At 38.0% G+C, this 72089-nt stretch overlaps 3 protein-coding genes and 1 non-coding gene across 9 annotated transcripts; 3 read left to right on the plus strand and 1 right to left on the minus strand.

Annotated features, from left to right (window-relative positions):
* Positions 1–375: 375 nt before the first annotated feature.
* Positions 376–10383, plus strand: LOC103720509 (pentatricopeptide repeat-containing protein At3g04750, mitochondrial). Of its 6 annotated transcripts, none has more exons than XR_005512791.1 (5): positions 377–3401; positions 7196–7289; positions 7386–7517; positions 7729–7869; positions 8760–10383. XR_005512791.1 is itself a non-coding variant. In XM_026809765.2 (2 exons), exon 1 carries the CDS (start codon positions 1304–1306, stop codon positions 3398–3400), a length of 2097 nt encoding a protein of 698 aa, XP_026665566.2. In that variant the 5' UTR covers positions 376–1303; the 3' UTR covers position 3401; positions 7729–8668. The 6 variants fall into 6 exon arrangements, 2 of the variants coding, with proteins under 2 accessions (XP_026665566.2, XP_038984876.1); XR_005512790.1 differs by having other exon boundaries at positions 7729–8171; positions 8760–9165; XR_005512789.1 differs by lacking the exon at positions 8760–10383 and having other exon boundaries at positions 377–557; positions 661–3401; positions 7729–8668.
* On the minus strand, positions 10155–11539 carry LOC103720508 (auxin-induced protein 22D-like). The gene is made up of 4 exons (XM_008810231.4): positions 11129–11539; positions 10836–11041; positions 10627–10726; positions 10155–10531 (listed from the first exon to the last, which is right to left on the minus strand). Exons 1-4 carry the CDS (start codon positions 11338–11340, stop codon positions 10456–10458), a joined length of 594 nt encoding a protein of 197 aa, XP_008808453.2. The 5' UTR covers positions 11341–11539; the 3' UTR covers positions 10155–10455.
* Positions 11540–28238: 16699 nt separating this feature from the next.
* Positions 28239–28333, plus strand: LOC120111816. Its single transcript, XR_005513210.1, has one exon. It is a non-coding gene; the product is annotated as a small nucleolar RNA snoR109 (small nucleolar RNA).
* Positions 28334–55140: 26807 nt separating this feature from the next.
* LOC103721655 (auxin-responsive protein IAA30) lies at positions 55141–58438 on the plus strand. Its single transcript, XM_008811948.4, has 5 exons — positions 55141–55579; positions 56409–56638; positions 57582–57723; positions 57821–57882; positions 58110–58438. The coding sequence occupies exons 1-5, from the start codon at positions 55326–55328 to the stop codon at positions 58145–58147; spliced, it is 726 nt and encodes a 241-aa protein (XP_008810170.2). The 5' UTR covers positions 55141–55325; the 3' UTR covers positions 58148–58438.
* Positions 58439–72089: the final 13651 nt, after the last annotated feature.

Raw genomic sequence — 72089 nt, forward strand, 5'->3', positions numbered from 1 at the left:
TTTATTAAATTGGTTGGGTTGATGTTTAAATCTTTGATCCGTTTAACTTGTTTTGACTCGCTTAATAATTATGTCGGGTCATAACCTGATCTATTTAACCTATTTTAAACATCTTTAATCAATTTAAAACTTCTTTAATATGTTTTATTTAATCCGACCTACCTTTATAAATCTATTTAATTCATTAAAAATCTATATAATCCGTTTAGTCTAACCTGATTTGTTTAATAAATGAATTAGCTGGGATGAGTTTAAGTAATAAATCGAATTTAGATTTAAAATTTTGATTTATTTAATAAATAAATTATATTTGGATTGATAGATTGGATCCGGATTCGATCCGACCTCTACCTCACCCAATCCGATCCGATGTCGTTGGCACCACCAGCCCCGACCTAAAAGTCGATAAAATCCGGGCAGACGGGGGGGCTTTGCAGGCTTTGCTTCTGCCCTCAGCCCCTCACCCTCACCTCTCTTTGCTCGCTGCACGCAGAGCAAAACCTCGCATCTAATCGGGATTTGATGGTGGCTGGTCCGCATCAACAGCCCGAGTAGCGGTTAGTGTCTGACAACCCCTACCTTTCCCACCACGATGCTTGTTTTCGGTTGCCTAGATCTCAAAAATTTGCTTTTTTTTTTTTTTCCGGGGGGTGTGTATAGCTCCTGGATTGTTAACGATATGCTACCCTTCGCCTCAATTTGAATTGAGGAGAGCTTTAGATGCTAATTGCTGGATTACTATGCCATACACGAATTCTTTTCAGTGATCATGGCAGCATGTTCCTGGTGGTGAGTGCTGTAACATCCTTGGAGGTGACTTGCACCTTCATGAGATTCTTGGGTGTAACCTTTTTTGTGATAATATTTCATGATAACTGGCTTTACATTCATTTCATGTCTGTATATCTACAGACAATTGTAAATAAAACACATTCTTCCAACAGTATCTTTGAGTTTCAACGTCCTTGGCAAAAAAACTTACACTTAATTTGGACATACCTAAATAACAGAATTTGTACTTTAATATGGGTCTCATGAAACAGGAGGTTCTTTTCTGAATCATAATGTTCTATTGATTGCTAAGAGCACCATTTTCCTTGTCCATACAAGAAAGGTGTCCCGGAAGTGTGGTTCTGAATGACTACAACCAATCATGCAGCCCCATTTTCATATGCAATGCTAAAATGTATAAATTATTTTTCTGTTTACTGATATGTGGTCTTTCTTCTTCTCTCTTTTAACATTCTGAAAGTCCTCCATCTCTATTACCTTAGCTTATTCTCTTTCCCATCTTTGTCATCTCATGCATTTTTCCTCTTTTCATTCCCTGAGTAAAAGTTTTTCATCTGACTGTCCATTGCTATTGGTAGTCCTTGGCTGTTTTTCTATGACATCATTAAGGAGAACCAAAATACCTCTCTTCTTGGTTTGCCATACTCATTATGGCTTCCGTCTCTGCTCTTCTGCTGCAAAAATCAGTAGGAGTTGGGATCCTACTGTTTCCCTACGCCTTGAACACCCAACACTTATTCTTCTTGAGAAATGCAGAAATAGTGATCACTTCAAACAAATATTGGCACAAATGATGAGGCTCCACCTTGTTACCCAGACTTTTCCCATGAGTAGGCTCCTATACTTCTCTGCAGTTTCTCACCCTTGGCATCTGAATGAGGCTGTTCTCCTCTTTAAGCACTTCACTCCCCATCCGAATCTCTACATTTACAACATTATGATATCAGCTCTATCTTTCTCATCGAGCCAATCTCTCAACCTCTATAAATCTATGCTTTCATCATGTATTTTTCCTGACGAGCACTCCCTTCTCTCCCTCCTTAAGTCATCCAGAAATATTTCAGAGCGAAAGCAGACTCATGGTCATGTCATCATAAATGGCTTCAGTTCACATGTGTATCTACAAAACTCTCTTATGAAGATGTATTTGGAGACTGGAGAAGTGGCTCTTGCTCAACAGGTGTTTCACTGTATGCTCAACCGAGATATTGTTTCATTGAATATCATGATAGCTGGGTATGCCAGAAACGGATATAGCATGGAAGCACTCAAATTGCTCCATGACATGACTGTTTCAGGTATTGAACCTGATCAGTATACCATTGTGGGTCTTCTTTTGTCCTGTGGCCAGCTGAGAGATGCACATTTGGGGAAGTCTGTACATGGGTTGATCGTACGGAGGATGCCTTTTGGTGGCTGGGGCTTAATCTTGAACAATGCTCTTTTAGATATGTATGCAAAATGTGGGGAGATGAAGACTGCTATGAAGGTGTTTGATGGAATTGATGAGAGGGATGACACTTCATGGAACATAATTATTGGAGGATTTGCCAATGCTGGTGAATTAAATATTGCCTACAGGCTTTTTTGTGAAACACCTTTCAGGAACCTGATTTCATGGAATTCTATTCTTGCTGGGTATGCTCGTATGGGGGATTTCAGAACAGCGATGAAACTATGTAGGGAAATGTTTGCATGTAAAATTAGACCTGATAAGATGACTGCCATTGCTTTGATTTCTGCTGCTGCAGAGATGGGAGTTCTGCATAATGGGAAATGCGTACATGGTTGGATTGTAAAGGCACATGGAACTCTGGATGCTTTCCTGGGATCAGCATTGATAGATATGTATTGCAAATGTGGAATTATTGAAAGATCTTATATTGTTTTTGAAATGGTCTATGAAAGAGATGTTACAATATGGACAACTATGATCACAGGTCTTGCACTCCATGGTCATGGAATCAAAGCTTTAGAATTGTTCTGGAAAATGCTGGAAGAAGGTGTAATGCCAAATGCTGTGACCTTAGTTGCTGTTCTTACTGCTTGTAGTCATGCTGGTTTGGTGGACCAGGGGTATAAAATTTTTGAGAGTATGAAACAAAGCTACAATATTGAGCCAGGAGTAGAGCACTATGGGTGTCTGGTTGATCTTCTTGCACGATCAGGGAAGCTGACTGAGGCGATCAATGTGATTAAGGGGATGCCAATGAAACCTACACGGTCTATTTGGGGAGCTATTTTAAGTGCTAGTAAGGTCCATCAAAATATGGAAATTGCAGAGGCTGTTTCTGGGAAGCTGTTAGAGGTGGAGCCCGAGGAAGAAGGTGGCTATATTTTGTTATCTAACACATATGCTGCTTGTGGGAAGTGGAAATATTCTGACAAGATCAGAAAGGCTATGGATAGCAGAGGGGTGAAAAAGATAGCGGGATACAGTAGAGTGATTATTGATGGGGTTCTTAATGAATTTATTTCTTCAGATAAAAGACATCCGAGGTGGGCTGAGATTTATTGCATGTTATGTGATCTGAATAGAGTATTAATGGCAGGTGCAGAAGTTTCATTTCAGTGTCTGCAACAGATGCAAGGCCTAGACATGGAATGAGGTATTTTTTTTCTACATTTATTTATTATTCTTGTTGATATGAATATCTTTCTAATATGATTTCTAGTTTTCTACTGTGCATCAGTTTTGTGAGATTATATTAGCTAGCTAGCATGTTGAACTGCAAGTGTTATTTACATAATCTGCAACTGGCCATTCTTTTTGCTGTGGTTTACAATCTTGGTGTACTGTCTCATTATATTTTAAATTTGGGCCAGCAAGATGCTGTACATTGTTTTAAACATTTCTAGATCAACTACATTCATTTTAGGGAAAGTTTTGTTTTATAAGTTTTATTTATGAGTTTGGAGGCTAGTCAACATTTCCGGACCACCAAAATGGGTTGCAGTATGTGAGATCAAGGCAAATTCTATCTATATATCATGGTTAACAAATAGCCTAGATTACCATAGGTGATGGGCGTAGTTTATCACTCATGTATTGCCCAAGAAACTTAGTACATCAATAAATTATCCTTTTTATCATCTGCTTCCCTGATATTATTAGATTTTGCACTGTTTCCAGCAACTGATTATCATTCTAACTTGCCTCATAGCGTCACCACACTCCATAATGCTTTCAAGATGTAACTGGTGGAATCTATGCCAAACTCTCTCTCTCTCTCTCTCTCTCTCTCTCTCTCTTTCAAGATGTAACTGGTGGAATCTATGCCAAACTCTCTCTCTCTCTCTCTCAGAACTAGGGAAGGAGGAAGCCCAGCCAAGATCAGGGTGAGGGTGGGATATAGTACAGTTAATAACGTATTTTATCGTTTTTTAAGCTGACATGGTAGAGATTTTTTTTTTTGAGGTAAGAAATGATTGACACTGTTGAGCTCTTTTGGTTGTCTTAATTGTTGGAGGCTGAAGCTTGGGTCAAGTATTTTGAGTATAAGATATTTTTATTTTTTTATAATCTAGGATAGTTTTAATGACATATATCACTTAGTTAGCACTTCAACCTGAATTGTTAGGGTTCCTTTTTAATGCAACCTGATTTTTCTGTTGGATAACAATCGATGTAACTCAGTCTCAGATGGTCACCAGCATTTTTTTGAAAATTGCCACCTTGGCTGCCTAGATACCAGCTTAATGTTTTGCATCATATTTTATATATGGAAGATGGGATTAATATGTGAATTAACATGGAATGCTTCCAAGCTTTTAATTCCATTTGACTTATTACATCTTATTTAGTAGGTCATATTTCTTTTTTTTTGGAGGATAATTTGCTTTTTATTGATTTTGGGCTGTCTTGATGTGTGGACACCTGCCTCAATGTGTGCCGCTCTGCTGCCTACATTCTTTTAAAACATTGTATGCACACATGCATATTCATATACGGATATATTTATGTATATGGCAGGGTGTATTGGGCCTATATAACCAAAATAACTGAATCCCTCTTTTATTTCAATAGATTTGAAAGCAAGGGGCTGAATTTGTAATTAGGAGTAGATCAAATACAACAACAAGCTAGGAAAAAATGCTGGATAATGATGACATTTAATGCACTGAGAAATTTAAAAATTATCCCTGATTCTTGAAGTGAATGGAAAATGGATACTTGGTTATTTTCATTGCCCCTTGCAACCTTTTTGATGTAGTTTATTCATAGTTGCCACTGTGGGCCTGTGGGAAACAAATGCAATTAGTATGTGAAATTTGGGATGTTTGTCTGAAAGGATCCTATAGCAGGAAACAGGAAATGTTATGATAAATCTAATAAGAATCATATGAAAATAGATGAGAAGCTGTTGCAGAACTTTAGGAAAGCCACTGAGATGCTAGACTTCAGTTTTGTCAATTGGTTTCTGCTAGTGGATTCAAATAAACTAAAGTTTTTATGGCTATTTATCCATGGAGAATGCAAAATGAATTCTCTTTATATTTAGATGCTCTGAGTTTGTTTTCTATCATGAAACCAAAGGGGCATTTTCTAGAACAGAAGGGAGTATATTTAATTAGTTTATCTACCCTTTTATCCTATCATCCAACACATTTTGTAGTTCCAAGGGAAAATACGTACAGCTCATGTCCCAAATGTCACTCCTAGAAAATTCTAAATTGAGTGGGAATTATTATTTCTGGTAATTGTGTTTTGGTTTTACTTTAATTTCTTTTGTGAAGTCACATTAAATTTTTGGACATTTATTAGTTGGTAGTTGGGTTCTTTTTCTCGTTACTGTTAGCTTTTTGACACATTTTTTTGTGCATCATATGGATTCTTATTGCACTTCACTCAAAAAAAAAAAGAACTTTTATTGCAGGGACTGTAATGCTTTTTCAAGCATGCCCTCCATGTGATTCGTTGAATCTCCTTAGCTTTGAAGTGAACATCCATTTCTTCATGGTAGATTTATGTTATCTAGTACGTCTTGATGATAGGAATCTGATATTATCTTGTAATCTTTATTAATATTATATTTTCTTCTTATCCCTATTAATATTTCACAGAATGACCGCTGTCCTATGACATGCAGTTGGTCAGATCTGAATGAAGGTGATTAATTGTTACAAAAAAGGATTTGATGGCTCTACAAGGTTCTAGTTTTTTCCTTTTTTTTTTTCATTTCAGTAGGTGTTGTAATCCTAGGGTTCAGAAAGGCAGCTTCGACACAAATAGTTTATGGAACTATGGGCAGATTGGCTATAATACCTTGAATAAGAAGTGAGTGAAATAGGAAACTTGATATTGTTCCCTACCATCTGCCTTGCCTTTCTAATTAGACATTTAGAATCTCTTTGCTTAGTTCTCCTCTGGATTCATTAATTATCTTCCATGACTGTGGCCTATGTTGTCAACAAAAGTTACCTAGCATTTAGTGGGAAAATTCTAGGGAAAACAACTGGAAAAATAGTGCCAAATGTCGATATCACATAGTAGTTTCATCATGATTTAGTTGAAGTGTTAAAACAACTATGAAGTGTCCAAGCATGGTTTGGCATATTGGTACATACCACCTCTTAGCGGGCATATTGTACCTATTGGTACTGAACTGAGACTCAGTAAGGGGGGCATACTGAATCTCGGTATACCGAAGCGACCTCCATATTGGGCATACTGACCCTATACCAGCATGCTACAACATGGAGCTCGGTACTGAGACGGTGAATCTTGTGTCCAAGTGTTTGATATGTCAAGAAACTTGATCTTTGAAGCATCCTTGCAATAGGAGCTTCGTCTCTTTTAACATTTCTATGTTTCTAATGAAAGTAAACATCTTAACACTCGGGGGTGAATAAAAAAGTGCATGCTGCCACAGATGACCTGCTGGAGTATATGTATGATGGTCCATACATGCAATACATGGTTGAAGCATATCTTGAGTTTGATTCACCATAAGACGAGTTGAGGAAAGGAAGGGTGGATCAGGGAGACTACTGGTCCTGAAATTTTGGTGTTCTAAATATTGTATCTTATATATGAGTATCAGAATGTGCTACAATCCAAATGTTACCTAGGTACCACCTTACAAAGCATTATTACAATTAATTTTTCGATGATTCCATCCATCTTCATTTTATGCTTTGACCCTTCATTATTATAGCTATGCACTCAGAAACCCATATGGTAAGATGGTATTTAATGTTCTGGTTTTGCTGATTTGAAACCTAAACTGACACTTCTACAAAATATTTTAATATTTCATATACTTCAGTTTTTGGATGGTATTGAGCTTTCTACTCTTCCTGATTTGAAGCCTAAAGTATAATCTTGACACCTTTATTAGTTGCAACTGAGTAACCAATTTTCATTAATATTCACATACTAAAAAGATTCTTGCTTTTGCAGTTCTGTTGGTTTCTTTTACAAGGAAACTGATAGCAAAATAATGCAATTGCTATCAGCTATCAACAAAGATATGCACTTTCATCCCAAACTTGATGTAAGAAAGTAGTTTATAATTAGATATCCAGACACAATCCATCCAAGGTATTATTGGCTTGATCATATCAATCTAGAATCTGCAATTTTCTTTCAACTTTTTTCGTTGCTGGTCCTTGTGATACAAACTACTGGTGTGAATGGTTGACTGAGATCTGTCATCATAGACTACTTTACCAGTGGAGGAACATGCAGGACTGCAGCACGCTAGCTGATAAAAAGTGATCAGGTGTGGCCATTTTTTCAGTATTGCACGTGATTACGATAATTGTTGGATTCTTGTTCTTCGGGTAATTTTTAAGTAGTATAAAAAGGATGGTTATGGTTTATGAATCTAATACACTTCATTATATGACTGTCTTTCCCTGAGATTAACAATCAAATGGAAATGGCCACATGAGAGCCAACACGAAGTTACATAGAAAGTGATAATTTTGCAAGCACAGGAAAACTATACTTTTGTTGAAGAACCTGTTAGAAGATAAAGATTTCCCCTGATAGGGACACTTATTCAAAGGATTACTCATTGTTGCTTACGCCATCATGGCTTCAGGTTCACTGCACTTCTCTGGAGAAGGCAGGTATGCTATTGAACATTTTGAGTTATGATAAGACAGCCTCTTGAAACTATCAATGAATCACCAGTTTCAAGGAGTTTTGCACCTAATGTCTGGGATATGTCTTTCTTCTGTTGTGTTCATCTTATGCTGATGAAGTTTTGTTAGGAAGGTAGCTGAAGTAGGAAGTTTGTTTAGCTGCTACTTCAATCACTGTAGCTGCCATGATCATGATGATGCATAGAATGGTGAGACTAAGAGGGATGTCGATGTCACACATGGTGCAGCTTGTCATTTTCAGCCAAAAGAACATGGAATTTGTTGAGGTACTTGTCGCCAGAGGACCATAGCATAGGCAGCAAAACTTTGATTTAGTAGCTTCTTTCTTCATACGAAACATTTCTTTGGGTATTGGATACCTCAAGAAAATAATATTAGCTGATCAGAGAATAATGAGTTCCATGCTGATTTTACTAACAATATTTTCAAGATTAATAAAAAATTGTTCTTTTCACAATTTTTCCATTGATCAAGAATTAACATCAAGCCTTGCCACTATTATTTGGTGCTAGTTGAATAGAATTCCTTCATAGTTTAACATGGTTTCTGCGAGTTGTAGTCAATCTGACAGCCTTCTTCCCTTTTCATCCAGTTTGAGACAGGTTATGACTGTTAAATAACTCAAATATATCATGAATTATGTCATGTAATTAATTGTAAGATTTATTCATAGGTTATTTGTAGTTTATTCAAAGACTACTAAAGGGCAACCATGTAATGATGCTATTTGATACTATCAATTTTAATGATTATTTTTGCATGATTAAGTAGATGTACATATTCAATTGATTATCCATGTATGATCAACGTCCTATATGATTTTTTTTTAACTTTCCAAGAATCTTAATGTACAGAAATGATCCTTGTTATTTGGTCTCAATGCTGAAGTCATCAATCAGCCTAGGCATTGTATTGTTGTTGACTTGGGAAGCATTAGAAGTACTACAAGAAGGACATGCTCCCAATTAAGTCATTGGTCAGTTAAATTACCTTGGGCACGATTTAGGTCTGCTGCAGTTGGAAACTCAGCTATCACTAGAGATCTGCCTGTGATACAAGTTGAACTTTGAGATTCGTGGTTGACATACAACTAGTTATTTTTCTTATAAATTCAGCCAATATTTTAACCAAGTTCCCCCGCAAAATGTATCAATAAAAATGAATGCCTCATCCATGCATCCGTCATTAGAGAAACCTCTCTTACCATACTAAAATAAATCGAACACTTGCCGCATCAAAGAATAATAGAATTATTTTTCATTTTTTTTCTCTGATAACATACCATTATGTATAAATAAATTTTCTATGTAATATGTGGGAGAATCCTTATTCATATAGAGAATAAAATATTTACAACATCGTAACAGAAACATAAGTTATTAATGTATTTAGTATTGAAGTGAAGTGAAGTAAAACAATGACTTGGGAGCAGCATTCTAAATTATTTAAGAAAATTTTCAGTAATTCCAAGTTCATTGGTACTGTATAGCTCGGAATGGGACTGGGGGCATATGACACAGCCATCACCAAGGACAGACCATATATGCAGCTGATTCCAGTCCATCAATCTGATAGACTCAGTGAGATTGGTGACATCAACATCAGATTTTTCATTCCCAAAACATTAGCCCACACAATCAATGCATACAGATTTAAACCACAGTTTGATATGAGATCGATTGACTCCATATTGGATACACTCTCCTATTGGTGCAATCACATGCATGTTGGAGGATAATTTTTTTAAACTCCATTTACCAAGAATATGAGCAGATTGGAAGAAGGGAGAGAGAGAGGCTTCCAAGATCCTCTCCTGCTGCAACTTCCCTGCCACATCCAGTGATTCTTTCTCAGCAAGACATTTCAACATAAAGAAGTTCACCTCCTCTGTACATAGCAGTCTCTGATGACATTGTTGCTTATTCTATGTCAGTCCTTAAAAATGTTCCATTTTATTGTCAATCAAAAGGAATCAGTTTCATGTTCATTGGACACTAGGATATGGGATTGATTCCCAAGGAGCAGCCAGTCCTGGGTCACTCCATCAAAAAAAATAAATAAAGAAAACTAGTATTGCAAGAGTTATATGACCCACATGATTCAGTTGAAATCATTATTGAATACATAGGAAACTACAAGGATGCCTTCCTCTTACATTTTCTTTGATAATATAAATTCATGCTCATAAAAAATTCAGACATTTTCTTTTGACAAAACAGAAAAAAGAAAGAGAGAAAGAGAGAGATTGAACCAAAGCAAAACCAAAAAGAAGAGAGCAAAATTCCTTAATTTCCTTTATACAGTTGATTAATAGAAATGGTGCCTATGATTTGGAGTAGTGGTTTATTACAAAACATAGAGCAAAACTTTCTTTTTTTCTTTTTCTTCTTTTTGCAGACTTGGTTTTGGGGGTGAGACGAATTGCTTAAGAGCTCCAGCCTTCCATCTGATAAATTTCCAAGAACCTGGAGAACCAAACAAAAATAGAAGCCGACGTGTCCATGACATGTTTTCATCTCTCTGCAATATCTAATGGCAGGTGGGAGTAAGTCATGGGGTTGAACCCAAGCCTCTTGCTTCATCTCCTTTCATTATTCTCATCCTCTTGCATGAGGAGATGAACATCCTACAAGCATATGGAGAGGAGACTACTATAAGTCCACAAAATCTTGAAAGACATACTTTTGAAAGTTCTAAAACAACATTTGAGGTTATACTTACTCCCATGGAACATCTCCAACCAACATCCAATCCCCATCTTTATCTTCGTACGTGATAGCATATTCATACCCATTGCTTTCATTCATCCTTGAAATCTCACCTGGAAAAGGAAAAGGAAAGACCGACAAGAATTAAATAATCTTTTTTTCATGTTTATCTTGGACTTTTTTTTTTTTTCAAGGGAACTGTTTTTCCATTATCTTACTAACCTAGGGAAAAGCATTTGAACATATCCTCCAAGGCCTCTCTGAGCTCCTCGTACCCCTTGTAGACCTTGAGATCAATTTTCCTCAAATAAGGAACTCCATCCATGCTCACCTTCACATACATCCCAGTGGGCTCTGCCTCCATCTTCATTGCTTGGTAGCTATTTTTCCTATATGATTGGATTGGTGGCCACCCAACTATTTGTGCCCTGTCATGTTTAGCCCATAATTTAGTTTCTATGAAATGATCCTTCGATTCATATTCACATCTGATCTAGTCTTAATGCATAACATACTTTGCTGCTGGTTTTTGGTCTCTCTCAACTGATTTGATCTCCGAGGAATTTCTCTTTGATGGGCCCTCATTAGCCTCCAAGATTGCCCGTTTGCTACTCCTAGGGAGTATCGACGGTAGTTTCTCTTGCTCGCCGGTCCCCGGCAGCCCAAGCTTTAGCTCGGTCGCTTTAAGGTTATCGAGATCACTCCCATCGCTTCCTCCACCTTCCATTTTCCTACAAATTCAAGTGCTACTACCTAGGAAAACAGCTTTTGGATCTAAATAAAGTGGTTGATGAATTATGAGTAGAAAGCTGGCCAAGAAGGAAGGAGATTGGCTATGTGCTATAGTGGTGATAATAGTTCACAGAGGGGCTATATAGTTGTTTCATAGTCCTATAGATGAGAAGGAATAATGGAGAGGTGGGACAATCTTAAGGCACTCTCTCTCAAATTCTCAATGCATGGAAATGGGGTAGGGGACAGCTAGGCCGGTGGGGGAGTTACTTTAAGAGGAATGCCGAACCAATCCGAGGCAGGCCGGCCGTCGGTTTACCGCCGTGGGTTTCGATTAGAGGGAAGAGATTCCTTGGAGGACAATTCACAAGGCTGTGCCCATTGGATGAGGGGGAGAGAAGGGACAGTCCATGTGGGTGGGCCCCTACCCCATGGGCCATGTGACTGGACAAGGCAACCCATCTTTACGGATTTATTGAGCGGCTGCGAGGTCGCACATGGTGTGTTTCTTCCTTAGGATTGCCTAATGATGATGGATAGTTATTAAATGCTACTTGCATCGATATTCTCATGTGAATTTCAAAATCCTTTACTGAAATGATATAAGAGTGGTTACAATTTTGTCCAAGTCTTATATAATAAAAAATATTATTTAAGATTTCTTTATTATTGGGCCGATTTAGGGTGGTCAACAAAGTTAGAGTAACTCAAGGGTAAAAGTGGATCGGATAATATCTGTTTGAATCTAGTTTCATATTCAAAACTATTCAAATATGAATAAAATTTGAGCATCCGACTAATATTCATATCTGTTAAAGAAAAATGGATATGGATATAGATAGACAACTATCTAATTTATTTTCGAATATCCGATTCTATTTGTAACCCTATTTAATTTTTAAATTTTTTTCATGTATATCCTCCTAAATATACGAAATTGTACGAATACCTTCATAAAATTACTATTTGCATGTATATATATATATATTTTTGCGCATATGTACTCATACCATCTAGCTTGAAAATGCTTAATTGATAAATGAGCTAGGCTACTGAGTTAGATCTCGAAATCTCTCTCGAGCTTCACCTGTATAAGCTTGATATATGAGAGGACAGGGTTAATGAATAGAAAGAGCCAATGGTTAATTAGTTTTGGGGTGTACACACCATTTGAGAAGCTAGCTTGTTTTTTCCTCTAACTTAATGGAAGCTCTCATAGGCACATCTGGCATTTATGACTGAGTAAGGTTAGCATGATGAACATTATTAGCATGGTTCATTATGGGGAAATGCAAGTGCGCCTTCCACGAACCAGCACAGGCACAACGAAGATCCTCGCCGCCACCCTCTGCTATCTGGCCCTATGGCTCATACTATTTCAATATTTAATTTATATTAAAAAAACTATTTAGGTACTGATATATTTTTTTCTCAAAAATCTATTTGGAAGATTGAATTTTAATTACCTTAGTGAAAAGTACATATTTAATTTCAAAGCCTTAAGAGTCCTTGGACACTACCAAAATTTTCGAACAAGAATCTGTGAATAGCTCAAGTTTGATAAATAATTAAATGAGTTGGCTCGATTATAAAATAATCTAAGCTTAAGTTAAGTCAAACTTCCTCGAGCTTTGCTTTGTTTACTTCCCTAGTCAATAGGATCATACGACATGTCCTGTTACCTAAGCATGATTGGCTGGTAAAAGCTTCCACCATCAAGTTGTGACCAACCAGCAGGCTGGATATGCTTGAAATCTTTTATGTGATATTATTTCCCACATGGGAAAGAGCTTGTTAGCTGAGTAGAAAATGTAGAGGAAGAGTGAAGTAGATCAGGTTGAATGGAGAATAGCATGCTGATTTTGAATGATTTTGTTAAATAAATTTCAACCAAAAGGAAGAATAAATGAAAAACAAGAGTAAAGAAAAGAAATATATCAACCAAAAGAAGAATCAACGGAAAACAAGACTAAATAAAAACAAGAGTAAAGAAATAAAATATATCAAACAAGAGAAGAATAAATGAAAACAAGAATAAAGTCATAAGTATAATGACATAGCATATGAATTACTATGGAAATAAGAGAAGCAAGCAAGTAAACATAAAATCTCTAAAAATGACAATTTAAAATTTTCTTTTAAAAGTTCTATATGCACGTCAAAAAGGAGAATTACTTAAAATAAATTCAATCAAGTATAAAAGTGAATATAAAATCACTTTCAAAAGATAGTACCCTTGTTTAAACTACTCTCTAGATTTTGTAAATATAAACTCAGATGTTATTCTTTCTTATACTACTATTTGAATTTTGCAAGTCTACACTCAATTCTAAAAGATGTTATCATTGTTTACACTATTCTCTTTTGGAACTCCAAGATTTTATCATCATAAAAGGAGAGATTGTTAACCCTAAAGGGTTGATTTTGATAATGCAAAATAATTGAGTAAAAGGATCACTAATCTATTGCCTTGAGTATGCTTTGATTGATTTTAGAAAGCCAAAAAGAAAGCCTTCAATAACTCTTTAATAAAGATTATTTATCTGAAGTTCCGCACTAAGAAATACAACTCCAAAAAAGCCTTAAAGCAGTCGTTGGAAGCTTACATGCAAATACATTTCATTCTGAGTTATCTCAAGAATCGACTCTCAGTTTGCAATGAGTTGACCCTAGCACATTTTCACGAGTCGACTCTAACAGATCGTGAGTCAACCTTAGACAGTCTTGAAGATAGACAGAAAGCTGTAGAATTCATCGTATTAGCGAGTGGACCCATAAAGAACACGGGCCAACTTCAGTCTAACATGAGTCGACCCGAAAAACGAGCAAGTTGACCCTTGAATGGCCATAGAAAAAAGACAGAGGACTGAAAATTTCATCACATTGGCGAGTCGACACATAAGAAACACGAGCCGACTCTAGTCAAATAAGAGTCGACCCCAAAACGGCCACAGTAGAAAGACAGAATGCAGTAAAACTTAGTTCGTTGAAGAGTCGACCACTAAAAATATCGAGTCGATCCCTGAAAATATCGAGTCGACCCTTGTCACCAAATGAGTCAACCCCTGAACTGATAGAGCCGACTCAACAGTGATTGTAGAAGAAAGACAGAGCCAGCAAAAATAACAGCAAGTTCGAGTTGACTCTTGGAGATCACCAGTCGATCTCTCTACGCCCGACAATAATAACAACTAGTTTTTTTGTAAATCAGAATGGCTGTTTTCATCTCACAATAGTTCTTTTAATCTGTCTAACAACCAGGAGAGTGTTTCAACCACTTCCAAGTGGTATAAATGCATGGGAACACAAAACAAAAACAAAATAAGGAGGGAAAAAAGAAATCAACAAAAACAACAATAAGAAAGAAAAAACAAAGGAGAAGAACTTCAAAGAGAAAAATACTCTAGAGCATTACTGAGAGCTGAAAGATCATATGCTCTTCAATTGAGAGTCGGTGAAGTATATTCAAGATCAGTCAAAACCAACCGACTGAGTCAAGCTCTATTTATAACTTTGTATTTATTATTTAGGAGCTATACTTTATTAAGTTTACACACTACTTTGTATATTATATTGTGATAAGTTTCGGGACTGAAACCTGAGAAAAGGTCCATCCAAATCGTGAATTGGATTGTGTAGGTTCGATGCTAGTTTTGGTTGATTACTTGTGAAAATCAATTGGGTTGATTGTGAGTCCGAGTAAAATAATTGGGCTGTAATTCTGAAAAAAATATAGTGAAAATTCTCAAGAAGGGTATCTTGGAGAGTGGATGTAGCTGCAGAGTTAGCACCGAATTACTATAAATTTTGTGTTTGTGTTGCTTGATTTGTTTGTATTAATTTTTTATATATTTGCCTATTAGTTAATTGCTGTAATTAATTTTCACTTATCAAGTTATTATTTTGCTGCATTATATTTAAGTTTTCAAAAAGCCCAATTCACCCCCTCTTGGTTGCTGTTGCCCAGTAGATACAACCCAAGAGGGGGGGTGAATTGGGTCTTTTAAAACTTTTAAACTACTTCTAGTACTTTTTGATTAATTATGCTAAGTTATATATATATATGCGCAGTGAAAGTTAAACTTAGCAACAGTTTGATGTATAGAATGTGACTTGATTAAATATGCTTGCAACTAAAGGATGTCCAGATAAGAGTTAAGCAAGCAGTTTATCTAAGTAAGTGAGTGTGTTAGTTAGACAATAAGCAGAAGCATTACAAACACAACAAACATATAGTGGTTCGGTGCACCCCAGCACCTACATCCACTCCCCAAGACTTCTTGGGAATTTCACTATAATCCTACAGATTACAGCCGGTTGTTTTACAAGCTCACAACTCAACTTGTTGTTTTACGAGCGCACAATGAACTCGGTCGGTTTTTCCAGGCTCACCGACTAGAACCAACCCCGATTGTTTTTCCGGGCTCACAATCAAACCCTTACACGTTGGTTTTACCCTCGGCTCACCAACAAACCTAAACCTCTTGATTCAATCCCTTGATTGAATCAAGTTACAAGATATTAAAACGAAGAATAAAAACAAATCAAAGCTTCTTAAACAAGCAGATATGACAATATAAACAAATAGAGTAAAGAGAAGCCCTCAAACGAGTTTTGAAGATGGAGGAGCTCGGCTTCTTCTTTACTTGATCCTCCTCTGATTTGGCATGAAGTAGAGGATCCCCGAGGCAGCACACGGATGGAGAGGAAGCTTTCGGATTCACTTGGATGCTCTTCTTCTCTCTATTTCGTTTTGGATGGCCCTTTTGTGCTTGTGGGAGATTTCCTTTGTAATCTCTTTGAGAACTCTTTCCTAGATGATCTCTCCCACTTCCATGAGTTCTCCCCTAGCTCTCTTCTTGTTTTTATAGCTTTAGATGGCGTGGAAACAAGAATATAGCCGTTAGAGACAAGAAAAAGAGCCGTTGGACACAGTCTGCACTTTCTGACAATATTACCGTTGGGATCGGAGTCGACTCGCGTGATCAGGAGTCGACTCGCCTGTTGCAGGAGTCGGCTCGTGCTTTACTGGAGACGACTCGGCCACTGTTCCAAATTTGAATTAAAGTGCATGCCTTGACTGGGAGTCGACTCGGCTTAACCTGGAGTCGACTCGCCAACTTCTGGAGCTGACCTGGCAATTTCGGAGTCGGCTCATCCACTGAAGTCCGTGGATCCAATTTTGAATTTTGTCCTCTCGAGTCGACTCGACTGTCCTGGGAGTCGACTCGAATCTCAGAGCCCGAACTCCCGATCCTCTGTCTTTTGGCTCGTCCAGTCTTGGAGTCGACTCGAACTTCCTTGGAGTCGACTCGGCTCTCAGTTTGCGAAACACAGCCTTCTGCCATCTTGGTGTAGCGCTGCCTTGGAGTCGACTCGAGCTGTCTGGGAGTCGACTCGAATCTCAGAGGCAGTAACTTGGTTTTCTGTCTGTTGATGGTCGCGGAGTCTCGGAGTCGACTCGTGCAATGCGGGAGTCGACTCGAATCTCAGAGTCCCAAAAATGCTCTCTGACTTTTTCCTTGTGTTCCGCTGAGAGTCGACTCTTGCTTTCTTTGAAGTCGACCTACCAACCATCGGAGTCGACTCGCGTTCCACTGGAGTCGACTCGAATCTCAGACCCGAAAACTGCTCTCTGACTTTTCTGCCTGTGACTCCTAGGAGTCGACTCATACTTCTCCGGAGTCGACTCATACTTCTCCGGAGTCGACTCGAATTTCACTGGAGTCGACTCGAAGACTGTTCTTTTGAATTTTTCTTTTGATTTTACTCCTCCAAATTGAATCCTTTGAACTTTAAGCTTGGGCCAATAAATTGTAGCTTTCTTCCAACTTGAGAGCTTTGGAGGCCTTCTTCTGTTCTTCCAACTTGCTATGTTCCTTGCAAAATAATTATCTTTCTCCTTGCAACATGAACATTAGTATCTATACTTCAAGATTTTGTGATCATCAAAATCAATCTATGAATCAATCTTTGGGTCATCAATCTCCCCCTTTTTGATGATGACAAAACTTGGAGTATATGCAATATAAAAGATATTGTTTTCTAGAAGTAATACATAGCTAAGTTGCATGGAGTAGAAAACATATATATTTAAAAAACATACTTCATGATAATGCTTTAGATTTAATCAGCTTAACACAATCAACATATTTAAATTTTAAGCTGATTTGTATTCAATTCAAAGTAATAAAGCATTCTGAGGTATATAGCATATACTTAGATATTTCTCCCCCTTTTTGACAACATCAAAAAGATAGTGAAACATTAAGCACAAAGATCAGAGCAGAACACATCGAGTGTGAATTCAAGAGGTTTTCTAATTTGATACCACAGATAGTTTTCTAATCAAGTGTAGGTGGAATCTTCCTTAGGTTAATTCAAGAAGTACTACAAATGATATTCAAGGAAAAACATGAGTGGAAATCTAACCTCTCTTCACTGAGTATGAAAGCTTGTTCATTTAAGACCTTTTGCCCAATCTATTAAGTATTTTATCAACCATGAGAGCAATTTAATTAATTTTCTTAATGACTTCAAAGTTCTTTTATGATAATAGGAGCATTGGGGCACAAATATCAAAATATACATTCATGCAATTTTTGATACATCTTAGAGCTCTTTTAAAGACTTTCTTTTATTTCTTTAGAAAATAAGCACAATTTGATACATAAAATAATGAATTTGCACAAAATTGAAGTTCCAAAAAGCAAGCCAATTAGAGCTCATTAGTGAAGTTCCAAAAATAGATTTTCTAAGAGATACTCAAGAAAATTTAACACATTATTCTTCCCCTTTTTCATTAAATTAGAGGCTCTTAAGATTTGCAATTTGGTTCAAGAGTGATGCATGAGATATACTAACCAAATAACACGCCTCAAGGTATATCATACAGATTTTCAGATTTAAATTTCAGATGATACATATTGGAGAGTATTAGAATCACTTTTCATTTAGTGTTCTTTCTCTCTCCTTTAGTTATAGATTTATGCGATTAAGTTCCATAAGACCTCTCCTTCTGAAATTTTCTTTCTCCCCCTCAATTGATCATTCCATTTAAGAGTTTAGAATCCTAAGATAATGTTCAATAAGATTGTCAATCTCAAAAATATATTTCAGCTTATTTTCATAAGACTCAAGGTTTGAGATAAGACAACCTTTATAGAACTCATCTCAAGGAAATTAAAGCATGTCTTGCAATATAAGGAGGTTCATCAAAATCAATCCATAAAATTCAAAGTATGCATCAAAATAAAGTGTCTTTGGGATAGGATACTGAATATCTAAAGCTCCCCCTCAAAAGATGCATTCTTCTTTAATCATTTTAATTGTTGAATTTCAGACTTTAGTGATAAACGTGAATAACACTGAAATTCTGTAATATCAAGAATGTAGAGTAATCTAGTATTATTCTAAAATTTGTAGTAATTACTCTTTCTAATCCTTTACGAACAAGTTATGCTTTCTCATAATCTTAGAGAAAATGTATAGAAATATTAATCAGAAAATGATTCATTTGAAGCTTAGTTTCTTTCAACCGCATTTACATTTTCTTTCTTTTAGAATCATTTGAGTGAGCTGAAATATTTCTAGCTTTAAGATCATTCACTCTATTGATAGAAGTGTTTAATAATGTAGGAGAGAAAAACATATAGATGATTATTGAAATATATATATTTTTAGAACTCAATTTCTTAATCATAGTTTTTCATGAAGCACAATAAATCTTTTTAATATCAAAATAAAATCATATATTTAGAAATTTTTGTTTGCAACCAAGATCATCGAAAGACACATCATTTGAACCGATATTAGTATACTTTGAAGATAAGAAATGATATGTTTCGGATGCGTATCGGAGCAATCACCAAAGGCATCAAAATTAATTCTGTTTTTCGTAAAGTAAGACTTTATTTAAAAATCACATTTAGTTTAAGTTTTTATACAAAATCAGATTCTGAATTACATAGAATTTTCAATAGAGGCTCTCAAACTCATACTTTGAGATATGTATCTTCCACATTATAGCTCATCTTAAATGATTACGATTGAAAATACATATTTCAAACATATAAGAGCATATTCAGAATCTTTGTATTAAATGTTGAGTTTTGGTATGAATTTGAACATTATATACCAAATTTAGGCAAGTTGAAGGATAGAATAAAATTTATTTTCCCTAAATAGAGATATCCTTCTCTTCTTCTTTATTCAACTTTCAGATTTTAGAGATGATTGCTAACAATAAATCTGAAATTTCTTTTCAATAAAACTAAGCAAAAAATGTTATGTAGTATTTCAAACATTCAATCAAGTTGTCCAAGTATGGGGTATTACAAAAGATATTGAGAACCCATAATTTAAAATATCATGCCACATGCAAAATATAGTGTGTGTTAAGTCATACATTAAAATATTAAGAACAAGCATGTCAAGTATCAAAATCAATTCTTTTCAAATAAACTCCCCCTATTTAAATATAATTTTGCACTGATTTCATCCTTAAAGTGTGTTTCCATGTGACTAAAAATTTGAATTGATTCTTTCTTGTATACTTTCATTTACTTTGTCTTTCATTTTTACTTTCTTATGCTCTATACTCTATTTACTCCCTATCCGGTGGAGTTGGGAAGGGGCACGAGGTACTACCACTAGCCTCCCTCGTGTGCCGTCCCTAATATGCCCTACACCGAATAGTTGGGTCAAATAGTGCCGGGTACTACCACTAGCCTCCCCATTGGCACCATCCCTATGATGAGCAATATAGAAAGGTTAAAATGTTCACTTCTAACTTTCCCTGTTTGAGTGTAATTAGTTACAGATTTTATCTCTTCCAAACGTCTCACAAATGTTCCGAGTATACTATGTTTGTTTTGCTTTTCCTTAAGATTGGAGTATTTGCCTTTACTCAGATTTTTCATCTCTTGAACAATGTCCATTTTCTTTTCTTTATCTCTCTCTCTTTTTGTTATTCTCAAGTAATTTTCATGAGAGAGCAGAATAGAGAATTAATCTTACGTATCATATATATGTATATCATGCAAACAACATTTTCATTATGCTCAAGAATTCATAATTTCTCACAAGTTATTTTAAATCAAAATTTTAAGCATAAACTTGTGTATTTCATAGTTATGGCATAGACAAAGATATATTATAGTTTGGGCAAGCCATGAAACAATTTCTAAAAGTATAAGTCAATCAATATATGTAGACATGATATCAAAAATTAATAGTTAGAGACCTTAATCATGTCATAATAAGATTTAAGTTATTGACTTTGCTCAAGAAGTATCTAGAATTATCAATTCATTCTCCATTCTTCAGTCAAATACCTACTAGATTTCTTACGTATGAACCTTTGGCTGAAGAAAGTCCTTTCTCTTGTTTGCATGTGAGAGTTTATTGTATCTTATGTGGAGGTGTCCTTCAAGCTGAAATCTCTCATTTTTCTTTCTTAAAGGAGAGTCATTAGTTTCTTTAACATACAGAGCATTCATCCAACATATATATATTTTTTAACTAGATGACTCAATATGAGGTATGATAATAATTGCATGTTGAGTCACTTTACTCAAGAGATTGCCTAAATGTAAGCAAGCACATATCATTTGAACTAAAGGGATAGATTCATTAACCAAGATAGTTCAATGACAATTTAGTTTAGATTCTATTTGCTTAAGATAATTATCAATAAGATATGTTAACTATGTTTTAATCAATTTATCTTAAACATTTGTTTCTATCAAAATTCAGATTATGATTTATTTGTTATCAATAAAATATGATTAATTAAAGTTAGATTGAAGTCTTGCACACGGTCACATAATGAGCATACAATCTGGTCTACTAGCTGTATGATAAAATAATTATTCTATCATGCTTCAATACAGCTTTAACACAATAGATCTACTTTGCTCATCCTTTTCAAACTCTACAAGATGGGGTCATAGATATACCTTCTTCATGCCAATCTTCTATAAGAGTTTTCTTATGGACTAATGTTGGTCAATGAAGATCCCTTTTCCTGTTTGTCTTAATTTGGAGTTTGAGAGAAGATGTTAATTTATTCATCATATTTCAAACTCACTTTGCAATATAACTCTTCATTAGTAGAACCAAAAATGATGTCATCAATGTGTGCTATGAGCAAGCAAGATATCATAGATTCTTCTTTTTGATGCATAGATTTATCACTATCTGTCGAAAAGGTTGCTTAAGCTTTTATAACACGCTTTTGATGCTTGTTTCAAATCATATATTGCTTTATCATATTTGTAATGAGTGTTTTCAAATATGGTGGTTATTTAACATATATCTTCTTTAATAAAGTAAGCACATAGGAGTCCATTCTACACACTCATTTGATAGAATATAAAGCTCATAAAGCAAGCAAATGATAATGGTGATCTTTACTTCTAATCATGCAAGAATTTCATCAAGATCTATTTCATCTTTTCTTGATTTAGTCTTTTAGTAGTCATCAATTTTTCTTCATTAAGTGCATTTCTGAAAAGCTCAATTTGGTTCTAATTATTAACATGTTTTCAGATTGTTATATGTAAAAGATTAACCATATACATATATAATTTGATTTTAGTATCTTGATAATAAATCATTAGTCTCATAAAGAATAAAATGAATTGATATTTCTGCAACTAAAATCTTTTCATTGAATATTCTATATGCATTGCTTGATGAATGATATCCAAGGATAGACATATCTCTATCAGATTTGGCATTACTTTCAAGAAACCATATCAAGTATAACATATACTACTGATAAATATGAAAGATATGCAATAGTTCATTTTCTATTTTTCAGAAGATCAAAAAGAGTTTTCATCAAACAAATAGATTTAATAGAAATCATATGTATGACAAGCAGTGATGATAGCTTTTAAAAAACATTTAAGTAGATGACTATCATACACAATTGTCTTTTCATTTCTTCAAGAATTCTATTAATCCTATTTTACTTATGGTGTCCTTGGTGCTGAAACAATTGTATTCAATATTATTTTCTATGCACAACTTGATAAAAAATTGGTTTTCAAGACTATCCCATGATACTTTTGCAAACCTTTTTCATTTGAACCCTTTTTGTGAGTTTGTGCCAATGCAGAAAATATTTCAATTTACGTGCCAAGAACAAAGCCAGTGTAAGCTTTTGAAAACTTAGTATTGGAAACAACATCATTAGATTTAGAAATTAATTTTGTTTGTTTCCTTAGTTAACATGCATAGCAAGCTTTGACCTTTTAGAAGATAATCTAAGTAAGGCAATGACAAGGTCTTTTGAGATTAAGTACATACTAGCATGAGTTGATTTTATATGCCAAAGATGGTTTCTTTAATCTTGGTATTCATAGTGCATATATTCAAAAGCATACCAAGTACACATTATCATTTAAACAATAATGCCATGGATAAAAACTCTCAATCAAGCATATAGAGAATTCATAGAGTTATTCTTAATAAATTGTTTAATCATTTAGCAACTTATCCAATAGTGAGTAAAGTATACTATAAAATGAAATGATTTGATTATATTTCCAAAAGTATTTTCTATATCACAAAATTGATCAATACTAGCAATTCATATCAAATATTAAAGCAAAAATAATGATAAGATGCAAGGATTACTGATTTCATTATTATTATTATTTCATTTAAAATTACTTTTCATAAGTATATTTTAAGTTTCATTTTTGATGTGTGTCTAGAGCACCCATTTGTATGAAGGTTCTATTTGTTCCATGGGTATCTTGGCACATCTATGTCTACATCCTCATATTTTCATTTTGGGTACCCAAGCTTGCTTGGGTCCTTGAGAGTTAGGACATATGGTTCCTTTTGGAACCCATATCTGTTTAATAGTAATAACCTTACCATTTGATTTAATTATACTAGAACGATAGGTAAAGTTGTTATTCCCACCCTTTTCATTTTTGAAATAAGTTATCTTATTTAATGGTTTGTTTGGTGAATTAATAACCTTTTTCTCTAGAGATTTATTGTTAAGTAAAGAAGTCAAGCCAAGTTTTGATTTATCATAAGTAACATATTGGCTTTCAAACATCATTTTTAATCGTTCTGAACTTACGGTGAATTTGTTAATAAAAGATTTTAATTGATTAATTTCTTTACTTAAGTTTTGATTTTCTTTAATTAAGCTATGATTTTTCTGAATCAATTCTTCTGAAAATGACCTTAAGCTTTCATTTTCAGAATTTAGTTTCTTAAGATTTTTATTCTTTACAGTTAATTTTCTACATTCACTATACAAATCATGAAAAGCATTTAATAATTCATCATAAGAGAATTCTTCTTGAAAATCATTTGAGGTAAGAGTAGATTCAGATTTTACCTTGTCTTCTTGTGCCATAAAGCACAAGTTGGTTACCTCTTGTAGTTCCTTGGAGCTAATATCATCATTGTTGCTCCTAACTTCTATTTTCTTGCTAGACTCTTTCTTGGTCAAGGCTCTCTTCCTTTTTACCTCTTTCTTCCTTTCTTCTTGCTTCCTCTTCTTCTTTGTCTTTAGGAAGCTGATTTGCCTCGGAGTCGACTCGGACCTTATTGGAGTCGACTCGGTGAACTTGAGAGTCGACTCTGAGATACTTGGAGTCGACTCGACTGAGGGAGATTCAACACCCTTTTCTGCAGTCTCATTGTTAGTATATAATTGAAGCACATGTGAGCTAGTCTGAGATTTATCATAAACATTTTCTAAAGTATCCCAGATCTCCTTAGCAGATAAGCATGCAGAAATTTCATTAAAATTTGTTTCTTTAATAGCACAGTATAATATGTTCATAGCATTAGCATTCAACTGTGCTAAGTCCTTTTCATTAAAAGTTTGAGAGAGTGTGTGAAGGTCATTTATTATGATTTTCCATAAGTAATAGTTTTGTGATTGAATAAAAACGCGCATGCGTATTTTCCAATGTGTATAGTTTAAGCCATTAAATAGTGGAGGTGTATCAATTGATTGTCCTTCTCCTAGAAAACTATCTATTTGAGTTGTCATGATCTTTGGCTCTAGTCGGTTAAGACTACAAATAATATTTGAGCACCTGCTCTGATACCACTTGTTGCCCAGTAGATACAACCCAAGAGGGAGGGTGAATTGGGTCTTTTAAAACTTTTAAACTACTTCTAGTACTTTTTGATTAATTATGCTAAGTTATATATATATGCGCAGTGAAAGTTAAACTTAGCAACAGTTTGATGTATAGAATGTGACTTGATTAAATATGCTTGCAACTAAAGGATGTCCAGATAAGAGTTAAGCAAGCAGTTTATCTAAGTAAGTGAGTGTGTTAGTTAGACAATAAGCAGAAGCATTACAAACACAACAAACATATAGTGGTTCGGTGCACCCCAGCACCTACATCCACTCCCCAAGACTTCTTGAGAATTTCACTATAATCCTACAGATTACAGCCGGTTGTTTTACAAGCTCACAACCCAACTTGTTGTTTTACGAGCGCACAACGAACTCGGTCGGTTTTCCCAGGCTCACCGACTAGAACCAACCCCGATTGTTTTTTCGGGCTCACAATCAAACCCTTACACGTTGGTTTTACCCTCGGCTCACCAACAAACCTAAACCTCTTGATTCAATCCCTTGATTGAATCAAGTTACAAGATATTAAAACGAAGAATAAAAACAAATCAAAGCTTCTTAAACAAGCAGATATGACAATATAAACAAATAGAGTAAAGAGAAGCCCTCAAACGAGTTTTGAAGATGGAGGAGCTCGGCTTCTTCTTTACTTGATCCTCCTCTGATTTGGCATGAAGTAGAGGATCCCCGAGGCAGCACACGGATGGAGAGGAAGCTTTCAGATTCACTTGGATGCTCTTCTTCTCTCTATTTCGTTTTGGATGGCCCTTTTGTGCTTGTGGGAGATTTCCTTTGTAATCTCTTTGAGAACTCTTTCCTAGATGATCTCTCCCACTTCCATGAGTTCTCCCCTAGCTCTCTTCTTGTTTTTATAGCTTTAGATGGCGTGGAAACAAGAATATAGCCGTTAGAGACAAGAAAAAGAGCCGTTGGACACAGTCTGCACTTCCTGACAATATTACCGTTGGGATCGGAGTCGACTCGCGCGATCAGGAGTCGACTCGCCTGTTGCAGGAGTCGGCTCGTGCTTTACTGGAGACGACTCGGCCAATGTTCCAAATTTGAATTAAAGTGCATGCCTTGACTGGGAGTCGACTCGGCTTAACCTGGAGTCGACTCGCCAACTTCTGGAGCTGACCTGGCAATTTTGGAGTCGGCTCATCCACTGAAGTCCGTGGATCTAATTTTGAATTTTGTCCTCTCGAGTCGACTCGACTGTCCTGGGAGTCGACTCGAATCTCAGAGCCCGAACTCCCGATCCTCTGTCTTTTGGCTCGTCCAGTCTTGGAGTCGACTCGAACTTCCTTGGAGTCGACTCGGCTCTCAGTTTGCAAAACACAGCCTACTGCCATCTTGGTGTAGCGCTGCCTTGGAGTCGACTCGAGCTGTCTGGGAGTCGACTCGAATCTCAGAGGCAGTAACTTGGTTTTCTGTCTGTTGATGGTCGCGGAGTCTCGGAGTCGACTCGTGCAATGCGGGAGTCGACTCGAATCTCAGAGTCCCAAAAATGCTCTCTGACTTTTTCCTTGTGTTCCGCTGAGAGTCGACTCTTGCTTTCTTTGGAGTCGACCTACCAACCATCGGAGTCGACTCGCGTTCCACTGGAGTCGACTCGAATCTCAGACCCGAAAACTGCTCTCTGACTTTTCTGCCTGTGACTCCTAGGAGTCGACTCATACTTCTCCGGAGTCGACTCGAATTTCACTGGAGTCGACTCGAAGACTGTTCTTTTGAATTTTTCTTTTGATTTTACTCCTCCAAATTGAATCCTTTGAACTTTAAGCTTGGGCCAATAAATTGTAGCTTTCTTCCAACTTGAGAGCTTTGGAGGCCTTCTTCTGTTCTTCCAACTTGCTATGTTCCTTGCAAAATAATTATCTTTCTCCTTGCAACATGAACATTAGTATCTATACTTTAAGGTTTTGTGATCATCAAAATCAATCTATGAATCAATCTTTGGGTCATCAGTTGCATTCTAGAATTCATAGCAAGATTCTAACTAATTCCATCACTTGACTTAAACGAGCTAACTCGAGTTCAACTGATCGATTTAACCCGATATACTAACCCAATCGAGTTCTTGCCAAATTACCCATCAATTCTACCTCTACTTTTATACCAATTAATGATTTTAGGGTCCAATTGACTTCGCTAAGACTAATTTGATTAATTTCTACATGTCTAAGTTGATTGGAGCTGACTTGCACTACCAGAAAACACGCGTATAGTGACGGAAAATTAGTGACGGACCGTTATCAGTCACTATTTGTGACGGATTAGTGACCGACAGAAATTTGGTCACCGTGGTGTAAACTTAGTGACAGATTAGTGACAGGCCGGTCACAGAATGCGCGGGTAGGATGGGCGCCAAAACTTAGTGACCATCGTAGTGACGGGATATCTGTCAGCAAAATGATAACCGAAATTGTAAACAGACAGTGACAAATTCAGCCGTTACAAATATCGTAATCTAAGTGTTTATAAATTTTTAAAAGATTATTTTTGGCAGTGACGGATTATTGACAAAAATTTCCGCCACCAAATTTAAATTTTAATTCCAAAAATATTAAAAATATTATTTTTGAGTAATTCTAAATTAAAAAAAGATAAAAGGAGGAAAATCCAAAATGAAACTAAGTGTGTCCGCCGTCCCGCCCAAATTCCTTCGATAACCCAAATTTCAATCGTTCTCCAGAAAACTAAAATTTTTCCTTCTTATTTTCAAATTTCATGGTGCCGATTATGATTCATTTGCATTCCTACTGCTGCTTTCCTGCAATGGGATTGGATTTCGGAAGAAGGTCTGGAATTTTTTTTTTGTCCTTGTTTGTGGGGAGCTGGGAGACATCAAGTTCGGTCCAATCAGCCTTATAGATAAAAAATAGTTTGATATGAAATTTGGCTTGCAGACCGACTTACCTCATCACTCCCCATCAGCCCGGTTGAACTTAAAACATTGGCTTCGTCCCGATTGGAGGGTTAGGGCTTTTGGCATCGCCACTTCCCCTTTCTTTTCTCCCCTCTCCTCTCCTCCACCTCCGCCCTCTCCTCTTCGGCTCCCCCTTGCCGACCATTTGTGCCTCCCCGTCGACGGTGACCACGGCTACATCACGCCCCCCGATCGGCCGATCCAACTCTCACCCGGGACGAGATCATCACGGCTACATCACCCCATCGACGCCCCCCTCCTTCTTGCTCGTCGGCTAGGGTTTTCAGAACCCACAACTGGTTCTTCCCCGAGCGAGGTAAACCCTAACCCCGTTTCTTTTTACCCCATGATAACAAAATAAAAGAAACGAAGAAGAGGAAGAGGAAGGGGGAAGGAACTTACCGAGAGTCTCCGCCTGTGGATCCGGCGCCGCGCTTGATCGCTGCCGTGGCCGCAGTTGTCGACGGCCGCGCTAGGGTTCTTCTTTCCCTCCTATCCGGGTTCTTTTCCTTCCCCTGCTGCAGGTAGGCAAGGCAGAGGGTCATTCCTCCCCCCTCTGCTGCGGGTAGTCCAGTCCCGATTGGCATTCTTCCTTCCCCTGTTGGTCGCGTTCTCTATGATGTTGAATTTTGTCCTCAAGGTCTCTCTCTCTCTCTCTCTCTCTCTCTCTCTTTCAGTATAGAGCTTATCCCTTCTTTTCCCTCTTGATTTTTGGGGTTTTCTTCGTTTTCTCCTGATATTATGTGGTAGATTTTATAATGGTGGTTAGGATTTGCGCTACATGTACCAAGGTTAGGGTTTTGGGTTGCCCTGGTCTTGAAGTTGCCGGATCTGGCTGTAGCTATATGAATAAAGAGAAGAGGGAAGAAAACTGGTCGGCTTGCTCTCCTTATTGTTGGCAACCCGCTTACCAAGCTTCCCACATTAATTTGTTCTTAAAATGTAGCTTCCTATTTTATTCTTTTTTATTTTTTGTGAGAAGGGCAGAAGAAGGAGATGGTGCATGTGTTAGCCATTTTTAGAGGACCTTCTCACACATCAAGAGCTATCTATTTTCTTTAATTTTTTAATGTTTTTATTAATTTTTCAAAGTGATGATATCTCGGCCATTATCCAGGCAAGCTGCTTTTTAATTGCTGCAGATTGTGTCATCAATGCCTACATCTGAGTCTTATTTTCTTTTAATCTGTCGCTCTATTGTTCCATGCTGTTCTCTATAATCTCTCTAATTACTTTTTTGGTTGTGTATTGCTATGAAACTTTTTGGCCCTCCTATGTTTTGGACTTCACACCTAAGTGCAACCAGTTTGATCTGGGATTATGGCTGATATGCCACCCAAACAATAATGGATATTTTTCAACTGTTAATTTATGTCTTCAGAAAATCAATAGTAACTTAACATATTCAATTTTACCATCAAATTAGAATGAGGTTGCAGAGCTTAATTACTGTAGAAAGAGCTTTATAAATATTTTAAGTAGGTGATAGATATGTCTTTACCCTGTTGCTGATCATCATAAAGATTGAAAACATATGGTCCTGGTATTTTGGATTGGGCTTTCAATCTCAGGATCGAAACGACACAAAGTCTTGTACTGTAGCAAATTCTTGTATTTTGGATTGAACAGCCTCATTACTTGCAGCGTTCGAAGCGGCAATTTCTTCTAGGCTCTTCCATACAACTTCACGTTTTGACTTAATCTCCTTTTCTTTAGATTCATCTTCTTCAAACTTCTTCAAGCACTCCATGAATAGCCCAGGATCATGATCAGAAAATATCTTATGAACATTTAGCGTGAGGCTCTGAACAGCTTGGTTCCAGTGAGACTTTGTATTTCTCTCCAAAGCAGGGAAGATAATTGGTAAAATCGCCTTACAGTTTTGTTTGATTAAGTTTTCAATATGATCATTGTTCCATAAAAATAACGCTCTCTCTGCAACCTGCAAAAGGACCACAAGACCGAGTTAGATGAGATTGTAGAAGATGTCATAAACTCAAGTTTCTACAATAAAACTCAATCAACTCAATGCTCGGCCAATGTTGAATCCAATTCATAGGGAGATGAATCATGATCATGGGATACTCCCTTTTGGTTTTGGTTTAAATATGGATGTTGTTATAGTTTGGGACTTTTTTTAGTTTTGCTTTGACTATGGATGTTGTCATTGGTTATTGTAATTTCGGTTAATAATTTCAGCTTCTCAGGTATGCCCTCATCTAATGTCACTCTTAACTTTTGCTCATGTTTTTATATTTCTGTAAGTAACTATGAACTGAATTGTAATGCTTTCTTTTTAACTTCAGATGGGATATACTTTGCTAAAGGAAACAGGTTAAGGAAAACAAAAAGGGGCAATGCTCTCTCTCTCTGTTTTTTTTTTGCCCCTCTGATGAATGGAATGAAACAGGTTAAAGGAAACAACAAGGGGCAATGCAAAAGCAAAGGGTCAAACCATACTGCTGGCTTTCTATCTGAACGAGTACAAGTTCTTATTCCGACTCCTTTCCGGTTGACAGAGTTGAAGTCATTTATGTCAGTCCATTGGAATCATATACTGACGACATTTATATATGTCTCTTGTATTCTGGAAAGAGATGTTGAATGAAAAGCTTTCAGCAGAACACTTTCATTGTTTTGTTTATGCATATGACTGGATGAGGCTCTAGCTTGTATTTTTCTTTTATTATGAGCCAATCAATGTACCAAATGTACCAGATTATTGGAATGTGACCAGTGACCAAATTTGGTTACTGAATTGTTTACCAAGTATTGTGACGAGCTAATATAAACTTAGTGACAGGATTTTGGTTTCTAAAAATTGATTTTGCTCAGTAAGTCAGTAACGGAATTAGTGACAAATTTAGTGACAAAATTTGTGACCATGTCTGTGACAACTAAATCTATCACTGAAGGTTGTGACAAATCAGTGACCAAATTTGTGACCGAATTCTATGACAAAATCAGTGACCAAGTTATCTTCGTCACTAACTCAATGACTGGTTAGTGACGGGAAATACGTAATTTCTTAAATATTTAATTTTTGGATTTGTAACGGCTTAGTGACGGCGGTTCTGTCACGGAGTTTAGTGACGGGAATTGCCGCCGTCATTGAGAATTTAGTGACGCGTGTTTTTGTAACTAATTTCGTGACGGGAGCTCTGGTCACAAATTCCGTATTAGTAACCGGAAACACGGTATAGTGACGGGAATCTCCGTCACTATACGTGTGTTTTCTGGTAGTGTTGGTTCACTTTGGAGCCTAATTCGATAATCTTTGAAAATAAGTCATGTGAGATTAGATGGGTCTCAAAATTGAACCTTTACCTTTCCTTAGAACCCAATGTCCCAATTAAAATTTCACATTTTTTTAGTCATATCTGCCATCACTAACAAAAATTATCTAGAAAAACCATAGATATACCCCAAAAATACTCAAAATATGATATTTTTAAGCTCTAACTAACTTTCTCTCCTAAACTTAAAGTAATGGAAGATTTCCTAGCCATTAGATCCAAGAGAGAGCATCTCATCCTTTGAATCGAACTTTTATCTATGGCTCTTTCCTTAAGCCAATTTTGGGATGCTACTTGGAAATATCTCTGTCATTTTCCAATACAAAAAAATTCAAACTTCCTCATTGATTCCTCTCTAGTCCAACTATAAATATCCCTTGAAGGAGAGAATGGGATCCTTTCCATCTTTATAATTTCCACTCTATTGATTCCTTCCAACTTTGTCTGAGCTATTTTTGTCACGCCCCCGCTTACGCGGGGCACGTAAGGCACCCAGTGCCCACATGGGGGCCACATGAGGAGGAAACACGAGGCTCCCCTGCCAGATATTGTCCGGTTTCGGAGCTTCACGCAAGCGTCCTTCACCCCTCTCCGGTTTTGTTTTCCTTTCAAAACGCGTCTGCAGGATTTGGAGACACCCGCCTCATATGCCCAGGCTCTGGAACGAGTCTTTCTGATGTGGGACTATTGGGCCTCACACCCTTCCCACAATCTATACTGTTTCAATTTCATGAATAATGTTATGACATTAGTAAATAAAAGTATTTATTTTTGTTATGAAATTTTAAGTGGCTTCGTGTTATTGTGTGCATAAGAATGCAAAAGCATGGCCATGTCATGATCCGGATTTGGGGCGTAACATTTAGTGGTATCAAAGCCGAGGACAACTCTTGTCCGATGGTGGGAAGGGTGTGAGGCCCAATAGTCCCATATTGGAAAGACTCGTTCCAAAGCTTAGGCATATGAGGCGGGTGTCTCCAAATTCTGCAGACGTTGTTGGGAATTGTATCCTAATAATCAATCATCAGCATATTGATGATTGAATTTTGTTAATGAATTGACAAATTAATAAAGTGTTATTTGGCATTATTCATCATTTTACATCTTCAAATGAACTTTTATATAATGAAGTCCTTAGGACTTATTAATGATAAAGGAGGATTTATCTTCGAGTCCTTAAACCAGTTCGCGACCAAATGATATGTTGTTACTAGGACGAGAGTATTATCGAGATTAGGTCATTGTGTGACATATACGTTGGTTGTCCTCTTAACCAAGAAGTGTAGAGACACTGGTATGCCACACAGGTGAAGTGTAGGAGTACATTTCACTGAACGTGACCAATTCCGGAACGCTCTACTGTCAAGAGATGTTCCGAGTGGATATGGGTATAAGTTTGGCCCTCTGACCTAAGACCAACTCATTGTACTTTGGTACCGGACTACCTGAATTTCTAATTTAGTGACGGAAGGTCACTGGGTGCAGTCAAGTACTTGCGTAGTCAGTTGTGAGTCGAGATGAAATTGACCCCTCTTGGAAACAGGAGATAATGTCTTGTGATTAATTTAGCAAAATCTTGGCCAGGGTAATCACATTGAGGAGTCACGGGATATCTAAAGTTAATCACATAATGGATGTACTAATTGTAGGGTTGACAGTGAGTTCTAAGTCATCCTGGCATTAGGAGTCAAAGGGATTGAATTATACAGTAACCATAGTTCAGGATTTCAGAATATTTGCTTTGCATATATTCGGCCTATCTGGACGTCATGTACCGTTGCTAGATGGTCACATCGATTAGTGTAGGAAGTTGTTCCTATACTACCGACTTAGGTTCGAACCTATGAGGTCACATGCATAGAAGATTCCTGATTAATCAAGAAGGCTGATGAATGATTAAGAATCATTTAGGGGTAATTTGGTCAATTCGATTGGTAAATTATCTTATAAAATAATTAAAATAATTATCGGAGGATTAATTAATAATTAGTTTGCTAATGAACTTAATTGGATTGAGTAATTAGACTAAGGATGAGCCAAATTGAATTAGATTCAATTCTGGGCTCAATCAGGATTTTTGACCTGATTGGATTAGGTCTGAATCAAGAGGACTTAGGTTGACCAAATTAAATTAGATGAAATTTGTGCTTAATTAGGGATTGACCTAATTGGATTAGGTTCAACCCATGGTAATTGGATCATTCTAATTGTTAGGATTTAATTAAATTAAATGGGTTTGATCTGAAACTGTTCGGATCTTGAAATCCACTTGTCACATATCCATGCATGGCGCCATAAATTATTTTTTAATATGATTAAAAATTAATTTAATTTATTTAATGGTGCCATGGGACACTTGGCAACATCATGGACCTCTTTCATCATCAGATGGGGTGACATGGAGAGATAAATTCATAAAAAGAATTGGATAAGATCAAATTCTCTCTCTTCATGGTATATGCCATCCTTATCTTTATTTCACTTCTAATTAAGGTTGAATTTCGAATTTAATCACCACAAAATCACCACGTGACCCTCTAATCTGATCAGGGGCATGAAAATTTCGAAATTGAAAGAGGAAAGTGGCAACATGATGAATGGTTTAGATTAGATCAAGCTTCATTATGTAATGGCGCATGAACTTGAATTTTGAATTCAAAATTCAAAACCCCACAAAATCCTTCTTAAATATGGGATGGTTGGCATGAAGTTAGAGGGGATAGCAACATTAAAAGGACCTCCATCAGCTGGTGGTCGAATTCAAGGAAAAGAGAGAAAAAGAAAAGAAAAAAGGAAAAAGAAAAGAGAGGAACCCTAGTTCATGCATGGAAAAATTCTGCATTCAATCTAGCCGACTTCTTCCTCCTCTAAGTCCATCAAGCCATTAGTGTTAGGGGTCCCTGATCATAAGAGTCTTTAGATCAGATCTAAGTCCTCTTCAATCCCTCTAAACCTTTCCTCCAAGTTCTTTCAAGAAGGCGGATCAAAAGTTGATAGCGTTGGGAAGATCAAATTTCAGCTTCAAGAAATTCTGCGCAAGCTAACACTTTCGTTGGATTAGATCTCTTCAGGAACTTCGCGTGTACTTCTCGTAAGAGGCCATTCGTGTGCGTGGCTGCGAAGTCAAGGATCAGATCCACAACTTTCATCCATCATAAAAGGTATTAATCTAGCATTAATCATTTATTATGGTGTCAAGATGTAGGTCCGATTTTCCGAGGTTTTACCCTTCTTTGGGGCTTCTCATGGAGTTATCTCCAGAATCCATTCGACGGATATTCGGAGATTAATCGGAATAGAGTGTTTACCTTTCAGATCTGATAGTTAATCATGCATGAAAGTTTTAGCATAATTGTTTAAACGATTCCGGCATAATCCTATGTGTTCTTAAGGTGCTGATTTCTAGATTTGATCTTGTAAGCATGCATGAATTAAATTGTTTGATTCGGTTTTTCCGTTGCGTTTTAAAACTTAAAAAGAACTACGTATAGCTTGATCCCCCTTATGAAGGGGTATGTAAGCAACCCGATCAGGTTCAACCATGGTTTTTTTTTTAAAAAAAATCCAGTATGCTTAATACCGAAGAACCTAGAATTAACTTTCAGACGTGTTTTGGAAGGAAAACAAAATCGGAGAGGGATGAAGGACGCTTGCATGAAGCCCCGAAACCGGACAATATTTGACAGTGGAGCTCCATGTTTCCCCTCTCATGTGGCCCCCACGTGGGTACTGGGTGCCTCATGTGCCCCGCGCAAGCGGGGCGTGACATTTGGTATTAGAGCCGAGGACGGCTTTTGTCCGATGGTGGAAAGGGTGTGAGGCCCAATAGTCCCACATTGGAAAGACTCGTTTCAAAGCTTGGGCATATGAGGCGGGTGTCTCCAAATCCTGCATACACGTTTTGGGAGAACACAAAACCGGAGAGGGGTGAAAGATGCTTGCGTGAAGCCTCGAAATCGGACAATATCTGGCAGAGGAGCTTCGTGTTTTCCCTCTCACGTGGCCCTCACGTGGGCACTAGGCGCCTCACGTGCCCCATGCAGGCAGGGGCGTGACAATTTTAGTTTAAGTTTTCCTTAGCTTTAGCTATCCCTCTTTCCTTCCTTTCTTCCTCCCCATTAATCCTCTTTGATCTAGATCGTTCAAACCCAAGGCGTAACTCCTATATGATATCTAAGAAAGCTTAGAGCAAAAAAAGTACAAACTGGGAGACACTGTCTAAGGGGTCTCCTTCAAAGGAGAGGAGGCAGCGATGCGGACTTTGTTATACGAGGCCCGCACTTCAGGGTGGTAGCAGCGGGCAGCTGCTAGTTGTTTGACATGTTAGTTCTGGGGGCAGAGTTGCGAGTTGCCTGGGCAGGTTTTCGACTTGCGCGGCAGGTGTTGCAGGCCAGTTCGATCATTCTGGAGGGCGATTCAACTATAGTTATCGGGTGGATTTGGAGGGGGGCGAGAGCACAGACCACCCCTTGATCTGGGACATAGGGATGATAATGAGGGATGGGGTGGCCTTTCAGGCCAAACATGTATTCAGAGAAGCCAATGGGGCGGTCGACTAGGTGGCTGCCTACGCGGCCACCACTGAGGGTACACCCTCTGGTCAGAGGAGGGAGAGCTGCCACAGGCACTCCACAAGTTTGTATTTTTTGATTTTATTAAGTGTATTCGTACACGCGTTGTATAAAGAACCCGTAAATAATAATAATAATAATAATTAAACAAAAAGAAAACGGGGAGGAGGCAAGCTGAAATGTGTCCATCTCCCACTATTGAAGTTCTCTTTTTCTTTCTTCTTGTGTTTTCTTTACTTTGATCTTGTGAACTTTATCAATAACATGTACTTGATTTAATTTGAGTGAAATTTCATATTCTTTGATGATGAATTATTTGGTATCTCTCTTTATTACCTGCTTTTAGCTTAATTTTTTGCATTCTTTTTGAGTAGCTAGTACAACTATACTTTCTTTCATTTTTAAGGTATCTAGATGACTAGATAGGGTTCAATACCTCTTGATCTAACCCCTTAGAAAGCTTTAATTGCACAGTGTACACAGATAAAAGTATACACAAGGGACTAGTTTTTTTGTTTCGAGACCACAGCTACATGAGCTTACTTAGTAGGTGCACCGTGTGCATGCCTTAGGCCCTCTACATAGGGCTTACTCAGGACTCGAATTTTGTTGGCTATCCTTATCGAACTTTTTTTTCATTTTTTATCTTGTTTCATGTCCTAAAGAGCTGGTAGCGACTCCAAATCTATCCTGTATTGCTACCTTGTGCCTTCTAGAGGTGATCACATCAATCACTTTTCCTTAGAGCCTTCTTAATAGGCAATAAGGATACCAATGAATCCATATCGAGAGCTATCACACTACTAGAGTTCCTTAGGCAATAAGGATACCAATTCATCATTTTCGCTGCCTCAGTTTTAATTTTTGTACCAATTATTAGGGATACGAGGAATCCTAATACTAGAAGAACATTGTATACATGTTAGAACCCTAACAAACCAAAAAGATTAAATCATTATGTTTGGGTCCAATTATTCATTCAATTATTTTGCCTCTCACAATTATTCTATGTAAATCTAAATCTCACAAGTGATCTTCAATAACAACCCAACAAAGATTATTAATTATTTACAAGGACACGTTATTATATCGAACTAAAGAATGGAAAGAACCGGATGAGTTATAGCTGTCCGTCTCTGAAATGAACAATATGGCAGCCATCCAGAGCGATACAGTACTCGACGGTGCAAAAAGCGACTGCAAAAAGTACTAACATAAAGAAACCAACACATGCATGCAAACGTTTCCTCCAGCTCTTATGAAATGATGCACCGGACAGCAAGAGGGAGAGCAAGAGCCATCCTTCCATGGAATCATACTCTCTCTTGCAAGCTAAGGATGGGGCCGTAGCCCCTTCTATGTCTCTCTCTAATTGGGGCATCCTCATCCATTGGTGTGGACTTTGACAAAATCTAATATGATGCTTTGGCACAGATGGACAGCTAGAGACCAGACGCTTGTGAGGCCCAAAGCCGAGAGCGTGCTTCTATTAAAAAGGATTTGTCTCCATGGCCAACATGCTTAGCTAACATCCTCTGTTAACATACCAAATGTACTAAAAAGGATTCATGTGGCTATGATTATTCTAACAAGAGTTAGAATGCATTAAAGTAATCTATGGTTTGTCGAATAAAGTCCCATTACTTTATTAATTTAAAAAAAAAAAACAAAAAGGGGAGCTTGAAGTCCAGGTATGATAGAATATAATTAATTAGTTAAAATTGATTAGAAAATACAAACATTTGCATGTTATTTGTGTAGTTATGTTTTAAGTTGTCTGGAGGGCCTATGGAGGTCCTCACACAGAACAAGATCAACAAAACATAGAGGGTTCTCTTGATTAGGTCGTAGAGGGACAAGAATTGGCTCAAGATCTTATTTAACACCAATACATTTTCTCAACTCGCATATTGCTAGTACCATCTATCTTTATATATCTTGGAAGCAGCTCTACTTCTTTTATTTCAAACATTTTCTTCTCCTTATAATGCTGCTTTGATTAAGGACACAATTTCCTATGACCACATACACAACCATCAATCATAGTGTGCCCAGAATTGCTCGGTGTCTTAATATCCTGATTTTTTCCACTGAAATCTATTAAATTGTGATGCAACAAAATTGCCAACCTAATCATGCCATTCTGAATTAATCATGTGGTAAGTTTAGCTAGCTTATGGAGGCTCATCTCCTGAGTAGAAAGGTTCATTCGCTGCTTTAATTGAGGGAGGTGATCTAGTTAAAAATTCTTAAAAACAAATACCATTACAGTGTGAGCTTTTTGTTACATACCAACATATCTTTGACACATATCTTTTACATGCTTATGAATTTTGATATGGCCTAAAATCAGCCTTCCTATGGATGGATGTGTGACAAGCTTTTTAAAAAGATTTAAATTCGAAAATATTAAAATTCTTGGCGGGGTCTAAATAAGAAAGGAGATTACGATAGATTTGAATCTGGATAAGAAAGGAGGTTATGACAATTCCTTAATTTTGCCTCTATTGGATCTATGATCTCTCCTCTATATAAACAAAGCTAAGGGATCCCAAAAGGAGGTCAGGAGAAATGGCGAGAAGCACTCAAGAAGAGGCTCTCAAGTTCTCATGGCAGGAAGCTTCGAAAGAGAGGCTCACATGTTCTCATGGCTACCTCTGTGTCTGACTCCTCTTTCGCGACTGCCCCCAAGCGCCGCCTTCTTTCTGCATAGGATGTACTTCCTTATAGACTAGGATACAATTCCCTGGACGCTGCCCTTCCATGCATCAAAAACATGAGCGTTATGCACATGGGACATGTAACCGCATACTAGAAAGTGGACAAGAATCAAGCTGATTCGGATGAGCTTGGAAGGCCAAGTTACCTAGCTGAGGCCGAGCTACCACGCCCGATGCTTAGCTACCATGTCGAAGGCTGAGCTACCATGCCGAAGGCAAAGGAATCATGCCAAGGCTGAGCTACCGAGCCAAGGCCGAGCTACCGAGCCGAGGCCGAGCTACTGTGCTGAGGTTGAGCTGCAGTGCTGAAGGCCGAGCTAATGTGCCGAGGCTGAGCCACCAAGCTCTCTAAGCTAAGTAATCTAGGTTGAGTACTCTAGATCGAGCAATTCAAGTAGACTACTCTAATCTTTTTTCTTATATTTTTTTTCTTTTTATTTCTCACTATTATTATAAAGTTCTGCCTGACTTAAGCATCGGGAGCCTGACTGGAGCCAATCTAGCGAGTCTTTTTCCTTTTTTTGTGTGTAGATCAACATCTCTCCATAGATAGACTAGCAGCATCCAAGCCACCATAATTTGCCAAGATTTTGGCATCAACAGAACGACGATGTCTGTGGAAAATGAGGGCATATCTGAATTTCTTTCTTGCCAAATCTGAGTATCTTCTATAATAATTTTGCTATCAATGCATCCACGAGTACCTCAAATCAATTGATGAGCAATTTGACTACTTCCTTTGCTTGAGTCAGAGAAAACAGCTTGGGCTCAAGAGTGGGCGACATATGATATGGCCTAAAACCGACCTCTTTATTGTGGATGGATGCATGGCGAGCAGTTTAAAAAGATTTGAATTTGGAAAAGTTCAAAATCTTAGCAAGGTCCAAACAAGGAAGCAAATTGCGGCAGAGTTGAATCTAGATGAGAAAGGAGGTTACGACAATTTCTTGATTTTTCTCTACAAATTGTGATAGATCCACGCTCCTTCTTATATATAAATAGGGTCAGGGAATCCTAAAGAGGAGGACAGGAGAAATGCCGAGAGACTCTTGAGGATAGGCTCTCAAAGTTCTTATGGCGAGAGGCTCTCAAGCTCTAATGGCTACATCTACGTTCGACTCCTCTTTCACGACTGGCCCTAAGCACCGTCCTCTTTATAGAGGACACATGCTCTTGGAGACCAAGATACGGGTCCCTAGAGGTTGTCCTTCCATGCCACCCAAGACATGAGTGCCATTCATGTGGGATGCGCAACCACTGACCAGAAGGCCTTCCAAAAGGCCAATCAGGTTAATCAGGACGAGCTCAGAAGGCCGAGCTACTGAGCCGAAGTCGGACTACCACACTAGATGTTGAGCTATGGTGCCGAAAGCTGAGTTACCATGCCGAAGGCTAAGCTACCGCGCTGAGGCCAAGCTACCATACTGAGGTTGAGCCGTCGAGCATTGCTAGTCGAGCAATCCAAACCAAGCAGTACAAGTCGAGTACTTCAGGCCGAGCAATCCAAGCAGACTACTCTAATCTGTTATTCTAAAGTCCTGCCTGACGTAAGCATCGGTTGGCCTGGTTGGAGATCCGACGAGTCTCTTTCTTCTTTTTGTTTGCAAATCAGCATATCTCCATGGATTGACTTGCGCCCTTGAAGCCACTATAGTTGGGCAGAATTTTGGTATGAACAAATTCTTTATTCAAGCATGCATTCAAATACATAAGGGTCAATAATTTTTTTTAAATATAGAATACAGTTGGGTTTTAGAGCCCTACCCAATTTATTGAAATTATAAATTTTATTGAGATATAGGTGGGGTACAAACTCAGACAGGGGCGGCTCAATACATTCTGGGGCCTAAGGCGAATCCAATGAATGGGGCCTTTTTTTTAATAATAATTTTTTTTAATAATAATTTTTTTAATAAATATAAATACTTAAAAAATATATGAAAATAGATAGCTATCAAATACACTATTTCAATCATGAATCTAACAAAGATAGACAAGAAGCTTTTTCAATTTAATATAATTCTTGAATGGAAGCACATAAAAGTAATTATTCTAATGAAGGGCCATGAAACTGATTAAATAACTAAGATAATGCTCGGCAATACTGTTTACCATGTCAAGGAAGAGCCGAATAGGAAAAGGTCATCCCATGGCACTTCATGGTCAAGGTAAAGAAAAGAATTTGTCCATAAAGAAGAGAAAGTAGGGTCATTATGGGAAATTCACTCCATCAAATTAATAAAAGTCCCATCCCACCATCTCCCCTTCAAGTGAGTACCCAAGCAGCAACTGCAACATCACGGCACAGCAGCCATTCAACCCCTCCCTCCTTTTCTCTCTCTACCACCCAAGAGGGGAGAAGAAACCGAGAGGAGAAAACTAAAAGAATCTCCGCCCTCCAAGACGTCCATCTCCAATCCCCCTATCTTTCTTCCGGATGGCCCAGCTGGATCAGGAGTAATGTGAGGGAAGGAAAACCAAGACCAAAACCAAAAAAGAGAAGGGATGAAAGGTAAGAGTGGCTTCAGGCGTCTATCAAGCCAACCAAATCCCTCCTCTCTCTCTCTCTCCCCCCCCCCTCCCCCCAAAACAAAACTACTGTCCCCAACTTCCAAATTGCCCCTCTGCAGGCCAGGAAACTCTCCACCGATGGAGGGGGGAAGATTCGTAGCCACCTCCTGATCCCGTTTATATGGGGCCTTTGCTTCCTTTTGGTCAGCTTCCCGGGGCCTCCCATTGGCCCGGGGCCTTAGGCGACTGCCTCAGTCGCCTAAGGCTCGGGCCGGCCCTGGTCTGAGCTGTACTCAACGCGTGTTGCAGGCCAGTATAATGCTTAAGGGCGATTCAATTATGGTAATGGGTTGAATTCGATAGAGCACTAGTGGCATAGAAGGGTGCCGCCCTTTGGTTTGGAATATTTGATTAGTAACGGTATAGCCGCTAATGAGGCTACAGACTGAATAACCTCATTCGTGGCTAGCCAGTCCGAAGGTGCCTTATGAGCTGGGGAGAAGGAGTTGCACAGGCGCTTCAAAATTTATTATTTTTTGACATTTTTAATGTATCCTTGCTAAATTTGTACAAATCATCCATTTTAGCACAAATTTTTTTTTTCCGAAGTTAAAGATCCGTTTTTGCCGTTTGCCTATATTCTAATTGGACATCTAGTTTGATAGATCGGATTCACATGAGAAATTTTTAGGGTAATCTGCTTCCAACTGGAGAGAGCATGGGAACAGAATCTAGAGTTTTGCATGTTCTTTTTCCTGTGCGAAGAAGTCATGTTCTATGGGGACGATGGTATGGGATCCATGGCTTCAGTGTTTATACTACGTGACCCTCGGTCACTCAGATACTTGAAATCTTTAGTAATTGCTAAAGACACGTCTAGAGACGACGATGACTAAAATGGTTGAAGACAACAACTTGGATAACTAAATAATAAGCATACAACTCAAGACCACCAATACTTTCATACCATGTGGAGTGTTTAATTGATCTCAAAAGTTTAAGCTCGGAAGAGCCGACAATATATATCAATTTTAATAAAAAAGATAAAAAGAGAAAAAGAAGAGAGAGATGATATCCGCATCTGTTCTCATATTAATGGAGTTTTTATGCACTATACTTGCACCAAAGTTCAATGAGTTCACATTTTCTCTAGTTCGCACGTAAACCAGAGAGAGCTTGTTGTCCAATCATGGCTGTTGTTAATTGGTGAGATAGTTATGATTGAATGGGTATTCTGTGGTACACGGATGGTAACTTTGCAAAGTTCATCCCATCACGGTCCTCTTGCTAATCATGGACAACATGATTAGATAACTAGCTATCATAGTTTAGGTACGTACTGAGGAGGATTCCAAGAGAACTGGAATTACCCCTGCATGTATTGATCTATCCAAATCATTGCCTCGTTGGATATATGCCAAAATTTGTCACTTTACATCAAGAAAACAAGAAATAGTTGTCCATTGCAAACATCCTTAGTTTCTTCTGCCTAAGAAAACATTCTCATAATTTCTGCTTCCAAGACTTGTGAAATGCACCTAGAAGATAAAGCAAGTTGGACAAAGGAGGACAGTTTAGTCGGCACGTAACAACTCATTGAAATTTCTTAATTATTTGTGTAAAATTTAAAACCACATTTATAAAAAGAATAAAATTTCTTAGTAACATCCTTAAAAGACTGGGGAAGCTAATCTTTCTTTGACTGTTGGGAAGGCTGAAAGTGAAGAGAGCGAAGTCCTTCCTCTAAAGAAGCCCGAGCACAACGGGTACCAAGTCCAGTCCCTGTCTCGATAGGCGGGTTGAAGCCCTTTTTCTTGGTGCTAGCACTCTTTCTAGGTTCTTTATTAGCTTAGGTTCGAAGCAAAGAAGTTCTTTCTCTGCTCTTCCCATCACGGGACCTAAAACTGGCATTTGTATCAAAGATATTATTACATTGACAGATAGAAACGCTGCCTCCTGATAAGTCAAGAACTACGTAAATATGTGATGACTTTTTCTTGCACTCAACATCCATTACACAACAACCCAACTCATGAAAACCTTTCTCTAGGTCATTTGAATAGTTAACCTGGACACTAGGAGTGTGACAAGCTGCAAGGCACCCTTCCATGGACTCTCTCTCTCTCTCTCTCTCTCTCTCTGTGTGTGTGTGTGTGTGTGTGTGTGTGTGTGTGTGTGTGTGTGATATATGCTAAGAATAAGATCACAAGGCTGTCTTAAGTTTCTAGTTAGATGTCTTTCTCTCTGGTGGCATCCTCATCCCTTCATGAAGACAACAATCTCATAATGTCAATCACAATTAAATGTGGTACTTCAACCTTTGTTTTGATGGCCACCGACAGACCACATAATTAGTATCTACGTGTCCACAAACGACATCTGAGACCTGAAATGTTTGAATTCTTCTCCATGATCAACATACTTAGCTAATATCATCTGTGAAGATACCATATATATGTTGGTAGCAGGGAGTTATATTGACATGGTTAATTGGATAAAATTAGAGTGCAATTGAAGCATTTGTGATTTCCCCACCAAAGTTCTGTTCCTGTTTAATATTAAAAATAGGAATAGGAGGTCCTGTTGGATGTTTGGTAGCTAGATAAGATGATGGATAATGAAATTGATTTGTAGAAAATAATTACTGACATTTATCTCTGTTAGATGGAACTGAGATGTGGCAAAGATCTGCAGATGGCCTTATAGTTATGGGAAACACATATGTAGGCTAAGATCTAAAAGACAAGGAGGAGCTTTTGGCTCGGGTCGCCATGTATATCTGATCCAACATTAAGGGGTCATTTTACATTTTTACAGCCACCGAAGAATGCAAATTACAATGGTTAAAAGTGATGGATTTACAAAATTATTTTGGACATACAGTAGTTGGACCAAAACCATCTATTAATCTTTTATCTTGAACTAAATATTTCTTGATGTTGTACCAAAAACTAATAGCTTCATGTCTCGTATTTTAATTTTCCAGTTATATTAACTTTCTCTGTGACAAAATAACCATTACAGTCAATCTATTTTAAAATCAACAGGTTCAACTACAAATCATCTAGAGGCATTTTTTAAGAGAAATGCCCTTGCTATATTAAAGGACATGTGAACATTCAATTGGAGGCCAATCTAAGTTTTAAATGCCAATCTGAATTTATTAATACAAATTAAATAATCTTAATTTATCAATATTAGCATGTTTAACCATGTATACTTCACCAGTGAATAGTCTTAGCTCCTCATCCTTAGTATATTAAAAGTAAACACCTTGCTCTTTTGGAAAATAAATAGGATAGCATATCACCTCTCTTATTTCTACTTTAAAAATGCTATGGATGTCGGTTTAATATTATTTACAAATTCTATTGGTACTATTGTTCCAAAATAAGTGACCCCTATATATCTCACTCTATAGCATTCCTCCTCTATTTTTATTTCCTATTTACTTCAATTTTAATTTTCTGTTCTATTTTTGTTGCTTAATTCATGCATGTCTCGGATCAAAATTCAATTAAACTATTCTAGATTGATTCATTTTTAAATTTTAAACTCTAGATAATAGAACTAGTAAATTTAGAATCTTCCATCTACGTATATGTAGTAATATTTCCTTTTGATACTCTCTCATAAAATCCATTTTCTAGAATATTATTTTTATCTAAATAATACATCTTCCATAGTTTCTACATAATGAAATTTAAAACTAAAATTTTATTTTTATTTTTTTCCACAAAAGTGCAATGCACATGCAAGGCTGCTAGTATGAAGACAAAAAGAATGAGTAAAGTATTTGGGTGGGTTGGTAATTAAGTTATAGAGATTTTCAAAAATTTTGGGGAGCAAATATAGAAAGATATTTGATAACTAAATTATAATATATTTAACTATAATTAACAATTATTGATAATTTGATCTTTCATTAGTTATTAATGAAGCAATAATATTAATAAATACCCTTACGGCATTTTTTGAATGGACAATGCAACTTCGCTCGGGGCCTCACCTCCTCATTAATTCTTTCTGCTTTGTTTGAAGGGACTTTATAACAACTCAGGACCTCATCCAAAATGACTAGTCAGAAGGTATTATTTGGGTTTCTTGATCCTGTATAAGTATCCAGGATCTATCCAGCGAATAACCGATGTAGGACTAAACATACGTTCGCACAGATTCTCTCATACTCCCCCCATTCAAGCCCTGACATCTTCATCAGGCTAAGGGTTCAAATCCATTCAAATCTAATCACAAACACTACGATCGGCCCGTGGTCAACCCCAATGAATCCGTGCTACAGTGTTCCCTAGTCCACATAGGTTATGGGCCGGGTCCGTTCTGATACCATTTATAACAACCCAACACCTCATCCAAAATGGCTAGCCGAAAGGTATTATTTGGATTCCTTGATCCTGTATAAGTATCCAAGATCTATCCAGCGAATAACCTATGTGGACTAGGAGACACTACAGCACGGATCCATTGGGGTTGACCACGGGCCAATCGTAGTATTTGTGATTAGATTTGAACAGATTTGAACCCTTAGTTTGAAGAAGACATCAATATATGAGGACCCGTGCGAGCATGTGTTTAGGAACCCAAATAATACCTTTCGGCTAGCCATTTTGGGTGAGGTCTTGGGTTGTTATAAGAATTGTTATAAATGGTATCAAAGCCAAGGACGGCTCTTGTCCGATGGTGGGAAGAGTGTGAGGCCCAATAGTCCCACATCGGAAGGACTCATTTCAGAGCCTGGGCATATAAGGCGGGTGTCTCCTAATCCTGCAGATGCATTTTGGCTTGAAAACAAAACCGAGGAAGGGTGAAAGACGCCTGCGTGAAGCTCCAGAACCGGACAATATCTGGCAGGGGAGCCCCGTATTTCCCCTCTTATGTGGCTCCCACGGAGGCGGGGGCGTGACAGACTTTCTGTAACAGGATATAAACTTTAAGTTCAGATATCATATCTTCTACAACTCTATAAACTTCACAAGAAAGCAGTGGATGATCTCATCACCAAATTAGCATCAATATATGGCAACTTCACTGAGGAAAAATTTGTTCAAAGCCTTTATATGCGGGTGTGACAATTATGCCATGACTGGAATTGCTTTAGGCCACTCTTTCTCAGTAACGGCCACAACTTCTCACTTATATCTAATACCAATTGGAGGAGATATTCGTTGATTTGTCAAAGTATGAAAGGATCCCCAGTTCCCTCCTTTACATGGGTCACACCTTAGTCCTTAATGGACTACCTTTTAACCTGGCCTATGACATAGGAAGCCATTGAATTGGACAATCTGGTTCAATTTGCATTCTCAACACTATAAAAGCCGTCACATTCCTGCTTTTTGGTAGACACATAATTTTCTTTTAGGTGGTAATTAAAGAATATCCTCAGGAAAAAGATTTTTGATGATGCCGTAAAAAATGGGCTACAATTGCCGAAATGCAAGAGGCCTCGCCAGGCGGACAAAATCGGTAACCAGCTCACTAACGTCGCCATTTCAGACAAGGAATTTAGTTTGACATCTTCCTAGTTTGCTCGGTTGAATGAACAGGTCTAAATGGGCGGTAAGCCCGAGAGGGACAGCTAGTCAAGTATTCCGAGGCGACCATTTAGCATGGTTCGATCCATTTCCTGATCCGATTCATCCGATAACGTACCTATATGAGTGGGATGGATGGTAAATCATTTGCAGTCTTTTAAAGCACCAGATCAGTTTGTAACAAACAGTTCAAAACTCAGAATAGCATAGATTAGAACAGACATTCCACAAACATTGCTTAAAATCAAGAAAGAGACATATCTAACAAGGACCTAAAACATTTTCCTGTGCTCTTAATTAAGCATCCGCATGTGTTTGTCGATATCAGTATACGTGCATTGATCGAGGCACACATGCACATGGACTTGTCCCGAAATCCACAGGCTCATGCACGTGTACATACCAATCCATGGAAAAGGGTGTCTCATGGGATGATGTGATGTATGCCATGATTTTGAGACATTAGAATGAATTAGAACACTAGTATTTTTGCCTGTAGCTCCAGACCTTGTGTGCCTGTCAAGTTTAATTATAGGTAATATCAATTGATCTCACATCAACTAGGAACACGTTTGCAAATGGAGAATGGAGGAGGAGTCCTGTTGTTTTGCAGTAGAATCCTTGATAATTTTTCTTTTCAACGATGTCTTTTACTTTAAATATCCTTCGTTTCAATGAGGTCGCAACAACCACTGCATACTTATAGAAAACCCTCCCCACAAGTATGCAAGACAACTTAACATGATATCATATACAAGTTGCAGAATAAATTTAAATAATAATGTTCAAACTTTATTATAAATAACTAATTCAAAATTTAATATCTCATAGAACTAAATAATATTAAAGTCCTACATCAACTTTAATAAGATGTAATGTAAATAATGCCAAAATTTTGTCTCTAGTTGCTCCTAAAATAAATCTTCGAGTCAAGCTAGTTCTCAAAATTTATGAAAACAGTAAAATATAAAATAATGAGCTAAACGGCCCCGTAAGTAATGAACAATTTAGCTAGTTAAATCAAGTAATAATAATAATATGCTAAAAATAGCATGCAAAGTATATCAATTCAAAACAAAATCTAAACACTATCCAATTATTTCAAAATTCAAATTTTTGCTCATAAATCAATTTCTTTCAAATTATCAAGTTCCTCTTGACAACCAAAAACAGTGACCATATCCAAGAGCCACCACATAATTCCAAATGATAGAGTATCAAAGTGTCAATATACAACCTTTACTAGTAGGGTATCGAAATGCCAAAGTAGAACTTCCACTAGCATGGTAATGAATTATCAATGCATAAATTCCATTAGCAGGGTATCGAAATATCAACGTAAAACCCGAACTGTCAGGGTATCAAAGTGCCAACGTACGACTTTCATTAGCAAAGTATCGAAATATAGTCTGATTGCGAGTTTAAATCCATTTTGAATCAAAACTCTTTTCCTCAAAAGCATGTTCATTGTTCCAAATTATAAGATACATAAAAACATACTGTCATGCCCTAAATTCGAGACACAATACGACAATCCTACCAAGGGGTACAACCTATGATAATATGTAGCCAAACATTTCATTTAACTTCCAAATTCATCTCAAACAAAATATAATAAATAAAATTCAAATTTTATTACCCAATAAATGCAACCAATAAGAGTGTCTAAATCCAAACATAAATACCAAATTCAAACATAAATACCAAACCCATAATCCTCAATATTCAAAAAATCATTAACTATAAATTCATAGTTATTTTAAAATACTAAATTTTTTTTACAAAATCATCAAGCATGCTAGATCGAACTTCAAATCTAGACCATCCTTCGTTCCCATCGACCCTATTCATTTGGAGGGAGAAAAATAAAAATAAAGATATGTGAGCGGCATAGCTCAGTAAGTAAATCTTACTCTACTTTATAGATCAAGCATATAAGTTTTTCCATATCAATGCATCCTTGAAGAAAAATAACAGATATTACAAAATAAAGCATTTAATAGAAAAATATATTAAAACAAGTCATAAAGACAATCATGCATGTATAAATCATCTATATTTCATGAACATGATTCCAATTTCATTTTGCAAATAAATTTATATATCATCCTTTTGCTATTTAGCCATATCATAATTCAAAATATTACTCATAGATATTCGTGCTGTGGTCACTTTATATCCATGATAGGGCCCATGTTCGTAATCGATAAAGATTCTTGTTTCATATATAAACTTTATACCCACTGGCGGGGCCTGTGTTAGTATGAATGCTAACTTCGGATCTCGATTTTTCTAATTCTTGGGATCATATATAACTATTTCAGAGCCTTTCAAATACTCATATCTTTTTCTTAAAACATACATATATATATATAGATGAAAAATACTAAATGACATGATTAAATTCATATTTCATAAAAAATTTTTAAGTAAAATATTCATGAAACTAGTTTTCATAATAAAGCATAATTTTTATAATACATATGTTGATCGATAATTTTAAGAAAAATATGATATTTTCAAAAGCAAATCTTATACAGAAAAAATATAATAATTTAAAAAATAAATTAGCAGTAAAAGATCTACTTACTTCTTTCTTCTTAGACCGTCAAACTTCAGATAACCCCAATTAAAAACATTAAAAGCAAAATTAATTTTTGTTTGATTATTTTAATTTTATTAAAATAATAAGAAAAGAAGACGATTGGTTGGGTAACAAAGTACGTCGGCATCAAATGGGTCAGATTTTAGAAACTCGGTCAATGAATTATGGGGTACAGACTTGATTAGGATCAAGGCCATTCAATAGGGTTTATCAATAGTGGGCTTCAAAGGAACTTAAAAGGGTTGGGGTGATCGGTCCATTAGGCAGTCCGGGCACCAGGGCAGGGCCCTTTGCAGGGACCAGCTCGAGTTCATAGCTCAAGTCGACAGGACCCTGTACAGGGATCCATAGGTCTCCTAGATAGAGAAAGAGAGGGATGGGCTCTCTCTCTCTTTTCCTCCTTTCTTCTCTTTATTCTTCTCTTCTTTCTTTCTTTCTTTCTTTCTTTCTTTCTTGGAAAATATGAGGGAAGGGAGGTGGGTTGGTGGCTGCCTTGGTCATGGTCCAACGATGTAGTAGTAGGCAGTAGTGGTAGCCAGTAGAGGGCGGCCGACAATGGCAGTTGGCCGGTCAGGTTGAGCCCAAAAATAGGGCCGAATTAGGCTCATGGCTTGGTTGATCTCGGATCCCAATCTGCTTACCGGCAGCTAGGGAATGACATGAAATATCACTCACTAGCAAATTCACATGTAATTTATTTGGTTGAGACTGGCTGGATAATTTTTTCAACAACAAAAGAATTTTTTTTAAAAAAAATTCTGGAACCATAACAGTGCTGCAAGCAGCAACTTTTTTGAGCTCATTGTTTCCAACAAGGGTTTCAATATTTTCTATTTATTTGAGCTCACTATTTCCTAGTTTTCTTGGAACATATGGTAAGATGGAAATTTATTTACTAAAACCTAATATCCTTACAACCTATGTTAAATGAGACTATCATTTGTCACACCCCAACCCGAAGGCACGAGCCGAGTATGTGGTAGATGTCCGCACATCCATAGATTTTAATCCCTACAAGGCATGCAAAGCCTAGCTACCCTATTCATCTATAGCATATCAATAAGTCAAGCAGTATTACTAATATATCAACAGCACTTCTAGCATAACAATTCAAGATAAATATCATGGAAGTCTTATGAAATAAATTTAAAAAATCCATATATATATCTTATCAAATCATACACTTAATATGACCAACATAAAGTGAACAAAGTTCTAAATTCCTTTCCATTCAACCTGTATTCCCTATCCAATTTACTTCTCAGCATCTGAAAAATACAGAAAAGAGATGAGTGAACTATGGCCAATAAATTACCTTTACCTCTAGTTAGATCAAGCATATTAAGTACAAGAAATGCAAATTCTTAAAATATAGAATTTTCAATTATAAATAGAAACAATTTTACCAAATTTTAGTAAATTTTTCATATTCACTAACATAATTTTCAAAATATTCAATGCATTTAATCAAGAAATTATTTTATTAGTGAATTTCCAATTTAAGGTATTTGAACAATTCGCTCTCTATTGGGCTGTGCAACTATGGCAATCAGCCCTATGATAAGATCTAAAGGAGACTAGCTCCTAATCACGAAATATGCCCCCAATTAGTATATGTCAGCAACAGTCTTGACTAGCTAGACCTAGAAAGAAGCTAGCTCTGAGCCACACGAATAGTTTCATACAATATAATTATATCTAGTCAAATCAACATGTATTTTGATGCTACATAATTTAGTATAGACACTAGTAAAATATTTTATGCTTGGTCCATAATTTTTATGAAGAGCATTCACAATATTTGTTTCGAATACAAATGTAAATATGCATAAATTATTTTTATAATTTTCAATTCAAATCTTTAAACTATTTTCCCAAAAATTATGTATAAAACTTGGAATTATTATTTTTTTAATTTCTATATAGAACATAAAGCATGAACAATAAAAAATGAGATACAAGTGCTTGCAAATTTTGATCACTGTAGCCTAGATATTTCACTCGATGGAAAGACTGTGCATGAACTAAAACAACTAAAGCAAATTATTAGGCTTCCCTAAAATATCATGTGGTCATTTTCTCATTATTAATCATATATGAAAGGTCCTATTAAGACGCGAGACCCTTTTCAAGACTTAGGTTGTTCCAAAACAGAGGTGGTGACCCTCAATCTATGAACTGGTGAGTCGGCCTTTCGAGGGTAGGGCCCAGATCTAGGTCCAGGTGTACTCCATTAAGCTTAGCCTATCATCTAGGGATCTCATTCATCCCTAGATCTAAATATTTATTTCAAGATCTAATGCTACAAGACAAGTAATACATAGTAAGGAGGAAAATTTGCAAATACCTTGGACGTGGGATTTGACCTCAATGTTGCACACCCCTCAGAGATCAAGAGTTCTAGATTTCACCTAACTATAAAAAAAGTGATCAGGGTTAGATTTTGTGAATTACCGAATGATGATAAAGGTAGAAAGAGAGGATTAGACTCGTCATAGGATCGACCAATTATTTTTGACTTTTTTGTTACATTATATGATTTTACTCTAGAATCTATTTTTACTAGTTCATCATCCTCATCACTCAATAGCCCATGGAGAGCAAAATCATTTATTTTCCCTCAAATGCTTCCTTAATTACTAAATATGTTTCTATAGAATTCTTCTCCTTCCTCTAAACAACTTAAAAACACCTCTTTGTTATTTGTTTCACCATTTTAGAGCAAAAGCCAATTGGAGCCACATTTAATTAGTGTAGACCTTTCATCTTGTTGGAAAGGCTCTTGCTTGTTTGTATCTTTATCATAATATCATGCGAAAGTATTTTGGAGCACTGAATTCACATGTTACTTTAAACACAAGTAGTTTGTTTGGCCTTCAATGTAACATCCTATATTGAAAATCTTAGAATTATTATTTCCTGATGCGGCATTCTTCTCAAGGTAATAACCATCACTTTATCATTCATGGTACTACTAATTTACTTGTTTGACTTCTAGAACTTCCTAGTAAGATGTTGATATAACATCCCTCTCTTAATCCCTCCCCTCCTCTCCCCCCGCGGCTGCCCTCCTTCCTTCTCTTTGAACAACTAAATAGTTTATATGTTTTGCCACTTTGAATTTAGATGAACTAAACTAGATAGCTTCCATAAACATTGAGGAGTTGCCCTCCTCACTATTAGCAAATTAATGGAGGTAGCAAATGTTATTTGCCTATTTTAGCTTGTAACAAGATTTTTTTTATTTTTTTATTTTGAAATTGGTTCTTAGGACCACCAATATTAGTTATAATAATGAAAAAGGGAAAAGAGTTACAATGAATAAAAAATGATCTCGTGAAACTTGCAAAGTTGCTTTAAATATTACATAATATTGTTTTTCAATCCAAAATAGATTAGCAATGTATATAAGCTTTTAATACTCTTACAAGTTACAAGGGTTGTATAGGCTTTTTTTCATTTGATCTAACTAAGCTATCCTTTCCTAAACTTAGGTTAGGATCAAGTCAATCCATTTCCTCTCCATTAACTTACTCTGTAACCAAAACTAATCTTATAGACTAGTATATTTGGGATGGATTTAGATGTGAATTACTACTGCAGCTTTTTCTATGAGAGAGGTAGGAAAGGAGAATTAAATATAGGGTTCGGGTTGTATCTTAAACTCTTTCGCAACGTTGACTATTAGAACACATCTTGTATAGATCTCAAAACACTCTAAACTCTTTCATTCATCCATATGCACAAATTTCAAAGTGACTATTGCACAAATTACTTTCATGCTAAAGATACAACCCTTGTACTTAAATGCAGCAGATGTGCGTAGTGGCCATAGTATGTTTTTAGCAACCACATGATAGGGCAAAGATAGTAATGGGTTCGACAACTTTTAGTCGGTCAGAAAAGGAGAGATGAGGACTGGTCCGGTGCACAAGGACATGGGCTGGGATTTGAGGCCCCAGTGACATGCCCCAAACACCCCTCACATAGGAACGTTGGTCTAGATTTGGGATCCCACCGCACATACCTTCCATGGTTGACGTGTTCCCCCACCCCTGTCCACACCTCGGCCCCATGCTGAGAGTCCTCCCTTGCCATTGGCAGCCCACATAGCCATATTCCTCTCTGAACACTTGATAGCGCCCTCTAGTGCACCTATCTATCACCTGTTGGGATTTATAAAAAAACAAAAAAAATGAAAAAATAAAATTTGAAAAAAAAGTAAAGTATTGTCAAAAGTTCATAATTAGCTACTAAGAAATTCAAATAGTTACTTTAAGAAAAACATTGTAGAAATTCGTATAAGTTTAATTCATGCAAACCCAAAGATGACTAACAAAGTGCTAGCAGTACATGGGGTAGCATGCAATACTATGATTTACATTGAAATTCTAAGAAAAAAAGAAGAAAAGAAATATAAAAGATAATAGTAGTTATGCTCATTATTACGAGTATATCACATCTTATATTTGTAAACAATAAAATTTTCTTGTGAGGAAAAAAATAATATTTTTTGCATGGATACCCTTCTAAATATCAGATTTTACGTGAATACCCTTCCGAAATTGATATTTGCATATATACCCTTGTAAAACACTGTTATTGTACGAATACCCCTAATATAACGGTTGTTCTAACGATGTTAAGAAAAATCATATTTATATTAATTAAAAATAAAATTAAAATTTAAAATGACATTATAATTCTCACTCCACACCCCCCCCCCCCCCCCCCGCCCGACGCGTCTTCCCCACCCCCTGCGGGCTCCCCCCCCCCCCCCGGCGCCCGGCTTCCCCACCCCCCGTGGGCTTCCCCCTCACGGCGCCCGGCTTCCCCACCCGCTGCGAGCTTCCCCCCATGCCCCCATGCCCCCCCTCCCCCCGGGCGCCCGGCTTCCCCACACCCCCCCGCAGGCTTCCCTACCCTCCGCGGGCTTCCCCCCTGCCCCCCGCGTATCGGGATCCTGATCGCGGGCGTTCGCGATGGCGTGATCGCGATGCAGTTCGCTCGCAATCTCCTTCCTCTTCCTCCTTGTTCTGTAATCCAATCGACGATAAACAAAAATTCTTCTAACTACTAAAACTAATCCTTTCCAAAAGTTAGTCGTCAACGCGATCTAGCTTTCAAATCTTTTAGATCTCTCCTATCTGTTAATCATAAAAAAATATTTTAATAGCATCTTACCCTCTCTTCCTTTCGTTGATTTATACTATTTTTCTTTTATTAATCTGAAAAAAAAATCATTACAAGTGTTAGAAGAACAATAATAATTGTTGTAGCTGATTTTATTTCATTTCTATTTTTCGCTGTGAATCTATATTAAAGCTCTATTTTTTGGTTTCTAGCCGCATACCATATATTTTATTTGAGCATAAATCCTATTATATATTTTTGTTATATTCATGATAAAGAAACATGCCTCTCGTCATAGAACCAAATGCATTTCCTAATAAATACAGGATTATAAAGGCTATCACATTAATTAATGTATCTAAATTCTTTTCAACTACTAAGATTTTTTTTTTGCGTATATACCCTTCTAAATATAGAAAATTATATGAATATCCTTGTAAAGTTACTATTTGCTTGTATACCCTTATAAAAATTTCTATTTGCATGCCTACCCATTAAGGGTATTTTAGTCATTTTAATTTTAAACCGTTAATTTTTTAACGGCGTTAGATGGCATGGGTACATATGCAAAAATAAGAATAAAAAAGGGTAGAATAATAAAACAAGTATTTGACGAGGGTATACATGCAAATATCAATTTTGGAAGGGTATTTACGCAAAATCCGATATTTAGAAGGGTATCCATGCAAAAAACCTAAAAAAATATCGTGAGGACTTCGTGTATAATCTATAAAGTTCATGGAGAGAAATTTTGATCAACTTGATTAATAAAATCTGATGAATAAATGAAGAAATTAGCTTTCAATACTTTCTTATCAAATTATTTCTACAATCAAAACATGTTCATTCCAAGTTCAAGCAAACATAAATGGTTGACGAGGCAATGCTACATACAAAATTGCCCCAAGAGCGAAAGCAATTTGCAGTCATCAGTAGAAAGTTGCACTTTATCTATCATTTAGTTAGAAAGAAAACTAGATTATAACCCTCCTTTTTAATCTGGCCAATGCTTCTCTCAATGTCAATTCTTTTCACCGGATCTCTCCATTTCCGTTTCCCCACGTGCCAAAACCACCACACTGATGGTCTAATAAGTCCGAAAAGCAACTTCTAAAGCCGGCGATCGAAAGCCGGTGGGTGGCGATTAGTCGGCGTTCGCGGCGCCAGGTTGGCCCGCCTGTCCACTCCACCCGCCGCAATCATTCGAAAGGTGACGCCAACCTGCGTCACCTCCCCACCCCCCGGCAAACTCGCGGGGCGATCCAGCTGTTCCTGCTACACATGTCGGCATCCGGTTGTCCGGCCGGCTCAACCTATCATCTTTATATGCACCCTGCAAACCAGAGAAGCAGCTCCCTCTCTCTTGGGATTTCTCCGATCTCATTTTATCTCACTGATATTTGAAGCAAGAAAGAGCTGTGGAAACTAAGGTTGAGAGAGAGAGAGAGAGAGAGAGAGAGAGAGAGAGAGAGAGCTGGAGTTGGACACTAGGGTTTCTGAGGTTAGCTAGGTAGGTCGTTTAAGCCTGGGAATGGAGAGTACTGTGGTGGAGAAGAGGCATCAGTATAGCTTGGGGTTCGAAGAGACCGAGCTCCGGTTGGGGCTGCCTGGAGATGCAGAGGCCACGAAGAAGAGAGGGTTCTCGAAAACGATCGACTTGAAGCTCAAACTCCGAACGGTTGACTCGAAGGACGCCAAACCGGAGGCGGAGAAGATGAAAAGGTCGGCGAGCCAGAAGAACCTCCTTGCTTGCAGCAGTGACCCCGAGAAGCCCCCGGCTCCCAAGTACGTTCTAAGTCTCTTGAAACATATCTTTCTTGGATGAAATATTATGCTCTAGCCGTAATGATGTACTTATCCCCTTAATTATACAGTTGATTTTGAGAGAGAATGGCATGTTATGTTAAATTCTCATGAGACGCAGAAGATGAATGGAGCCTAATTTGAGTAATTCTGTTTTTGCAGAGATTTTGTCATAGCTAAAACAATATGTATAAAGAACACACAGCTTTCCTTTGATCTCTCTCATGTCGGGAAAAGACCTTCTTTTAAGACCTAAAGCATTGAAAACACCATCTTTTACCTCATACAAAATATTGGGTGTATTTAACATAACACCATCTTTTGCAAAAAAAAAGGTTCTTTTGAGCCTCACGATCCTTTTCTACATTTTGGCACAATGTTTTTTTGGCAAGCATGCACTTCGGATCATCAAATTAGAACAAACAAAACGATCTTCTTTTTTGAGACATATTCTGCATTAGCTTATGATTTTCTTTTATATTTCTCAAAAAAAAAAAAGGGACAATTCCCTCGCAGTTAAACTTTTAAATAATACCTACAAGCTGTATATACAAGTATATATCAAATTTCTTCTCGCTTGGAGTAACAAAATATACAGTGTGAACAAAGTAGAGAACGCGTAACGCATATGGAAGTACATTTAAAAGTTGATAAAGTGAAACCTTTTCTTCATTCTAATCACAACAACACCTTTTACTCCCAAGATTTCACTGAGCAAGCCATATATGCATCTTTCCAGTCCTTTGGCTAAATCAAATTCAAAGTAATACTCACAATAACATTCTCTTTTCTCTCTTTAATATTGTTATAGGGCACAGGTGGTGGGTTGGCCACCCGTTCGATCTTTCAGGAAGAACATCATGTCCATTCAATCTGACAAGGGCAAGAAAGATGAGGATGAGAAGTCTGCCACCAGTGCCACCTTTGTGAAGGTTAGCATGGACGGAGCGCCTTACCTCCGTAAGATCGACTTGAAGATGTACAGTAGCTATCAGGAACTCTCTGTTGCACTTGAGAAAATGTTCAGCTCCTTCACCATTGGTAAGCACCATCCACCCTTGGATATCTGAATCAGAATATATCAGATCATACACCATGTAGTGCTTTAGATGAAATGATATTGTACATCTGATCCATATCAAAAGAGAAAATGTGACACCATTATCCATGTGACTGTCAGATCTCTGCACCCCACATGGTAGCTGTTCCCACTTTGGTGATGACTAGTTTTATACCCCACAACACAATATATTAAAACCATGCCAGCCCAATCTAAGCATGCATATTTTTATGCATGCATGGGGGGTCTTACAGCTCGAAAAAGTGAGGCTTTAATGGATAAGGTACTAATTTTTAGTATCCACATACAACCATAATCATATATTTAATGTATCTTAGGCAGCTATATTTTTAGATAGCCCTTTATTTGACATGACTAAAGAATAGTTTTAATTAGTACCATAGCATAGAATATATACAGTTAGGTAGTAGGATGTCTACTGTCTGCATAAATATTTAGGTAGGATTCCACTTACGTTGTGTGGATTTAAAAAAAGTCCCAAATTATAGAAGCGTTTGCTAGTAAAGGAACAGATTGAACTAAAAAAGAAGAATCAGATTTGCTACACTTCAGTGGTGACAAAATCACCTTACATACGTCGTGAAATCTAACGAAACTTTGTAGTATGTTGGAAGAGTGATACCCATAGGGAAGAAGATCGAGGTAATCATGATTGTTTTCCGGTTTTAAGTTTCGATTCATCTTTTTAATTAGTTTTATTTGATCAAAGTTGGTTGCCCGATTGTGTCACTTAACCATTCTAAATGCTTCTGTAAAATATAACATTCTGGCTACAGCAGAGATTAGTTATCGTGGTATTATAGTAAATGGATTTAGTTATCTTTTTTACATACTAATGCTTGCCTCCTCCCTGACTTATCTTCTTTCTTTGTCAAAATATTTACTTCCCATGTTAAAATTTAGGGAACTGCAGTTCTCAAGGGATAAAAGGTAGGGATTTCATGAACGAGAGCAAGCTGATGGATCTTCTAAATGGTTCCGAGTATGTTCCTACCTATGAAGATAAAGATGGTGACTGGATGCTCGTCGGGGATGTACCATGGGAGTAAGTCAATCATAGTTTTCATGTCATCCTATAACCATTTATTACATGTGGAGCAAACAAGCTGAGATTGCAGTGACTTGCTTTCAATGAAATTCAGGATGTTCGTTGATTCATGCAAGCGCTTGCGGATAATGAAAGGATCAGAAGCCATTGGACTTGGTTTGTACATCCGCACACAACCTTCTAACTTCAGAAAGAATTTGCAAGTCCTTACAAGCAATGCATCTCTATAAGAATATCTAGACGTAGACTTGTAACTCGAAAAAAGAGTCTACCTAATTCTAGATATAAGTGGTTCTAATAATATTAATTTCTAACTCTTCACATGGACTCTCCTTCATTTGAAATAGATGAATTGATATTTTATTATTGTTTCTTAATTTCAGCGCCAAAAGTCATGGAGAAATGCAAGAACCAAAGCTGAAGAAATCACATGAATGCGTGCATGGCTTGCCCTTTCAGTATCAAACTGCCATGAGCATCTTGGCGGGTCTTTATCGTGTTCTTATATATAAATGTTTGTTTAAAGGAGGTGTGATAATTTTTTTTTGTTCATGGACTGGAAGAAATAACACTGGTTATGTGCGATGTCTAGCTTGTTTATTAGTGGTTCGTGTGATGTTTCGCCCCATGTTGCTGCTGTATCTGCCGTAAGATTTTATTCCCTTTTCCTTGAATTATTATGGAACTTTATTAAGTGTTTCTTTGTACTTAATCCTGTGTTCTTTGTTATTTTATTGGTCATTAGAAAGATGTTAATTTCCAGGAAACCAAGTAGAGGGAGCAAGCCATGTGCACGGAAATGGGGAATCCATTTATTTATTCCTTTATCTAACTGTCTAATTATTGAGAAGATGGTCTATGATGGGTTTAAAATTGAGGATGTAACGTTCTTGTTTATACTTTATAGTGATCGATGCGTATAGAGAATTCAAAATTCACTAGCTAGAATTTGACCTTTAATTTATCACTGATGGATGGGAACATCATCACTCCATAAAGACTAGGGATTTTTGGAAAATAGTGTACGTATCTTTGCAGTGCGTATCATTATTACATTGATGGTGCCTGGCTCCTTTGGATCTTTCAACATGCATACATGTGATCATATAGGCAAATTAAGTCTATCATGCGAAGCATAGGAGAACAAATACATGTCTTTCTAGGTCTTTCAATTCGTAGTTGATATGTAAGAATTAAATTTCCATTCAGATGGACACTATTAACTTGATGGTTTCAGCAATGCCCAACAGTTTTACTAACTAAACTAGTTTGTGCCCTCAGAAGAACTATTCTAGCCAAACCTGTTTGTTCCAGGAATAACTATTCCAAGAGAATGTTGGCATAATATATTATTGTCATAAAGCCCTCCTTTATTCCGGTCCTTTTATTTTATTTTGCTTTTCTCTCTTATTCCATGGAAAAATAGGAAAATTAAGTGTCTAGTCCTATTCCAGTTTTGTGGGTTGTTGGTTAGTCATATAAAATGCTTCGACACTCTATGGCATTAGTTCTTAAAATAAGCTCCAGACTACTTGTATCTAATTCTAAGTCGCCATTCCCAATACTGTAGCACATTACATGCCCAAAACCAAAAAATTGGACAAAGTTAAAGAGAATGTGAACAATAAGAAACCAAACAACAGCTATTAAGTGGGGCACAAGAGACACTTAAATAACAACTGTTCATGCGCCAAATGAAAGATTAAAATCCTTTATATAGGCAAGATACAAATCTACACATTCATTAACACTTAATACAACGCATAAGTTTGCAAGAGACATAAAAACTCTAAAAGATATCAACCATAATATACAAACTTACAAACTCTAAAAGACACCATAGTGATAATAAATAAACTCCACAAGACATATTACCAAGTTGACATAATTAATTCAACACCCCCCCTTTCCGCTAACTTGGGAAATCAAGCTTAACATAGTTGAAACTTTTCAAATGTTACTTTGGTTAAAGCTTTGGTGAAGATATCAGTGAGTCTGTCATCAATGACCATCTTGACAGGTTGAACATTTTCCTCCAACACCTTCATTCTAATAAAATGATGGTAAACTTCTATATACTTCGTCTGAGCATCAAATATATAGGATAAGAAGCCAACTGGCTAGTATAAAGGTTGTCACGATCAATCTCTCCTGGTTTGTCAATTGGATGAAAATATCTTCTATAATCCTATTTAACTAAATGCACTCTCGTGCTGCTAGTGTTGCTTCATTATACTCCACCTCCATGCTCAATAGTGCAATGGTAGGTTGCTTCTTGCTATCCTAAGAAACTTTAGCTGAAAGCCTAACATGGTTGGAACATTTCAAATTTTGCCTTAGTTAAAGCTTCAGTGAAGATATCAGTGACTCTATCATCGATGTCCATCTCGACAAGTTGAACTTTTTCCTCAACACCTTCATTCTAATAGCATGATGGTAAACTTCTATATACTTCAACAGAGGATTGAATGTAGGATTAGAAGCCAACTGGATAGTGTTAAGGTTGTCATGACCACTCTCTAATGGCTTGTCAATTGGATGAAAAATATCTTCTATTAACCTATTTAACCAAATGCACTCTTGTGCTGCTAGTGTTGCTTCATTACACTTCACCTCCGTGCTAAATAGTGCAATAGTAGGTTGCCTCTTGCCATACTAAGAAACTTTAGACAATTTGATACTAAAATTGTAACCCAATACTGAGAATCTATTCATCATTCTTGTAGAACAATGCATACGACAATGCATGTTTTAGATATGAAAATCATCTTTTTGGTACTAATCACCTGCTCAACGTCCTCTTGTCCAAAGTATTGTTTTCCTACAGAACCAAATTAACATCAAAAATTATCCGAGGTATCCGACAACTCAAAACCCTTTACTGATCACTTAAGAGTTCACATCATATAGCAACCCAGGACTATCCAGCAACTCTCACAACTAATGATTTCCAAGGATTAAGCGAGAGAGAGATATTGCCAACATGAAGAGAGAGAAACTAGAATATAGGATCTCATTGGGCTTCTTTTTGTTCGGATGACTGTAGCCCCATACAGAAGAACTAGGGCTGATTATAAAAATAGATTTATATAGAAAGATATATGAAGCCAACTAGATGATGAAGCCCAATTATTCGAATCAATCAGTACAGCGTAACTCAATCCATCTGATCAAGAAACATATATCAAATCAAGAAAATAGATCAAAATTTATCAATTATGGATCCAATAGTAGCTTACAATTATCGGGTGCAGAACGGACATAATCGACTAGGTAGCAGTATTCGACGATCCGGATCGGTCTACTCTAGCCATTCAAGCCAGTCAACTCATGAAACAAGAATCGGCCCACGATACAAACAACACAATAGGGATTTATGATGACAGAGATAAATGGTACATGGCAATGGGAGGAGTAAAACTAGCGCGACGGGTGGTCATAGCGGCACTAGTCTAAAACTCTCTATTGGGGTCAACTCTAGTCTACAATGAGAACACTAAAAACCTCCTACTGGGTCCATAGAACCATGCAAAGAGAGAGAAACAAGAGAGAGAAACTAAGAGAGGAGAGAGAAGGAGAGAGGAGAGAGATGACTCTTTTTTTCCCCAAACATGGGAGAGGCCAATCTCACCTCATCTTCTTCTCGTATCTGGGGGAGGCTGCCCAAAGTGGTCGAGCTCCAACGATGGCAACCTTTAGCCGTGGCACCACCAGCGATTGTGGTTGGCCGGCATGAAGAAGGAAAGAAGGAGAAAAATATCATCAAAGAACCGATCAAACTCAGCATGAACCATAGCTAACTCCCTAACCGGCAGCAACATGCTCTCAGGGGTCCCTAGGAGTAGCAAAGCTCGACTTTTAATTAGTCATCAATATAGGTAATCATGATTGTTTTCCGGTTTTAATTAGTTTTATTTGATCAAAGATTGGTTGCCCGATTGTGTCACTTAACCATTCTAAATGCTTCTGTAAAATATAACATTAATTCTGGCTACAGCAGATTAGTTATCGTGGTATTATAGTAAATGGATTTGATTATCTTTTTTACATAATAATGCTTGCCTTCTCCCTTACTTATCTTCTTCCTTTGTCAAAATATTTACTTCCATGTTAAAATTTAGGGAACTACAGTTCTCAGGGGATAAAAGGTAGGGATTTCATGAACGAGAGCAAGCTGATGGATCTTCTAAATGGTTCCGAGTATGTTCCGACCTATGAAGATAAAGATGGTGACTGGATACTCGTCGGGGATCACTACACAAAAAAAGAACATTACCGACTCTTATTTGCCGACGCTTATTCCAAGCGTCGGCAAAAAATTTTTTCCGTCAACATTTGCCGACGCTTTTGCTAATGACAACACTTAAAAGCGTCGTCGAAGTTAATATGTAATTGACGACACTTTTAACGACGCTTTTTAGCGTTGTTAAATAACGACGCTTAAAAGCGTCGGAAAAGAGCGACGCTAAATTGGAATTAGCAACGCTTTTAAAAGCGTCGGGAAATATTTTTTCCACTGTAGCATAGGCGACGCTTTACCGACGTTTTGGAAAGCGTCGGGATGGTTTCTACCGACGCTTTTAAGCATCGCTAATAGCAAAAAAAAGCGTCGCTAATGTCCAAGTTTCTTGTAGTGGATGTACCATGGGAGTAAGTCAATCATAGTTTTCATGTCATCCTATAACCATTTATTACATGTGGAGCAAACAAGCTGAGATTGCAGTGACTTGCTTTCAATGAAATTCAGGATGTTCGTTGATTCATGCAAGCGCTTGCGGATAATGAAAAGGATCAGAAGCCATTGGACTTGGTCTGTACATCCGCACACAACCTTCTAACTTCAGAAAGAATTTGCAAGTCCTTACAAGCAATGCATCTCTATAAGAATATCTAGACATAGACTTGTAACTCGAAAAAAGAGTCTACCTAATTCTAGATATAAGTCCAACCGGCAGCAACATGCTCTTAGGGGTCCATAGGAGTAGCCAGAATTTCCAGCGGTCGGTGGCAGTGAGCACGGGAGGAAAAGACGTCAAAATAGGGCACTCCTGTTTCAAATGGATCCCAGTGACTTGCTGGCTTAATTCAAAGAAAAATATGGCTAGATGACCTGAAGAAGAAGAGAGGAGAAGTGGCTTGGGTCTTACCTCAGTCTAGCAAAGTTCCGACATTGTTTCTGGCAAGAAATCGAAGGAGAAAATTCGAAACAAGAGCTTGGTAATCGGCAGCGATATCTCGGGTTTTTGTCAATGAAACACAAAGGAGGAGGAAGGAGCCTTAAAAAGGATTGAATCTCAAAATTTTTGGCCGGTCTTTGGGTTGTTCTAGGACTCTTGAAGCCCGTCGGAGTCGGAGGAGGAAGAAGACTCCCAATCAGAGTCTTCTCCTCTATCGTTTGCAACAGTCACGCTTTTGGTTAATCGGGCCCGGCCACTCTAGGCTGGCCCATGAGTCCAAAAATATATTTTGGGGTGTTACAGTAGCAACATTAACATACTAAAATAGAATTGGGCTTATAAGCTTAAAGCTAGACAAGGCTATTATTGCTGCATGGCTAACAAGGGCAGATATATGAAGTGTAGGTCAATTTGGTTCATCATAACTAAGATCAGCACATAGGTGACATGAACTATTTAATCTTAACCAACATACAAGACTAGAATAAGATTAAGTTGGAAATAAAAGTTCAATGTACAACAAATTTGGGTTATGTGCTCTAGCTTAGGCTCAAAGAACTTGGTCTAACCAATTCAAATCATTAGCGTAGCCGAAAGACTGTGGAGTGCTTTCTTTCTCCAAGATTTTTTTGAGGATAAAATTAGATGGATTAAATTATACACATCTGTCGAAATCAGAAAACAAAATATTTAACAATTGAACCAAAAAATTTGTCCAAAAATTTCATAATATAGTATTAGTATAAAAGACATCATTTAATCAGCTACGGTATTAATTTTTTGGTAAATATATACTTCATACGTCAAAAGAGAGCAATATGCATTCGCCTCAAATCTTAAATAAAAAATCGAAGTGTTATTTTTGAGAGTACTCCTCATTCTTCAGCTACTGTCGCCTAAGCCAGTTTAGCAAGATCCCATCATGCCTTGTAAGAGCTGTTTCTAGTTGCCTTCCCCCTCACCGCCGCATGAGGGGACTCTTGGCACGGGTGCTCCAGAAGGTCATCAGTCCAAGAGAGGGAAAAAAAGTAGAGAATGGGAATGATCGGTTTGCTCCTCTTTCTTTTGTTCTTTCGTCAATAAAATAATGCTTCGAATCTAGATTCAGTGTCAATGAAGTTGTGGTGTATGCACATTGATCCTGACCCTAAACTTAAATCCGCTGATCCCTTGAATATATCCACAGGTACCAAGATGACTCTGATACAGCTAGAAAAAATCATCACGGATTCCATGAAAAAGAGGGGACTGAGTTGCATTATGCCATTTATATATAGTTATACTAGCAACAAAAACATGAATGGTATGAAAAAAAATAAGTTCATAAAAAAAAGTTTAAGAACTTACAGATAATCAAAATAAAATATAAGGTTTAGTTAAAGAGCATTTTTTATTTTAATTTTTTTTTAAAAATCCCATTACTTTGGAACATGGATAAGAAATAGAGAAGCAATGTAAATAATAAGAAATAATCCTAAGTCTAAAATCACCATCCACCTCAGCACCTTCTGTCACGCCCTGAACCCAGTGCCCGAGTTTGGCATGCGACCCGATCGCAAACTTCTTAGGGAAGCGCCCTAAAAAATATGCAAGGCTTAAAATATAATATAACCTCAAAATTATTAAACAATAATTATCACAATTCATATCACTACAAGAAACTTGGACATTAGCGACGCTTAAAAGCGTCGGTAAAAACCATCCCGACGCTTTCCAAAGCGTCGGTAAAGCGTCGCCTATGCTACAGTGGAAAAAATATTTTCCGACGCTTTTAAAAGCGTCGCTCTTTCCCGACGCTTTAAAGCGTCGCGAATTCCCATTTGCCAAAAAAATACCATTTGCGGTCTGCATCTTCTCCTCTTCCATTCAGAAATACAAACAACCTCCCTGATCGGTACCTTCATTCCATCCATGCAGAGTGGTTGGGTTTGGCTATATAAACAGTTTTTTTTTTCAGATCCGCCAATGTGGGACTAAAATGAGGTGATTTTTTGGCTTCCGACGATGCTTTTAATGACGCTTTTAAGCGTCGTTATTTAACCACGCTAAAAAGCGTCGTTAAAAGTGTCGTTAATTACATATTAACTTCGACGACGCTTTTAAGCGTCGGCAAATGTTGACGGAAAATTTTTTTTGCCAATGTTTGGAATAAGCGTCGGCAAATAAGAGTCGGTAATGTTCTTTTTTTGTGTAAACAACAAAGTTGGTCCAATTTCCAGCCTGTGATTGAGCCTACTATAGTTTCATATTTCCAACCTGTGACGGGGTGTGCCAAAGTATCACATTTCCAGCCTATGATAGATCCACCATAGTAACAAGATAAATCCAAAGTCCTTGTTTATTCGATCCGATCCACATCCACACATCAATTCTTTTTTATTTTCGGCTTTAGACTAACTACGGTCATGTTTTCCGCCCGTGACAGGACAATCAATATAACATGGTTAATCTAGAGCACCACATTCATTAGTTATGCAAGTGTAAGTTATGCTCATATATAGATCTATCATACTATTTAATCACAAGTTTACACGATCAAAATATGATTTGATACAGAAATTATCATAAAACTATTCTTACTTCTTACTTATCTAGATCATTAGTATATCATACAATATAGGTACAAAAATATCTATATGATACAAATCAGTGTATAAAGAGTCTTACCTCTTTACTGACAAATCAGATAGACTAATCACTTACCCACACCGCAATCTATGAACTGGGGTGCGCAGAACCCTCTTTAACGTCCTCTTGCCCAAAAGCTTGTTCTCCTATAAAACTAAATCAACATAAAATTTATCTGAGGTATCTAATAACCCAGAACTCTTTGATGGTCCACTAAAGGGTCCACCATCATGTAGTAATCTAAGACTATCCTCTAAATCCCTTTAACCAAAATTTTTTCAGACCAAACTAGAGAGAGAAAATACTAAAAGAATGAAATAGAAAGAGAGAGAAACTAGAGTATAAGATCTTATTGGGCTTCTTCCTGCCCGAATGACTATAGTCCTATACAAAACTTGAGGTGATGTGAAACTAGACTCGTATAGCAAGATATACTAGGCCAACTAGATAATAGTACCCAATTGTTTGAATTAGTCAGTACAGCGTAACTCAATCCATCTGATCAAGAAATATATATCTAATCAACGTAATAGATCAGAGATTATCAATTATGGTTCCAATGGTGGCTCACAGCAGTCACATTCAGGATGGACGGAGTCGACGAGATAGGAGCATTCGACGATCTAGGTCGGTCCGTTCTCGCCAATCCAACCAATCAAATCATGAAACGAGAATCAGACCATGATTCAGATAACCCAATAGGGATTCATGATGATAGAGTCTCATGGTGCTCGACAATAGTCAGGATAAGGCTAGCTTGATAGGTGGTCGCAACAACACTAGTCTAGAAGCCTCTATTGGGGTTAACTCGGGTCTACAATGAGAACATTTAAGACCCTCCTGCTGAGTCCATGGAACCAGCGAAGAGAGAGAAATAAAGGAAGAGAAATCAAAAGAGAGGAAGAGAGGGTTCTCTCCTCCTCCAAAATAGGAGAGTCATTCTCTTCCTCTCTTCTTCTCAGATTAGGGTGGTGATGGCCAAGGCGGCCTGCTCCAGTGGCGGCGGTCCTTCGGCCGTAACCTCGCCGGCGATCCTTCAGCTGCAGCCTCGCCGGCGATGGTGACTGTAACACAAGGAAGAAGGGAGAAAAACCAAGAAAAACATGGATTGATTCATGGTAACTCAGCCTAGATCATAGTCGATCTCCCTGATCAATGTCCACATAATCCCAAAGGTCCAAGAATGCAGTAGAGCTCAGCAAAACCCAGCGGCCGGTGGCAGCGAAGCTCGGTAGAAAAAGCCGAACAGGGCACCTCTATTTTGGATGGAAATCCAAGGCAAATCATGGCCCAAACCGGAAGAAAGGAGGAGAGAGAGGAGTTGGAAAATTTTACCTTACCTCCAACAAGCTCCCTCGGCCGAAACAATGGTGACATGGTGAAATTCTTCCAGTTGAAATCGAAGGAAAACTCAATGCAATCACCGGTGATTGATTGAGATGGAGAAGTGATGCCAAGAGGGAAAACGGATGGCCCTTTTATAGGCCAAATTCAGGCACTACCAGAGTCCGAGTTGCCTTCGAAGTCTGCTCCTTTCCGGACTAGGGGAGGGAGAAGACTCCCATTGGGAGTCTTCCTCCCCCAACTCACATGCCAAACGCACGTTTAGTGGCCCACATGGCTCGGCCAAGCTCAATAGGCTAGACCAGGCCCACAAAGAAACGGCGTTCTACAAGTGCAATTTCTAATCTCACTAATGGTTGTGAACAATTTTTTTGTACATAGAAATATTCAATCCTCCATATGCAAAATACAATATCCACTTGAATAAACCTCTTATGTACTTGTGGATTTCTTTTGGCTCTATGACTGATGTGCAACATATATCCTAAACTATATATATATATATATATATATATATATATATATATATATATATATATATATATATATATATATATATATATATATATATATATATATATATATGAGTATGTGAATGGAAAAAATTATAATTTTTCAACTATTTGTGAAATTAGATATATAAATAGTTTTTAGAGCATTCGCGAGTTATAATATTGTCAATATTCAAAACATTTATAAAACTAATTAATAAAATACAAGAAATTGAACCGTCAAGGCTTATTGGATTGTCATTGTTTGTAAGGCGAAGAAATTATAGGCAGGCGAAAAAAAATAAACTTGAAAAAAATAGAAACAAGGACGTGGAAAACAGAAAAAGTGGGATGGGATTTGTTGAACTTATAAGGTATAAAGATTAGTTGGTCCCTATTTTCTAACTTAAAAATTTGCACTTGTCTCTGTCATTTCTTTTTTAGAAAGACGAAAAGTTTGAATGAGCAACTGCTCCATAATAAAGTCAAGGATTTTTCTATCCGTGCTTCAAAGCTGCCTTCATGAATTGCATTCATGCTTCAAAGTCCGTCGGCGAATGAGCGCCTCGATCTCATCACAGAGCTGGTAGCAATCTTCTGTATCATGGCTGTGATCTCTATGAAAGCGGTAGTACTTCTTTGAGCGCTTCTGCGGCTCTGACGATCACATCCTCGATGGAGATCGGAGGTAACCATGATCCTCGATCTCCATGAGGTCTCTGCTCGAGTGGATGTGAGGAGAGTGTACTTTCCGAATTTTCTGAGGGAAGTGTATTTCTCGAATTTCTTGAGAGGAGACCTTGGGCGAGTCGGGCTCTTGGGCGGAGGAGGATCTGCCCATGAAGAGAGGGTGCAGACTGGGCTCCTACTTGTTGCAGGCCTTGAATGGTCGCGGTAAGTGTTTGGGCTTGCTAGACGAGCTAGTTGAACTGCTCTGGCTGGATCTGAGAAATTTGATCCGCCGGTGCCGCGGGAGTTGGTCTTTGGAGTGAGTTGCCCGGAGTTGGTGCCCGGCGCCTCGATGCATTAGAAGCTCTTCGACTTCTCAACCTTATGATCACAACTCAGGCACTTCCTCTAGCGCCAAATGTTAGAGTTGAAATTTGGCCTGAGGGTGACTAGGCCGGAAGAAGCCAAGGAGACGCTGGCCGGGACGGAGAAAGAGAGCCACTTCCTGCGCTATGGGTACCTACATGTGGAGTGAATGATTAAAACCCCATTTGATTTTGATGAGCTCAAAGCATTTGAGTATATCTTGTGATTACTAATGAATTCAATTGAGTGTTTCAGTGAAAATCCTGTCCAAGTGTCTCTAGATTTGGTTCATAGTATTTTGGATAAGGTAAGAAGTCTGCTGAACCAAAGTCTGAGACTCGAGTCGACTCTCGAGTATCACGAGTCGACTCCAAGCGTATCAAGTTCACTGGCACGAGCTCGAGTCGACTCCAGATCAGTACGAGTCGACTCCGACTGAGAACAGACAGAAGGACAGAAAGCTTCAACTCAGAAACTGTCAACGAGTCGACTCCCGAAGTGCGCGAGTCGACTCCAATGTTCAACGAGTCGACTCCAGGGTAGTAAGAGTCGACTCCAAGAGAAACACAAAGAAAAGTCAGAGAGCAGTTTTCGGGTCTGAGATTCGAGTCGACTCCAGTGGAACGCGAGTCGACTCCGATGGTTGGCAGGTCGACTCCAAAGAAGGTAAGAGTCGACTCTCAGAGGAACACAAGGAAAAAGTCAGAGAACGATTTTCGGACTCTGAGATTCGAGTCGACTCCCGCAGTACGCGAGTCGACTCCGAGACTGAGCGACCATCAACAGACAAAAGACCATGTTACTGCCTCTGAGATTCGAGTCGACTCACAGACAGCTCGAGTCGACTCCGAGACAAGCTTCACGTCAAAAGGCAGAAGACCAACTTTCGGAAACTGAGAGCCGAGTCGACTCCAAGGAAGTTCGAGTCGACTCCAAGACTGGATGAGCCAAAAGACAGAGAATCGGAAGTTCGGGCTCTGAGATTCGAGTCGACTCCCAGGACAGTCGAGTCGACTCGAGTGGACAAAATTCAAAATTGGATCCACGGACTTCAGTGGATGAGCCGACTCCAAAATTGCCAGGTCAGCTCCAGAAGTTGGCGAGTCGACTCCAGGTCAAGACGAGTCGACTCCCAGTCAAGACGGCAACTTTAATTCAAATTTGGAACAGTTGCCGAGTCGACTCCGGAAAAGCGTGAGTCGACTCCTGCTACAGCCGAGTCGACTCCTGATCGCGCGAGTCGACTCCAACCCACCAACGGTCATATTGTCAGGCTGCGCAGAGTGTGCAGAACGGCCAGAAAAAGCAGAGTAACGGCTAGTTTCCGTGGGGGTTGGCTTAAATAGCCACAGAGGACTGTAGCAAGGCAGAGAACAGAAATTCCACTCCCAGCATTCAAGTTTTCAAGCTCTCCAAGTGCTCTTAAACGAAAAAGGGAAGATCTGCATTTACTGCTCCAACAACTTCTTCCCAACAATCAAAGCTTCCTCCTCCTGCATTCAAGTCGACCACTCTTTCAAGAGGAGACCGGAGTTCCAGAAGCCATACCTCTTCACCAGCTTAAAAGCGTTTGAGGGCTTCTAACTCCTTTACGATTATATTGTTTTAAATCTGCTTTTTGAGAAGCTATTTTCTGTTTTCTTCTATCTCTTGTATTTACTTGATTCAATCGGGGGATTGAATCAAGGGGTTTAAGGTTGGTTGGTGAGCCAAGTTAAAACCAACGTGTGTAAGGGTTTGATTGTGAGCCCGGAAAAACAATCGGGGTTGGTTCTAGTCGGTGAGCCTGGAAAAACCGACCGAGTTCGTTGTGAGCTCGTAAAACAACAAGTTTGGTTGTGAGCTTGCAAAACAACCGGCTGTAATCCAAGGGGGTTATAGTGAAATTCCCAAGTGAGACTTGGGGAGTGGACGTAGGAGCAAGGGTTAGCTCCGAACCACTATAAAACTTTGTGTTTGTAGTGCATTGTCTCTCATCTTCTTCCCCGCACATTACTCACAGCACTAGGCTTTAATTAAATAACTTGCTATAGTTTTTAATTAATCATCCACAAAGTTTTAATTAGCCAAATTATTTTAAAAATCCAATTCACCCCCCCCCCCTCTTGGGTTGTCTATCTGGGCAACACTACACAAAGCCTTGGCAGGAGATTCTGGCGAAGGCCCTCCGATGGCTAAGTTAGCCTGGCTTTTTTTTGTGGAGAGGAGAGCTTTCTAAGTGCCTTTGATGGCCTCTTGTAGCTCAAAATAGTTTGTAATGGCTTGTAATAGTTTAAGAATGCCTGTTCTTGCTTGGAGAAGCTTTAGAAAGCTTATAAAGACTTATAAAAGCTTCCTTTTCCTACCCCCTATTTACAGGACGAGGGTTTTGGCCGTTACCTAAAGTCTCGGACCGGTTTGTGATTGACTGGCCATTCATTGGAGGTGGCGTGAGTCACGGAGATTAATCCTACGGGCAGAGGAGGCGAGAGATATCTTTTCAGATTTGTTTTGATGATCCATCACGTCTTAAACGGAAGTGGTCGAGGGAGCTCTTCAATGCATTGTGTGTACGCTCCCTCTTGAGGTACTACTTGATGATACGCGAGGGGCCCGTCATCAATGCCCCGCCCCCTAAGGCGGCCATTATGATGACCAGCCGTTAACACCGCGATCCAAGAAGATCTGCCAGGATCCGCAGGATTGTTGACCAGATCGAGATTGACAGACTCGAGATTAGCTCGACCTCGGGCCGAGGTCGGCTCGGCCTTTGGCAGGGTTCAAGGTTGGCCTGGCTCTCGGCAGCAAGCATGATCGGGATGTTCGGCCACATGTGCGGGCGTGGTTTTGGACTTGTGTCGAGGTCAGCTCGGGCATCATCGTACATATAGTCGAGGGAGCCTTTTCAACTCACGGTCGACACTGCAGGGCGCCCCAAGCTCAAGTTGGGGCGTCATTGGCACTGCAGGTGAGGTTGGGCAAGCTCGAAGGCCGCGACATGTGCTTGGCGAGATCGGCTCGGCCTTCGGCGAGCTAAGGTCGGCTCGGCCTTCAAAGGGTCCGAGATCGTCCTAGCTCTTGGCGGGGCCGAGGTCTGCCTGGCTCTTGGCGGGGCCGAGGTGGCCTGCTCGGCTCTGAGGTCTGCTTGGCTGTAATTGGGTGACTCCATGCTGGAGTAGGACGATCCATTTTGCCTCCCATCAATGCTCTCCGACTTCCAAGTTCGAGTCATTTTTTGGGTCGAGCGAAGAAAGTAACCGAGCTGTGGATCATCATGTATTACAGCCATATGTCTGTGAAGGGGTATGTGCCGAGTAAGGTGTGCCTCTCTTATCTTTGGAGCTAATCAGCCTCAGACCGAGCTTTCTGAGCCAAGCTTGGGTGGTTCAAGCTGCCACGTCATTCCAAGTGGAAGTGGCAGAGGGGGCTCTTCAATGTGTTGCGTGCACGCTCTTTTTCAAGGCATTATCTGACGACATGCGAGGGACCAATCATTAATGCCCCATCCTCGGAGGCAGTTACCCTGATGATCTCTGCCTTTAACGCCGCGATCGGGAAGATTTGTTGAGAAAGCTTCTGAATTGGCCACGTGGCATGATCTGGCCGCTCGACTACCTGGGCAGGCCGATCAGAGCCGTTGAGGTAGGCTATATAAAGCTTTGGAGAGGCCCTAGGGCCCCCATTCGAGCTCTATTGCTCTCACTCTTCT

This window comes from Phoenix dactylifera, chromosome 8 (assembly GCF_009389715.1).
Source record: "Phoenix dactylifera cultivar Barhee BC4 chromosome 8, palm_55x_up_171113_PBpolish2nd_filt_p, whole genome shotgun sequence".
Lineage (NCBI taxonomy): Eukaryota > Viridiplantae > Streptophyta > Magnoliopsida > Arecales > Arecaceae > Phoenix > Phoenix dactylifera.

Bases quoted from the DNA above. Each gene is read 5' to 3' on its own strand.
- LOC103721655 (XM_008811948.4), top strand. From the start codon at position 55,326: ATGGAGAGTACTGTGGTGGAGAAGAGGCATCAGTATAGCTTGGGGTTC. The intron at 55,580-56,408 runs GTACGTTCTAAG...ATATTGTTATAG, and splicing joins GAGAAGCCCCCGGCTCCCAA to GGCACAGGTGGTGGGTTGGC. The intron at 57,883-58,109 runs GTTTGTACATCC...TCTTAATTTCAG, and splicing joins ATCAGAAGCCATTGGACTTG to CGCCAAAAGTCATGGAGAAA.
- LOC103720509 (XM_026809765.2), top strand. From the start codon at position 1,304: ATGCATTTTTCCTCTTTTCATTCCCTGAGTAAAAGTTTTTCATCTGAC.
- LOC103720508 (XM_008810231.4), bottom strand. From the start codon at position 11,340: ATGGAAGGTGGAGGAAGCGATGGGAGTGATCTCGATAACCTTAAAGCG. The intron at 10,727-10,835 runs GTTAGTAAGATA...TTCCTTTTCCAG, and splicing joins GTTCAAATGCTTTTCCCTAG to GTGAGATTTCAAGGATGAAT. The intron at 10,532-10,626 runs GTAAGTATAACC...ATATGCTTGTAG, and splicing joins GTTGGAGATGTTCCATGGGA to GATGTTCATCTCCTCATGCA.